The sequence below is a fragment of the Azolla caroliniana genome, unplaced genomic scaffold, assembly GCF_043228905.1.
Source record: "Azolla caroliniana isolate FFs.n. ecotype wild unplaced genomic scaffold, voAzoCaro1.0.p SCAF_7, whole genome shotgun sequence".
In the NCBI taxonomy this organism is placed as follows: domain Eukaryota; kingdom Viridiplantae; phylum Streptophyta; class Polypodiopsida; order Salviniales; family Salviniaceae; genus Azolla; species Azolla caroliniana.
Genome location: NW_028230442.1, coordinates 7437443 through 7509531, shown reverse-complemented (window position 1 = coordinate 7509531; position 72089 = coordinate 7437443). Strand labels below are relative to the sequence as shown.

Genomic DNA, 72089 nt, shown 5'->3' with positions numbered 1-72089 from the left:
TTTCCATATCCATATATTAAGCTAATCGTAAATAATTATTTTACTAGTTTTCATATCGTGTGTGAAAAACCACACGACAACGGTACGGACCGTAATTGCGCTTGCCGCGGCGAAAGGGTGGCACCTCCATCAAATGGACGTCAAGAACGCCTTTCTACAAGGCGAATTGGGAGAGGAGGTGTACATGATACAACCACCCGGCTTCAACTCGAGCACCCATCCGGAAGTTGTATGCCGACTCAAGAAACCACTCTACGGCCTCAAGCAAGCACCTTGTGCTTGACATTCAAAGATAATGCAATAACTTCATCAAATCGGCTTCCGTATGTCAAAATCGGACAACTCCCTCTACATAGGAAGTGATTCCGCAAGTCCGATCGTCATCATTTTATATGTGGATGACCTAGTAATTGGCGGTGAGCATCTCGTCGACATCAATAAGGTCAAATCCCTCCTCTCCGACAAGTTCGAGATGACGGACATGAAGGAGCTCCACTACTTCCTCCACATCGAGGTAATTCGGACTCCAGCCGGAATCATGATCTCTCAACAACACTACATCCTCAACTTGTTATACAAGTTCGGTATGGTTGAGTGCAAATCCGCCGCAACCCCACTCGATCACAATATTAAACTGGATGCAAACTCCGGCACCAATGCGCGTGAGCTGACTCAGTATCGGCAACTCATCGGGAGTCTCATCTACCTCACGATCACTCGACCCGATCTCAGTTATCCGATCGGTCTCCTTAGCCAATTCATGCAAACACCGCGTGATACTCACTTGGATTGCGCTAAGCGAGTTCTACGATACGTGAGTGGCACAATGGATTGTGGCATCCTCTACAAGACCGCGATTCCAATACGACTCGAGGGGTACACAGACGCCGATTGGGCCGGCTACAAAGCTGATAGAAGATCAACCTCCGGATTTGTTTTCTCCCTCGGCAGCAAAGCAATATCCTGGAGTAACAAGAAGCAGCCTAGCGTCGCTCTTTCGAGTACGGAGGCGAAATACAGGGGCGCAACCGTAGCTGCGTGTGAAGCCATATGGCTCAAGAGGATTTTGAAGGATCTGGGCGTACCCATCAAGGATCTGACCTCCCTTTACTACGACAACATGAGCAGTATCTATCTGGCTCAGAACCCGGTGTTCCACGCGCGGACAAAGCACATCGAAGTACATTATCACTTCATCTGAGAGCGCGTTCTAGCTAGCGATGTCGACCTACAGCACATTAGCACCAATCTTCAAACGACCGACATCTTCACTAAAGCCTTAGGAGCCGACAAGCTATGGCAATTCATGACCGATCTCGGATTGACGATCCCTGACCTGCCAAGCTTGAGGGGGAGTACTGAAGATACTACGCAATAACGTGTAGATTCCGCAACCACACAAAGCCGCGAAGAAAGACGCAAGCCGAAGCACAGACTTCGTAACTACGCACAACACAAGCTGGAAAATACGAATCGATGCGAGTCGACGCGGACTCCGGAACTGTTTGAAACCGACCCGACTTGAGCTTGAGGGGGCGTGTTGAGAATCAAGCTCAACTTGGTCTAGTGTCTGAACTCACCTTGAGAGTGAATAGACACTCCAACGGTCAAGAGTCACCATTAAGTCACCACTTTGTATTCTAGCATTTAGTATGAGTCATAGAATCATATTCTATGACACATAACTTATGAGCTTTCACATTCCCCATGCTCCATGAGTCTTGTAGTTAATGAAGAGAGAGGGTGACTATATAAAGCACCCTCCTCCCACCTTGTATGTTGTTGTGTTTTTCCCCTTTGTTAATATACTTAACCTTGCGTATACTCTGTCTCTCTCTCTCTCTCTCTCTCTCTCTCTCTCTCTCTCTCTCTCTCTCTATCTCATACACACACACACACAATTCACACCTATTCCGCTTCACAAGAATCCATCTCTTGATTCTTTACATGGGTCAATCAACTCCTTAAAGTAATGAACACGTATGTCAATTATTTTAGTAGGATCCACTATCCATTCATCACCTTGCTTCACATGTACCACATTAGATCGAGTATAAGTAGGATGTAACACTTGGAAAAACAAATGGAATTGACATTGATTATCTATGAGCCCATCCCTCAATTGTCGCATAACTATAACTTTGGCATTGCAACTAAGAAATAATACATGCAATTGACTTTGGATATCCAAAAGCTCCTCATCTAAAGGTGCACGTATCAATAATGCATTACACCTAGAGAGAACTTGTGAGAATTTTAGAAGACCTCTTCTTCGTTTTTCATTAGTTACTCCATACATATGATGAATGATCTTAATATTTTGTAATGTAATATCCCATGCTTTAACTCCTTTAAGATTCACTTCTTGTGAAAAATTTACCAAAATTTGCTCCATGAGAGAATCAAAGTGAGGTTGAAGCAAAAGAGAAGAGTTAAAGCGTAATGGAGGCTTTCCAAGTAAGGATTTATACATGTGAATTGCATGACCACAAATTTCCAAACAAATAGGAAAGTGATTTGAAGGTCCTACATCTTGTAAAACTGTCATACGAAGTGATGTCGGTAAAAAAGAATCATTGTGCATCACATACATTCTATCTAACCGACTCCATGTTGAGTGGATTAGAAGGTCAAACCTGGATCATTCCCATGCAACCATGTCCAAACATCCAACTTCAAAACCTCCATAGCTAATGAATCCCAAGCAAGTTGCTCAGGATCATCCATGATTGAATGTTCAGACGTAGATTGAGATGCATCAACACACATGTTAAAATCACCCATACGTTGAGTGGCTTGGTTAGGGGCATAAATCCCAACCACCCACACAACCTCGCCAAAAAAAGTGATTTCTAGAACCAAAAACCGACCATAAGGATCATTATGCACCACATGAGGAAAATACTTATCCCGCACGATTAATACCACACCTGAATAATGATTATTAAGATGTCTTGCATAGAATGATAAATATCCACGCAAATGAACTGTGGATCCTGCTAACTCATGACACTTATGCTCAACTGCACATAATATATCCCATTCTTTACTTAATAAAGTTTGCCATAATATATACTTCTTATGAGGAGAACATTCCCCTCTCACATTCCATGTTACCACTTTCATTTAGTCAACAATGTTATGGGTGCACTTGCTCCTTTAGAGCAACCAATGTCATGAAAGTAGTCAAATCATGTTCCAATGTAGCATATGGATTTTCATGCACCACATCCTTAGAGTTGTCTTTTCCATTATCCTTAAATTGTCTTTTCCAAGGAACTTTTTGAGGACCCTCCCTAGTTCCTGAATTACTTTTCCAAGTAGTCTCACGAGTAGTGGGCAAACTATTACGTTGCATATTCATTGATTTGCCCTTCGACTTGCCCTTAACCTGATGCCAATCCTTTTCAACAACAACATCATTACTAGTTCTATCCAACGGTTTTTTCCCCTTATCTATAACCACCAAATTTTGTTTTTCCATATCCATAGATTGAGTTCCCTTATTCTTAAGGCCCAAACCTTGAAGTGAAACCTCTTTATAACCTGCTCTAGATGATGTTCCTTCATCCATAACAACCACCATATCTAACACACCAACATCTCTCCCAACTCCTTCCTTACTATTCCCTTCATTAGGAATCTCTATAGTTGAAGGACAATGACAATGGCATTCTGCCATAAAGTGACCCCATTCACCACATCCAAAATAGTGACCTACAAATGTCTCCCATTTCAATTTAAAACAAAGTCTTTTCATTCTAGGTGTGTTCATACGCACCCATCCTGGCCTCTTACGACTTGTATCCCATAACACACAAAATCTGTACTTATTTGTAGCATTTGCATGTGGAGATACCAACATTTTACCCATTTAACTCATCAACTCTAGTGAAAGTGGCCATAAAAAAGCATGCTTACAATCCACTATTACCCAAACAGGGCATTCTTGTTTCAACAAAGCATGATAGTCCACAACAGGGGACTATTGCATTACATGCACCAATCGTTTATCAAAAAACACTGGAACTTTAGCCAACAGTGCACTTCGATGTTCCGGTGAACGAAACACTACATCATGAAACCCTCGTGGTCCTGCATATATATTTTCAACACAATTTGGTGACACAATTGTGTTCAACCATTGTTTAATCCAATTAATGTATGGGAGTTTCCCAGTAAAAAACAATATAACTACACAATCATAGAATACATCAAAAGATTGCAACACTACCTTAGCATCAACATCCACATCATGCACATCCTTATCATTGCATTCTTTCGCTGCATTTTCATTTTCTTCCGCAATATCAGACAATAAGGTATTGGCAATTCCCCATAAAGTATCCCAATTACAATTATCCTTATCAACCTCATCTACATGTATTACTTCGGCATATGTCGCTTTTTTCTCATTAATTTCCTCAATGCCCTTTAACCTCTTAGAGCTTCCAATGTCTTCCCTTTCACGATTACATTCAACCATCACATTAATCTTTTTTGGATCAATTGTTTCCATATCGATGTCCCCCACAATTTGAGAGGAATTCATGTTTATACCCATTATTCTTGATGTGATAGAAAGAAAGAAAGATATCGATGTCCTCCACAATTTGAGAGGAATTCATGTTTATATCCATTATTCTTGATGTGATAGAAAGAAAGAAAGATATCGATGTCCCCCACAATTTGAGAAGAATTCATGTTTATATCCATTATTCTTGATGTGATAGAAAGAAAGAAAGAAAGATATATTAACGTCTTCTAAGGCCAAATTTGGCCCATGAGACAAATGGTTTACAAAAAATGGGATATTTACTCATTCATCGAAAGTAAAAAATCAAAATAAGATAAAAAATAGTTCTAAAAAAAAAACATGTTCTACAATGAAAAGATGTTATACTAGGCCTAATTTCATTTCCATCCAAGTCTCTCGAAGGGTTGCGATATGGATGTGGCTCGTGGTCCCAATGTAAAAGGTACCCCAACCATAGCTTCTAGTCGACGTAGCTCACGTTCCCTTATCTTCTTAATCTTTTCTACTCCATGTCGACTTGTTTTGAAGCCCAACATCCGAGGGTGTTTGGTTGTTCTTTGTATTTCTGCTTTCTCAAGGGAGAGGCTGAGCGGTGTAAGTGTATCCACATTCATCGTCTCCCTTTGTTCTTGAAATATTACACTAGTTACATGTTGATGAATAGTAAATGGGTTATGATTAACACTTTGTAATTTATTCTCCCTATGTTGTTTTAGCTCTAAGATATACCTACCTAGTCTTTTTACACTCAGGGTATCTAATAGTTTGGAGAGGGTGGGAGAGGGTCCTAATATGTCTTGGTATTCCGCCTGTATCTCGGCATAAGTTGGGCACTTGCATGTGAAGTGATACTCATCCTCTATCTCTATGTGGCATAACCTACATAGCCTTTCCTCTCTAGGGACTCTATTAGCTCGACCATTCTCAATCTCAAGTTGGTGAGATGATATCCTAAGTTGTCCAATGGCCACCCTTAGTGCATTTGATAAGAATGTATCTAGATATCTTGGTCGTGTAATAAAACCTAACTTAGAGAAGTGCAAGAAGTGTTCCTTATAATACAACATTTTAGATGGGAGTGGCTCTCGTGGGGTGATCCATTTATATCGAGTGTAAATTTGCCATATTTCTTGGCATATCACTTTATTACGGTCTTCATGAGATATTAGAGTTTGATCAGTCCCATGGTTGTACTTAAGGGGAGGTAGGTTATTAATGTCTATGTCATTTGCAAGTAACCAACTCACCACAATGCTATACCAAGAGCTAGTATCTCCAGACGCATGTAGGGATCGGGATGCCTTAAAGGCTCGACGGGATATCCTATCTTGTGGTTGGCTATGTATCCGATGAATAAAAACTACCATTTGAAAGAGTGCTTCTACTAACATCGAGGGTAGACTAAACTCTGCTCTAATAATGTCATGCGGTATTGTCGATTTGTTTCGGAGTTGACGTGATAACATCGTCACCAAAGGTCTCTCTTATTGCGTCCACATGAAGGATGGTAGACCTAGGGCCCATACTACTGATGAATACATGAGGGAAGGGGTCACTAATGAGTCGAAGAGCCATCCCTTAGTTCGTGGCTCTTGAAAGTATGCCTGGTGGCATTGTCTCTCTAAGAGTGAGAGGGATGCATACCCTCTCGTTAGCCTATCTTTGGCTGCCTGGGTCATCGAGAATTTACCTAAGTGAGCACTAAAAGTGACTCCCAAGTATACATATGATCCCACTACCTCAACTAGTTTATGAGGGAGGGTTAGGTGACATTTACTCCTAACTCGGGACGATGTATGAAAGATAAGGACTTTAGTTTTCATTATATTCACTACCAGTCCTCGTTGTGTACAAAAGTCATCTAGGGCATTAAGATGCTTTTGTAGGTCGTGTTCCGACTCTGAGAGCAAGACAATGTCATATGCGTACAGTAAGAGACTAATTTGTGTATCCCCAATAACTACTCCCTTTCGAGCAATAAAATCAGTGATCTCATCAATGTAAATCCCAAAAGAGTCAGTGACAAGGGGCAACCCTGTTTTACACCAACGGTGCTACTGAAACAATCGGATAGGCCACCTGGGCATCATGCGCACCCAAAGACTTGCTCATATAAGGCATAAATGGCCCAGATCATGTCATTTGGTATCTCCAAGCTCTTAAGTCTATCAAACAACCTCTCCCTAGGAACCGTGTCAAAGGCTTTGCGGAAGTTCACAAAGCAACAATATAGTTTCTTCTTACGAGCCTTCGTCTGGTCAATTAAGCACCTAAGTGTGAAGATATGGTCAATAGTGGAGAAGGCTCGTCTAAAGCCAGCCTGCTCAGGTGTGCGAAGACTTAACGTTTCCATATAATCATTGAGCTCCGCTTCCATTACTGCACCATATAGTTTAGCGAGTGTATGACCTATCAAAATGGTCCTATATGTATTTGGGTCCATTGGGTCCCCTTCTTTATGTATAGGGGCCACTGTGTTCATGGCCCATTGTGGTGGAAAACCCTCAGCGAGGGCACGATTGAAGATTAGAGTGAGAAGGGGGGCTAGGCACTCTCAAGCATATATGATGTGCTCGGTTCGCAATCCTATGTGGTCCATGGATTTCCTATGTTGTAACTTTTTTATGACCTTCGTGACCCTAGAGGTCATGAAAAGTGTCCCCATGGTAGGTCAAGGTGTGGAAGGCATTGGAATGGGTGGTTGGTTGGGGACATGGTAGAGTCTCTCGATATATGTGTGCCAAATATTGGGATCCTCGATGGGTGTTTGTTGTCTCGGTTCCTGTAGTCTCTTCCATGCAAGGGCGTAGTCCCTACTCATGAACATATGGTAAAGTTCCCAATATTGAGATGCTTCCCAAGCTCGTCTTTTACGACGTGTCATCTTGCACATCTCTTTGCGAGCCTGTATTGAGGAAATAGTACCACTAAGTCGCGACACCTTAAGTTGTCTATACAACTCTCTACAATCCTCATTATACCACTTGTTTTGTGGCATAGACCCTATTCTACTATGATTGGAACCTTTCATGCATGGGAAGCTACTAGTTGTTGTTGAGTGAAGGATGTGTGTGAGTTCTGTAGTGAGGTTCTCTAAAGGCAAGGAAAAATCAAAAGAGGAGAGATGGGTTTGTACATGTCGAGAGTAGATGTCAGCGAGCTCATGCGTGAATTGTATTATGGTGTGATGGGTTGGCTGACGAGAGTTGGTGGCGTGGGAGATGTCACATTTTAGCTCAAAGTATAGGAAGCTATGGTCTGCACCAATGGGGCATGGGGCCACTCGAAAAGAGTTAACCATGTGGGTAGCTTCAGGGTGTCCTATTAGGTAATCAACTGTGCTTTCCCCTCCTCCATGTAGGAAACATGTGAGCTCTTCTGAGCCCGGCCACTTGGCTAAGCCATTATATATGATCATCTAGTGTCAGCTTCCAAGTTCAAGCTGATGATGGCCAAAGCTTGTGGCGTCTGCACCTTGATCTTTTGATGTACGTGTTATGCCTAAGGCTAAAGGGTCGACATTCACCATTAATAAGTTTCTATCCATCTGAAATATTGTGCATTGTCGGGATTGGGTTCTCGCATTAAAATCCCCTACAAGGAAGACTTCCCCTTGAGAAGAATATCGAATTATGTCATCCGATAAAGGTTCATATGGAGAAGGCCCATGTGGTGTTCCTTCATCAACTATACTCACCTCTCCAACCGTATTTTACCGGGATCCTTTCGGGGGGAAGTAACAAACGGCGATAAATATCACCTGATCCTTGCTAGTGAGGATTTTCACCCACATAAAATGGGCTTCTGGGTCTTTCTTTAGTATTTCTATCCTATTATGTATCTCTCTCCAAAATAATATCGCAACCCCTCCAGACCCTCTAGTAGTGTGTCGACGTGATGTTTGTCTAAAGACAGATTCCCAACAAAAACCGTCAACTCGTGGCAGTCCTCAATTTGGACTCTGATGTGTTTCTACTAAAAAAAGTATGTCAGATACCTTCAAAATGTCCTCTAGACGGCCAGGGTGTGTCCAAAGTGCAGTGTTACAATTCCATAAGGTCATTCGAAGTTTATTGTCTGTCACATGGGCCACACGCCGTCAATTGGTGGCGCGATCATTAATTATCACACGCCCGTCTCAATAAAAAGCACGATGCCCCTCTTTACGAGCTTGTATGACTCGTGGCATACAAGTTTTACGATGCTCCATTTGCATCTTGGTCAAGTCTTCATCGAGGTAGATAGGGTCTCCGCCCAATCCTCGAAGAATTTGTCTCTTTTTAAAAAAGGTGATCCTAGATTCTGAGTCCTTAAACTGAAGAACTAAAGCTCTTTTCCTAGTGGTGTCACATCCTACTCTCCAAGTTTTAGTGATTGGTAGGGCTTCGTACCCCAACATCTTCCCTAATGTTTGTGCATCTTCGTCGGGAGATGCCCCTTCCTTGAGCCCAGTAACTCTTATGTTTAAGCGTCGAGCTTGACGCATTTTTTCCTCCTTAAGGGTGGTGTTTACAATATTTTCATCCTTTAGTTCCTTTTTAATATTATGTTTTACTACATTAACCCACCCAGTTTTTGCTAATTCCATATCGCTTTTAACCTCTTCCTTAACCTTTTTTATCTCGTCCTTAATATCCTCTAAGGAAGATATTTCACCATCTTCCCTAGATGTCTCAAGGTCCTTAACTTGTTTTTAAAGGTTCACGTTGTCTTCCTTAAGTTTCGCTATTTCAGCAATAAGTAGTTCTTTTTCTTCCTTATCTTTTTGTTTTTGAGCTTCAATCTCTTTTGCCCATTTTTCCATTTTAACTAACCGGTTAAGGACATCTAAAAATTCTTCCTTACTTATAATTTCGTCGTGTGTTTCCTTATGGTTTTGTCAAGAAGTCATGTTGTAATTCAAAAGATAAAAGAAAGAAAAAGTCAAAAAGGACAGAAAAACTTAGCCGAGCATCGATGTGTTGCGTGCTAGGTACAAGTGTAGAAGCACATTTGTACTCTCTCGTCTACGCAACTGATGACGTCGTAAGAGGTGTAGGTGACAGCGACGGTTGACAACGGCAACTGTGCCATCAACCAAACAACGATGAAGGACAACAACGGCAAATGACGACGATGACGACGTCAGACTGTGACGGCGGCGGCTGCAGCGATAGTCGACAACGACAGACGGCAGTTGCAGGGATAGTCGACGACGACAGACGGCGGTTGCAGCGATAGTCGACGGCAGTTGCAGCGATAGTGATCCAAGATGAAAACAATTTTCCGTGAACAAGAAAGACAACCAAAACTCACACGATTGAAGAGGTCGAAGATGATGAATACAATCGAAGACCCGCAATGTGTGTTGAGTATGTGGATGCCAACAACACAAGATTCCTTATTTTAATCGCTGCTTCTCGCACAGACCACCAAATTTAACTTGCTATATCTCGTTATGAAACTCTAACCGAGGGCTTTCCAACGCCAATCTCTCTCTCTCTCTCTCAGAGGTGAAAATACACAATTATATTGATAAACGTGTGTAAAAAACACTACTTACAATGGGTGTGACAATAGAGTATGGTCACCCACTAACCACACTACATGGGTAGTGGAACATGTTGAATTGCCAATAGGCAAGACGAACACTCCACCAAGGAAAGAATCTCCACTTGCTCCAATAAAGAAAATTGCCACATTAGTACTCCTTTCAACTTTCGTAGATATGCTTTCACCCCATGTCTACCATCGAATACAAAAGTGTTGCGCATATTCCAATTATGACGCAATCCCCAATATCTTAGAAATAGAAAAACAATCTCCATCTCTGATTTTGGGTCAATCTCTCTCTCTCTCTCTCTCTCTCTCTCTCTCTCTCTCTCTCTCTCTCTCACTTGCTTCATGTTTAATGAATGATTAGTGTTAAACACTTCCAAGTTAATTACTAATCACTCTACCCAATGTATGTTTTGTGATTATTTAGTAATCGGCATGTGGTTAAAACTTTGTCATGAGCATTTATTTACTTATTGTGACATATTTAATGCTTAAGCTTCTGAAACGTTTTTACCATATTCTTACTAACATAGTCTTTGTGGAGAGGAAAGTGAGAGTTATGGAGTTAGAGTTTGTGATGCTAACGACTCAAGAACACTTGACAACTAGTCTCGCAGAGCTCACCACCAATGGGGTCGGTCTAAACCCCTCAACCAACTAAATTGACGTGGAGGCTAAACTCTAGCAACACGTAAACGTGCCTTCCGTGTAACACACCTAGAGCTAACACAACCCATCTATTGAACAATAAGGCAAAGTGTTGTTCAAACTTGATAGACAAACTCCACCATGAGGTAAAAATACCAATTTAGTAAAGGCCCACTTTGAGAACAAATGTAGATCACACATCATTCAAACAAGTAGGCAAATTTGAAACTTGTATTAAATGTATCATTTGCAATAAACTTATTACCATATCATCATCTCTCTGTAGCATAAATTGTGATGTGGCATCTACATTAAAGGTTACCATGTAAAATGACATATTAAACATGAACACACTCTTTGTGTCGAAATCATCAAAGACCATGCAACCAGAAACGATGAGCAATTAATGTTGGTTACATACGTAATGGTTTAAAACACAAGAGTGGCAAATAGTTTATAGCTTGGAAATGAATAATTTATGTTATGCAAATAATTTCATCTTTCCAATAAATCATCAAATGAATCAAGTTTGGGGTTAACGACATGTGTTGATTGTAGCATGTTCAATTGAACTTTGTTTCCATTGTAAAAGAGATTAATGCTAAGCATGGTTGTTTACATACCCGTATTTAACATTTAAATACGTATAGTACCTCATCATTTGTATAGTACGTACTATACCTCAATGTTGTTCAGTCAAATATCATGTATATTTGTCCAATACATTATTTAATGTATTTATAAAAAAACAGGTATAATACGTATTTATAAAGTACTCCAACCGCTAGGTTGGAAGTTCAAGTCTCCCCACACCAACATACATGTGGTACCTAAAAAGGGTGGTTTGTGCTCGTAAGTGACGACGACGAAGATAGTGGCAACGATGCAGATGGTGACAGTGAAGGGCGGTTTGTGCCCGTAAGTGACGACGGCGAAGATAGTGACGGTTTCGACGATGAAGAAGGTAAAATGTAGCTTGTCTACAAGTTGCATGATGGAACGTGGTGCGAGTCTCATCATATCCTAGAGGTCATCCTGTGCATGTATTTCACTCGTACCATTCGGTACACCCCTTGATGGACTATGTACTGCTAATAAAACATGACTTCATGTGAGTTGTAGCCTTCGGGTGAGCCAAAGATAAAAAATACTAAAGTAGTATAAACAAATAAGAAAAAAAAATACGTATTTATAAAGAAAATGTAAGTAAAACCCTAATAAAAAGCAAAAGAAAAAAAAGATTTTAGTGAAAAAGAAGCCAAAGGAAAGAAGAAAGAAGAATAGAAGAGACGACGATGAAGAAGAAGAAGAAGAAGAAGAGAGAAAAGAAGACATGAACCTATCCTGAGTGTGATAATCGCAGAAGATAGAAGAAGAAGAAGAAGAAGAAGAAGAAGAAGAAGAAGAAAACGAAGAAAAGAGAAACCTATCATGAGTGTGATAATCGTAGACGATACCTCAATCTATGAAGGCATAATTGTAAATAATTACAATTTGAAGTAGAACATCGTGATACACACTTACACTGATTTATAGAATAAGGGAATCTCGACATCCATATTACTACAAGTATTTTAGGATGGGAAATATTCAAATGTCTGATATGCATTTTAGGATGTAGAACTATATTGTACATCACAAAATTGTGTAAACATAGATGTTTTTTACAATATTATAGATATTTTTTAGAAAGGTAAATAATTTTCAAATTCTAGAAGTATTTAACGTACTATACGTATTTTATAAGTATTTAACATATTAAGAAAACGTATTTAACGTATTTTTAAATTGGGAAGTACTATACGGGTATTAATACGTTAAATACGTATGGTATCCGTACCGTACCTAACGTACCTAACAACCTTGATGCTAAGGTTATAATGAGGTTAACATTATAAGTATTGCCAATAGTAAGGCATTGTAGAGCATGAATCTAAACATGCCCTACATTATAAATCATTTGTCAATGAACATTTGACTCATTGTGCATGTGGCATGTTTGATGTTTGTGAACATTCTACATTCTAAGTTGTGCTAAGAAGAAGTTTATAGGAATATCTCCACTAATGAGGAATGTCTTGTAACATTAGTCAATTTGGATTTGATCTTTGATAGTTTAGTCTCCTGAACCTCAAACTTGATACACCTCGTCATGAGTGATGAGTTGGGTCCCACGTTTCAATGCAATAGAAATGATGATATCATGCTTTGTTTTTTTACTGTTGTATAATTTCATTGAATAAAACACATCAATATCCCCTTTACAAGTATATTCGAGGCACATATTCAATTGAGGTTTGAAAAGTCCTCTAAGAATGCTCACAATCCCTCTCTAAGAATATCTACAAGTATCTCATTACTTTATTCTTCACCATCCTTGACAATAGAGAGTGGCCTCTAATACAATTTCCCCATGAAATGATTTATTACTTTTATGTTGTTGATAATGACATTGATCCATTCACAACTAGATTTTGAAATTCACCCCCTCGTCCTCGTTATCTTGATGAGAGGCAATGATAGTGAATCATTAATGACCCATTACATGTCCATTTTTCCACTTGCCCCTTTTGAGGAAGGCTTCATCTATTTGATGAATTGGCCTCTTCACAATCATATTGATGGGTTACAGTAGGTGAATAACTATTTTGTGAACATGCCATTGTTGTAGAATACTTAGCATACAATACGCATGGAATACGTATCCTAAGTATTCTAGTTTTTTACGTATTTTACAAATAAAATACATCAAATACTTTGAATACGTTAAAAAAATGTTAAATACTCCTTAAATTTTAGAGCTTTTTTTTCAAAAAAATAATTAAATTTTTTCGATAACATTTTGAAATGTTAAATACGTAAAATAAGTGGAATATGTCGAATTCTCAAAATACAAAGAATACGTGAAAATTTGAAAAATGGTAGTTCTAAAATGCAGAATACGTTTAGTATACTTCAGAGTATTGTAAAACGTATTATAAACGTAGAATACGCGTTTTTTAATAACTATGGTGCCAAGAAATAATGACATAGCACTGCATGCTAATGTGGTCTTTCACATGGACCTTGATACAAACCCATTCAATTATGAACATTATGTCTTGGTGTTGTACCTTCAATCGACAATGAATAGCCAATTTGAGGTGGACATCTATTTATATTTGCCAGGTAACCACCTTTGTCTTTAACGACCATGGGTTGCAATAATTCATCACTTACTTGTTAGTTGATGTCTTGAGAGTTTGTAAGTACTACATGAAGCAACATACATCATGTATGTTGTCAACTTAATCATAATACACACAAGACACCATGAATACTAATTAGAATCTGTATATTATGCTTAACTTCAAGCTTTGAATAACATTGACTTGGACATGCTTATATAGGTTGCCAAAATAGATTCCTACAAACATTGCAATGTTACATTGTTCATATCTTACATCATTATGGGATCCTACATATGCTCATTCCTATTTATGGATTGTTTCCGTTAGACAATGTCGCATCAAGTTTGATGTATGACATGATAAAATGGATTTTTCCAGCCTAGTGATGCATGACTCACATGGTCATTCCTGTTTATGGATTGTTCCCATTAGATAATGTTGAATCAAGTTTGATGTATGATGTGATAAAATGGTCTTCAATAGCCTAGCGACGCCTTAACTCACATGGGCATCCCTATTTATGGATTGTTTTCGTTAGACAATTTCACATCAGGTTTGATGTATGTCATGATAAAATGGTCTTCACCAGCCTAGTGACACTTGACTCACATGGTCATTCCTATTTATGGATCGTTTTCGTTAAGACAACGTCGCATCATATTTGATGTATGACGTGATAAATCGGGTCTTCACCAGCCTAGCGATGCTTGACTCACATGGTCACCTGTAGAATCTGCACAACCATATAATTCCCTCTATTGAAACGAGCATTTAGTCGTGTGAGGTAACTTCTCGAATGTCGATTCTTCTGGCAAGCCTCATTTCGTCGTCTTCATCTTCTTCTTCTTAGTATGAAATGTGGTGCAAATTCGACGATACACGAAATGCATGGCATGTTTTTACATGACATTTGTTGGGTCTGAGAGAGGATTAATTCGTCCAAAAAAATGGTGTCCACGAAAAATTTGAAGAACTAATAATAAATATCTTTGGGGGTCAAGAAACTCAATCCAATCCAATTAATTATGCCGAGAGAGGGAGGGCCGTCGGATCAGCATCCGGATTTGGACGGCTACGATTGAAGTGGGCGATTTCCATGAGATTGATTATCTCTGTCTCTCTCTGTTTTCCTTCGATTAGAGAGAGACAGTCGACTGTCGCAGACCGAGCTCTCGATTTTGTTTTTTTAGAATTCGAGCTATGGCGATGGACTTGTCTTCTGTTTCTTCTTCTTCGTTTACTCACAATGGCCCATCGAAATTCTCTGATGTTAGAGCTCGCTTAATGGGTTCTTCTTCTGCTCGACTTTCCATACCTTTATGCTCGGGTCTCAGAAGGATTCATCCTTCTTCTTCTTCTTCTTCTTCAGCTATGGTTCCTTCGATCCGACCAAGAGCTAATCGAGCAATCTCCTGCGAACAGAAGCAAGAAACCATAGCTCCATCTGGTAAAATATCTACCTATTTATCTATATGTGTTATTCATTTCATACATGTGTATATCAGGGTAAAACATTTATCTTCTTTTTTTTTTATCAAATCAGAAACTCTACAGTAATTTTAGGGTTTTTAATTCAGTAAACTAATGTTTTTAGATTTCACACATGGGTGTGCAGGGCAAAAACCCTAATCCTTTTTCAGAAAAAGGATCTTAATAAGTTAATGACACGCCAATTCTAAGGTTTTTGATGCAAATCGAGAGTAGTGTTAGGTCTTTTGGTGCTATTCTTGTACGTGTATTTGAAACGCATAGTATCGTTTGCAAATCTTGCGATCCTTCTTATGTCTGAGGGAAAGGGAGGATGTAAAACAAGTCCTCCTAGACTAAGGAGTATCAGTTGGGAGGATGCAACGCAGCTGAGTGAAGGAGCTAATGAAGAAACCGAATGCACAAATTAGATTCAATCTAGGTTATTTTGATGCAAATCTAGAATAGTCTCAGGGCTTTGGTACATTTTATGAGTGTTTGAGTGATACCTTAATAATACTTTATGCATTTTCAGATACTAATAGCAGAAACCGTAGACTATTTCTAGGGTATCTGGGTGTAAATCTACAAGATTGATAGGGTTTTTGGTGAAAATCCATGCATGTTTGGGTGGAAACTTGTATCCTTTTTGCAAATCCTAGGATCTTAATAACACAAAACTAGAGTCATTCCATGGTTTTTGAGGCAAATTTAGGATTCCCTTTTGTGGTTTTTGCTCAATTTTTAGGTCTCATCCATGTATGTTTCGGTGAAAACCCTAAATTGTTTTGAAAATCCTATACTAATTATCGGGTTAGTGATGCAAACTGAAACTTTCTTGAGGAATGCCTATTCTAGTTTTGTCAAAATCTTTGGATCTGAACAAAGAAACCCTAGAGTAATTATGGGCTATTTTGGTTGCAATTCTTGAACACTTCTTTATAACCATCGAATTTCATGAAAATGTTAAGCCTCTAAATTTGTCAATTCGAGTTCCATTGATGAGGCATTATATGAATTCTGCACTTAATTATGTCATCATTCACTTATTCCTTCACTTAGTTGAGAGATCTCATAATGACTAACATATTAAGAGAACTTAACATACTCATGAAATCCCATGAATTTTCTTGCGCAATCATAGAATATAATTCTAGGTTTCTTGTCTGACATTTTTATGAGTTCTCAGGTTTTCTTCTGAAATCCAGCGTTTTTGGATGCCATCCATGAACAATTTTTTGTGCTGATCAAGTGTTTTTGTCTGTGCATATAAGATTTTTTGATGAAATCCATCTACTATTTTATGCATTTTGAGCAATCCTCAAGTAATTTTATGGGTTTTTGTACAAATCTAGGGTTTTTGCTGTGGTATCCTTTCTAAGGCTTATTTGTTAATCTGGGAATGATTTAAGTGGAGCAGTCCTAAAATACTCCCTAGTCACAAGGTCTTTTGTCGATAGAACTCGGAAAGAAGAGTAACGTATTAACACTCCCAAATAACAAAGTCTGAGACAACATTTAAAGATGTAATACCTTGTTTGGTCTTAGAGGCCATTTTGGTCTCTTAAACAAACATAAATATGTCTATCTTTCTATAAATAAATAAAAAATCAAAGACTGGAGACAACATTTTCAGATGTAATTACTTGTTTAGTCTTATAGCCCATTTTTGGCCTCTGAGAAGATGTAAATATATCTTTCTTTCTCTTTTTCTCCTTAAACTAAAAAAATCAAAGATGAGACGACATTTAATCTCTTCTCGTATTTGGTCTTATATAGCCCATTGCAGCGTCTTAAAAGACGGTTTAATTATATCCTTGTTTCTTTCGGTCTCTTGTGTTTTTCAGCTGCGGGTGCAGTAACAGATAAGACATGGAAGGAGCTCGTGTTGGAGTCGGACGTTCCCGTGCTCGTGGATTTTTGGGCTCCCTGGTGTGGACCATGCCGGATGATCGCCCCGCTGGTCGATGAGCTGGCGGTGCAATACGCGGGCCGGTTCCGATGCCTGAAGCTGAATACGGACGAAAGCCACAAGATCGCGTCGGAGTACGGGATCCGAAGCATCCCGACCGTGTTGATCTTCAAAAATGGGGAGAAAAAAGATACAATCATTGGAGCCGTGCCCAAGGCGACATTAGTGACAGTGATCGAGAAATATCTTGATCGATGAGTGTATTTGAATGCATTTTGAACACCGGCTTATGGTAACCATTGGTTCGGAGAAATGCTCTGTTGGCCTTTTGTGTAAAGCTTTTAAGTTGTGTAAAGTTTTCATAGGTTGGTTATCTTTCGCTTACCCTAGGGGGGAAAAGGGGGGGGATCCTCGAGACTGTATCTATGGCTATCACTTATTATTGTGCATATAATAATAAATACCCCGAGTTGTATATTAATCCATATCATTTTAATCTGTTCCATTATATGCATTTTCTCTCTCTCATGTTCACTCACTATTGCTGTCTTGTGATGTCGCGTTGAACTTGCTTATTTCTTGATTTATCTTTGCTTTCCAAAGAATGGTTCTCTCCCTTCTTCACATTGTTTCCCTTCTGATTATACAATCCCATCCCATTACTCAATACTGCAAGGAGTGGAGAAACAATTGACGTCTATAATTAGAAGAGACGATTGACTTTGCCCATTAGAAATGTCGATGGCTTTTAAAATGTGATTGAAATTCGAGTTCAATTTAATCGATGTCACTTTGAATTGTTCATATTGAAGCATATGCTTTTTCAAATTGTTCACATTGAGTTATATGCTATTTCTGAAGAATACAACAAATATCTTTGAAGTTCCAAAAGTATTTAATGTGGTCACTAGCTAACAATCGGCAACGGTTCGGTTTGAACCGAACCGAACCGCGAAACCGCGGTTTAACGGCTTAACGGTTTCAACGGTTCGGTTCGGTTCAGGTTTAGGTTTAGGTTTTTTTAACGGTTCGGTTCGGTTTCGGTTTGGTTTCAGCAGTCAAAAACCGCGGTTTAAACGGTTTTTATTTTTTTATTTTTTTTATTTTTAAAAAAAATTTTAAAAATTTTGAAAAAAATTCTAAAAAATTTTAAAAATTGTTTTTAAACAATCTTTTCATTTTTACTCTTATTCTCACATTTTAGGAACATCTTAAAAATTTTAAAAATTCTAAATAGTGAAATATTATAAATTTAAAAATAAAATAAAATAAATTTGACCTATGTTGAAAACCGAAACCGAACCACGAAACCGTGGTTTTTACGGTTTAATGGTTTAACGGTTTGAAAAATGTTTAACGGTTCGGTTTAAAGGTTTCGCGGTTCGGTTCAGGTTTCAACATTTTTTAATGGTTCGGTTCCAAACCGGTTCGGTTTGGACCCTCTCAAACCGAACCGAACCGTTGCCGATTGTTATCACTAGCTTCTTGAATGATTTAACTTATATAGTTCTAACCTCTTCCAAATTTTGTCGAAGATTGTATCCTCCTTAGGCCTATACTTCTTAGGTTTGGTTAGGGAGCGGCAACGGCTCGGCTCAAGCCTAAACCATTTGGCCAAACCGGGTTTAAAACGGCGTAGCGGCTCGTCTTAGCTTAGGCTTGAGCCTACCTAAAACAGTTTGAGCTCGGCCCGGCTTGGCTTGAGCCTTGCCAAACTGGCTCAAACCAATTAAGTTGTTTATGGGATTGAATTAGGTTAGATAATAGAGACTATAGAGTGACAACGCACAAGTCTACTGTCTCCACACAAAGTGACAACTCATGAGTCTCCACATAGTACAAGCCTTCAGGTAATTACATATACTATATTAATTTGCTTTCTTAGGTTCCTATATCCAGTAATTATAAGGCTTTGTTGCTTGCCTATCTTTAAATGCCAAAAAAGTAGTCCGCAAACAATGCTCTCGATTGAAGTATCTATCACACACTACTTCGAAATGTGAATATCCAAGATATTCGCAAAACAAAATTTCATTGCAAGCATTGAAGACACGGTGACAGGATTCAAAGAATCAAAGAAACATTTTTGTTAAATAATATTGAAGCATATTTCCTTTCAGAGAATTGGACTGGAAAGGTTTTGATATTCAGATTCATTTGTTTCTCTGTTAGTATATCTTTATTTCTTTCTTTTTTGTTGCACTGAAATTGTATTCATGTTTGTTTAGGCAATCTGGATAGTGGGAAATTTCACTTAGGAGAGTCGGATTGCTTACGAAGTTTATTCATATGCTTAGATTTACTTCTCATGAAGGCTCCTATGAGGAAGAGAGTATTCTTCAATAACCGATTATCACAATATAATCCAGTTATGCTACATCACAATTAAGAGAAAATATGGAACCATAAGGTTTTAATGAAATAGTTTAGTATAAACAAAGCCTCTGTGTGAATTGTATAATGAAATTGTTCAATGGTAAATTGTAATGTAATTGTGTTCAATGGTTCCCAAACTGGTCCAAGCCTAACCTGTTTAGCCTAAACCGGTTTGGGGATCGGTTTGGTTTGGTTCAGGTTTGAGAACTCCAAAACGGTTTAGGCTTAACCGGTTTGGCTTGGATAAGGCCAAACCGGCCAAGTTTAAATTGAACCATTGCCGATCCCTAGATTTGGTATAAACGTAGATATGATCATAAGCCACTTAGCTACCAACATCATGCAGAAAGCTATGATGAGGTGAGTCCTAAATACAATAATGTTGGTGCTTACACCATGCTCACTTCATTCGAAGTTGTCCTTAGACACTAGAAATTTGATAGCATGGTGTCCTCCTTGCAAAGCATTATTAAGCTAGCAAACAATCTTTTCCTATAATTTCAAGTCACAATCAACATCAAGGAGCTCAAGGGATTAACATTTTCAAGAAGTTCAATTGGCAAGCTCCATTTAGATGTAATCGATATAACATTTCTCAAGTTGACATTGCGTTGAGCAATCAACACTTTTTACATTTCATTATTTGCTACTCAATTGATAAGATTTCTCTAGTATTATATGATTTAGAGCCATTCGTTCCACAAGTTATCTTATGTCTACCACATTTCGAGTAGGGTGGAAAGGACAATTCCAAGAGTTATGCAAAAGTTTTTGCGCAATATATGTGTATGTTTCATTGTTTCAACAACTCATTTGTAGCCTAACTTAGCTAGATTATAACTTTCTAGTCGATTTTTTTGTAGGATGAGTCAACATGGTAAAGGAATACACTTGAATGAAGTTGAGAAACCATGCTAGAGATTCACTAATAATGTACCATTCAGTCCCAAGCATGGTAAGTGATAATCAAATATCTTAGTTGATTGAAATGTTTGGGTTTCACCATTTTTGGGAATTTTAGAGGGTTTGGGAGAGGTTGTGAGTTCTTCTTCTTCTTCTTCTTCTTCTTCTTACTTGGTTTGTTTTGGTGAGTGTACATATCTTCTTCTTCTTACATGGTTTGTGTTAGGGTTGGCGAGTGTGCACGTCTTCTCCTTCTTTGGAATATTTTATTATGGTTTTCTTGCTCAGGTGAATGAGGAAGAGACAAATGAAGGAGTCACTCAAAGGGGAGAAAGACGTGGACTAGGGAGTTTGAAGCAAAGACGACAAAAGGTGAGGTGGTCATCGATTAATCCATGTTCATAAGAAATGTCTCTTATTTTTTCCTAACCTATAGGCTATAACTAATGTCATGACTATCACGAATTCACATACATGAAGCTACCATTTTTCATCAATTTATAAAATTAAAGTTAGAAGTGCAACATATCAATGATCAAGGAATCTACCCTAGTAATATAGAAGTCAAATGGATTGATAAGTTTCTAATGTTAATGAACATAAGAATAAATAATCGATAATAACCTTGGAAGATCTTGTGCTAAATAATTTCAATGTAATAGAAAGACCTACAATCCCCATAGTAAGTATTTCTTGGTACATGGTATCAACTCTTATGTTGGTTAGACGCCTTAAAATATGCATGGTTTTACACAGTAAATTAATTTGAATAAAATCAAAACCTCTCCTAAGTAGGGCTGACAAATTCATGCATAATACCAAGGAAAGTCAATATTCTTTATATTCACTATGTTAATCAATGAAGCAACAAAGAATGACATGGCATGATTATGTACTAAAGATTGAAGCCTATGATGTGTTTGAAAATAAGAATGGCATACATGTCATCGTGATTCAACACCCCCTATGATTTTACAATTGAGCTTGAACATCCAAAAATGGATGGCATGGACAACTAAAACACAACCCTCTACACATCATCAATGGAGATAATGAATAGTGGTTTAAAGTTTGGTTTTGTCTCTTAGTGAAGTGTTCCACTTCACTAATAGTAGCTCTACTTGTTCTTTTCATACATTTCCATTTTTGACATTATGTCCCTAGGTTGGAACTTGGAGTCGAGGATTAAAGTTAGTGGTGTTACAAGCTCCTATGTAATGGTCAATTACTCTAGTTATTTTCAATGTTCATGTCCTAATAAAGCCATCCACCAATTCCGCCTATGTGTGCGTCTTCAATTTCATTTATGATGGATATGTTTCATGTCTCATCACTAAATCCTAATCAATGTTAGGAATTAACATGCAACAAAAATTTTAAGCAATCGTTCGTGAGGTCATGCCTTATATCTTGATGAATCTCCTGTAGTAATTTGCATATCCCATTAAAGTTGGGAGTTATTTCTCAATGGTGGGATGAGGCATGTCAAGGATTAGCTTGACTTTAGTTTCATCGGTCAAGATTCCATTAGTCTCCGTTTGTGGTGACATGGGGCTTTGCTAACACACATACATCTACATTATTATATGTATAACCCTATAGGCCAATTCTACACCTAAATTTAATGGGTTAAGAGTAGGATATGTAGTTGAGAAACTAGTTATCCTAGGATTTGGGACAAACCATATGGACATATGATACATGGGTTGAGTTATGTAAATGGGGCTAGCTACTCCATTCATTACGACAACTTGAGATGCTGTTGAGACTCAAATTGGTGAGGTCAAACCCTCTTCCTGGGATATGTTAATCAACAACCAAGGTATAACATGAGGTAAAAATTCAGTGGTATGGTACACTATGTTATTTTTTATGTTTGTCACATGACCTACGCCTAAGAGTGGTTTGGTGGGGCCAAGCACCCTTCATCCATTCATCTCCTCTTAATCTTCGTATTCTTTGATCATCATTAGTTTGATCCGAAACATACATAGATATATGCGTGTTTGCGAAACGTTATGTTGTTAAGACGATAACTGGGCGTTGTGTGATTCTATGCTACACGAGAAATCAATGCTAATTGCTCGCAGAAAGTGCCAGAGTGTGAGATTTCAATTCACATCCGATCGTGTGGCCATTGGCTTGGTTGGCCCCTCCTTTTTTTAACTGATCGACCCACTGACTTGGCAAGTAACTCTTCAAATATCTATCTTATTCTTCTTTCTTTTTCCAAGGCTTGGAAAACCACTTTGGTTTTTAGATGGAGAGAGAGAGAGAGAGTGTGTGTGTGTGTATGTGTGTTTGGCTGAGTCGTACATGAAAAGGCCAAATTTGAGACCTCCAATACATAAACTTATCCTCCAACCTTTTGGATACCCACTCAATAAGTTTCACATGAGAAACTTCCACCCCAATTGGATATCCAAGATGACGACAAATCATACCACAATGTACTATCCTTCCTGACCACCCCAACGCTAGCACATCTTGTTTTGTACATGAAATGAGGACAAATTTATGTATATTAATTCTCAACCCTGAAGCATTTGAAAACAATTCCCACACATATCTTGTCTAACTAATATTTTCCCGAGTAGGTGCCAAAAACATAATATGGTCATCTGCGAGAACTTGAACAATACATGGCTTCCTTAATGGCAACCTTAGTCCAAGCAATTCTTCCTCCGTAGCCATATTGTGTAACTTAACAAGAATAGGATGTGTCACAATAGTGAATAGTAAAGGACTTACCAGGCATCCTTGTTTAATTGACCTCTGAATAGAAATCGATTGTCACATATTATCTTCCTTTGCTCCCATGGTCAAAGAAAGCTCTTGAAATGTTGTCACGCTTGATGCGAATGTTGTTATGGAAAAGAAAAGGGAAAGTGCCTTGTCATGGTTGGCATGGGATCATGTTTGTACTTTGAAGCGTCTTGGTGGGGCATCAATATTGAATCTATATGAGCATATGGTGGCTCGTCGATTTACTTTCATTCGATTCCTGTTTGAAGGTGTACAACCTTGGACAGAAATGGTGGCATACTTTATAGAGAATAACGGAATAAAGCTTGGAAACATGAAGGTTGAAGCGAATTGGTGGAATGTAATTAATTCTGATAGGGATGTCAAATGTGCAGGGTCTATGATAGTTAATCATTTGTTGACATCTTGGCAAAGTATGTTGGATTTTGTGGAATGGCATCCCCCACAAGAAAGGGGATGTGCCAATTCATTACAAATGGAGGTTTTGGCAACATCAAGGTTGTTGAGGTGGGAAGGTAAACAAATTCTTAACCTTCAATTTAATTGGATGACGAGATTGGGTTTGGTAACAGTTAAGGATGCTATGTTGGTTTCACAAAGAAGATTAATGGCTTTTCGAACAATAAGATCAACATTTCGTATTCTAAAATGTTATAACTTTATTTGGGATAAGTTGCAACAAATACTATCTTCGCATGAGCCAATTCCTGATTTAGATGGGCGATCTCAAGAGCTTGATTGGAGGTTTGTTGGAAATAAGAGATTAACTATGATCTCAACGAATGTTGCTTATCACAAGTTGATTGACAAACATAAGTGGTTGGAAGAAAGGGTTATAAAGATATGGGGTTTTCATAAGCCCATTCCTTGGTGGTTTCATGTGATCAAGGCATGTTGGTGTTCTCGATTGATGCTACGAGCCAAGGTATTTATTTGGAGAGTTATGGTTGGAGCTTTACCATTAGGGGATGCATTAAAAAAAAGAAGCATTACTAAAGGATTGTGTTTCTTTTGTTCGGTGGAATTGGAACATAGTAGGCATCGATTTATTTCATGCCCGATGGCAAGGATGGTTTGGAGGTGTATCAGTTTAGTGTGGATGTCTCTAACAGGAGTAAGTCTATCTTCCTTCAGTTGGGTTTTTGCACATATGGAGAACAATGAACCAATGGCTCATTTTCAAATGATTTCCGAGTTCTTGAGGTATTGGGGGCTATGGACCATGGTTCAATTGGAATATGTGGGAATGCCGTCATTTTTGAGTCGCAAGTTGGGGTGAGAAAATATGTTCTAAAGTTAAAAGGACTTCTTTTGTGGGAATTGACAGTGCTAGAGAGAAGTCACGAAATCTCAACCAGGAAGAGAGAGAGAGAGAGAGAGAGAACTCTGCAAGGTCACACATATCATCATACTCGGCCATTTGAATTGGTGTGTAGGGTGGCATTGAGTTTGGTGTCGTAGTATTCTTTAGATCCCTAGATAGATATAGATAGATAGATAGAAGGGTTCTATACTTTTTGTAGTAAGTACTAAGTAAGTTAGTCATGGTGGTGTTTTTTTCTTTCCTAATGAAAGCCATTATTTAAAGAAAAGAAGAAGAAGAAGAAGAAGAAGAAGAAGAAAAGAGTGTTTGGCTGAAAAGCCCTGTTTTAGAGGACCTCCAAAACCTCTTAGTTGAGCTTCTCAATCAGATTTTTTTCCCTCTGCTCTCCCTTACCCTTTCTGTTTGCCTCTCCACTTGCTTCCTCGTCGGAAACCCTAATCCTATTTTTTATTCATTATAATATTTTCCTTTTTTGGCAGAGAACCTATAGCTCTGTTTCATTAGGTAACTCTCTTTGCTTTTCTCTCCTCTCACTTTATGCATTAGGCTCTATGCATTCTCTGGTTAGTGTCTATAAATTAGGATTTATGTATTCGAAGAAAGCTGTTTGGGGTTTAGGGTTTAGCTTTTGGTTTTATGATTTCTCAAATTTTTTATGGATGGGACTATGTAGTACAAAGGAGGCAGATGAGTTAAGATCAAGCTCAGGGTTTTTGTTCTCAGTATTAAAGTACTTTACATCTTTGTCAAGTGAATTTACATCAATTTTGAAGTCAAGCGCGTTATTAGATCAAATTCTGAAAGCACTCTTTTAGTGATTGAAATGGTACTTTGTTCCTTTAACAATTTTGTACCTAATATCATAAGGAATTGATACATAATGTTGATAATGGTTTCTGGTAATCTACTGTTATCTATAGGAATCTTGTTGATATTAACAGTGCGGACAAACTATAACTTCTTCTTGAATAAAATTATTTATGTTAGCAAGACGTAAGCATGAAATGCAACTTTACCTGTAAATTTGGGGGTTTTAAAGAAGAAGTTTTGTTAGCAGGTAGAAAGAAAGGACGAAACATCTTTGACAATGAAAACTAAAAACAAAGAAAGAGAAATGTCTTCTGCGGCACAAATTTCAGCTGATCCTCGTATGATCTTCATCCGAAACTTACCTTACAACCTTACTGATCCAGAGGTATTAAATGAGTGAAGGTTTTATGCAGGAATGAACGACATGTTATTGTAACAGTATACTTAATCTCCCCATACATACATTTATAGACATGTATTTGTATTAGTAGTAAATTAAATATATGCCAACTTATAGTGCAATTAACAGGTTTGTACCTGTGACCTCGTTTTATGGTTTATCCCCAAATTTGTAACATCAACTACCAGCAATTGCTACTCTAATTTCCACATGAATGAATTGTAATGAGCTGGGATGATCACCGATTCACTCTTCCCCATTTCATATTTTTTCTTCTTCCTTGATAATGTCCAAGTTTGATTGATTTTCTAGAAACGTTGACTGATATGTCTATATACGTTTTCTGTATGTAGAAGTATAGAAATTCTAATGTCATATCTCTGTCGATCTGGTATTGTGTGGGGTAAAGAAAGATATGTAAATGTTTTTTAAGAGGCCAAAATGGTCTGTAAGAACAAACAAGAGATTGCATCTTAATCTTCGAGAAAAGCAAACTGAAGTAAACATAACTAAGTAAAAAAGTAAATAGAAATAGAATTAAGACGTGACTAAAGACAGTTGACATCTATACATGTAAGATTCTCAAGTGGTGGGACATATTGCACTTTTTGTCTTCAAAAGATCTCTGTAAAGAAGTAGAAGATAGAATGACAGTTTTCTGAAATGTGTAAAGGCAGAAATCTAGAAACTGAAAACAATAATGGGGTTTAACACAGGAGAAATTAAAGAAAGCAGAAGCAGTTCTGCAAAACAAAAGCCGACAACTTAAAAAAAGTGTACAAGGTAGAAGTCTACACATATAGACATAGAAACTGAAAACAATAAGGGGGTTTAACATATAGGAGAGATTAAAGAAAGCAGAAGCAGTTCTGCAAAACAAAAGCCCAAACAAATGTACAAGGTAGGAGTCTACACATATATATGCGCTATTCAAGATACATTGAATATGCTCTTAGAAGAAGAGCTTTAAATGCTTATGGGACATCTAAGTCATTGGAATCTAGTCCAAGGATTCCATTCAGTGTATGAAATATTCTTTTAGAAGTTGTACAATTCTGAAAACAAGGCTGTACAAATTACTTGATAAGGGCTGGGAGGGTCAATATATGATCCAAAGTTGTAAACCCCTTCTGAAAGCCTGCCTTAGAAATGCTAAATTCATGAGAGCATCAGAAAACTATTTATACCAAAAGGAGGAAAGATGATTCTGTTAGAAATTTAAATACTATATCCAGAAGTTTTAGTGGACCTTCTCATGAGTATGATTAAATCTTGATTCCTACCTAATCCCCGAGCTCATCTTCTGGTTGCTCTTGAGGGTACCAAATAAAACTTCTGGCTATGATTCTAGCCTAATAGGATGAAAAGGAAATTCCATTCAAAGCCTCTTGCAATTTTTGTTTCTTAAAACTACACTCACCCCTTAGGCATACATAAGTAATCATTACCAAAACCTGGTATAACTGGCATCCAGCTCTGACTATTTATTTCCTTTAATTTTGCAGCTTCAGGAGGTTTTCAGTGAAATTGGTCCAGTGCGGCGCAGTTTTATAGTAAAGGAGAAAGGCAAGGCTTCTTATTGGTCCTTATGTATGAAATGGTGTCATCACTGTATATTGAGATACAGAATTACATGATGGTTAGGATCAATTATCTAAAGAATTCCTACATTTATGTAAAAGTTTCTAATAATTTATAAAATGATTTTACAAGAGAAGAATGATAAACCATTATGCAATATACAGGTAAAGAGCAGCATCGAGGATTTGGGTTTGTACAATTGTAAGTTCTCCCTCCCTCCCTCCCTCCCCCTCTCTCTCTCTCTCTCTTCCTTCCTTTACTTTCTATTTCACTTTATGAGTCATGGTCTAATAGATTCATATGGGTGTAACTTTTCGATGGAAACATTGATCTTTTGAAGAAATGAAACATTTCATTTCACATCATTTTGTTTCATTTCATTTCGCTTTCTCACTCTCCATAAAGATTTTTAAAAGGTAATATTTTGTTTCTGATTGTTGGAATTTGTTTTTGTTGGGCAGTGCTGCTGCAGAGCATGCAACATGTGCAGTAAAGGTCAAAGATGGCACTGATCTGCAAGGTCGAAAAATCATGGTTACTCTTGCAAACCGGCGCCCTTCTTTTGAGCTTAGGCGCACTAAAAAACAGCCTGGTATGAATGGACTACGATTTTCACATCTTTATGAAGAATTTTCTGCTTTTTATGTTACATGGAGAATGCACATAAAGAAGATCAGTACCGTTTACCTGATATTATCATTCCAATGTCACATGGACACATGCTGACAGTGGAATTGTGTCTTTGAGCAAATGGTTTAGATATGCTAGATTTCTGACTGGTTACCCTGAAATTAAAGAATTTCTCTTGCTTGTCAGAACATGAGAATTCAAAGGGTGATCAACTGGCAAATGATGCTAAAACCTGCGAAGAAGAATCTCCTCAAAACTTCAATAGTGAGATTAGAAAAGATAAAAAGCATGGTGAGCATATAGACCTCAAAGACGAAACTCCTCATGAAGAGCCAGCCATGTCAAATAAGAAAAAGAAAAAAATTGCTGCCATCAAATCAATTAATGCTGCTGTATCTGATGTGCAGACGAAGGATAAACATAAACGCGGTTAGTAAGCCTAAACCCTTTCTTCTTTGTTATTACAGACAGTACATTAGGAGAATGCTTCATGCTAAATTGGGTTTCTAAAACCATCCTATTGAAATGAACTATGTTTAAATTATCAAATTATTTTCTGTAGATGAGTCAGGAATGACAGATGGACCATTAGAAAAGAAAAATGGGGCTATCCCTGAAGAAAAAAGCTCAGCAAAACAAAGGTTCCTTTATGATCTTTAGTGACCTTTTACCAACCATGTTTTATATTTAGCTTGAAATGCGTTCTTTTTTAGGGTTGCAAGGACAATTATTTTTGGTGGACTGATCACTCCAGAAATGCGTGAAGAAGTAATTGAACGTGCAAAAAAGATTGGATCAGTTGAATCGGTGCAATCTTCTCTATCCCATCAGGAGCTGAAAGGCAGAGGTTGGACTCTTTTCTGCTAGCTATCTTATCACCATACGTGACCAAAATCATTTATTTTGAGAGTAAAACATGAGATATATATAAAACAACTAAGAAACAGAAAAATAGTGATTCTTGAGTGGAAAAAGCATGAATAAATTACATGTCCATGTGCTCCTCTCTGAATGTGGATACCATTCCTGCGTGACTGGCGATAAGTATCTGCCATATATCCTCTCTGTTGACAACATGCGTTGATTAATGCATCCATTTGGCATTATAATATGATGCTGAATAACTTGCTTAAATTTTCAGGTCTAGAGAGAGATGGTTGTAAGATGGGCGCTGCTTCAGTGGTTTATACATCTGTAAAAGCAGCTTGTCAGGCAGTTGCTGCACTCCATGGGAAAAGCATAGGAGGTGGGGTTGTTTGGGCTCGTCAACAAGGAGGGGAGGTATGTGGTTTAAACTCAAGAATACTCTTACAGATGATTTTTATTCCTTTTTTCTTTCCTAATGTCTTGATATATTTCTTCCCCAGGGTTCAAAAACTAAGAAATGGAGGGTCATCATTCGTAACCTTCCTTTTAGCATCACTGAAGACAAGATCCGAGCGCTGTTTACATCTATTGGTTTCGTTTGGGAGGTTACAATTCCAAGAAAACCAGATGGCCAGTATGCATCCTTTATCAGTGCTTTTACTTCTTGATTTGCATGCAAAAGTCCATATGTTCAAGATATAAAGTCCATATGAGCTGGAGCAATTTTTTGGAGTGTGTTGTTGGCATTGACCGTGTGTCTAAGATCAGCTGGAAATGTTTAACCAATTAGCTCCAAAAATCCTCCACCCAAGCACATCCAATGTTAGGGCTGTCTCATGATCAGCTAAAGTACACGATTTCACTCATTGATTGATAAACGAAAAAGATATTGAGGCAGATAAGTGAAGCCACAATTCTTAAAATAGAAATCGTTCATGCCTATAAGGTATGTGCACAGATGTCAAGGTGTATCAAGATGGAATCTTGGACTTATTCCTCCAAGATACAAACAAAATTTAGTCCACCCTTGCAAAATCCAGATAGAGATTTGAAAGACAAGCTTTCTCATGTAAGGCCACTAGTTGCTCCAACCATTAACCATCGCAATAAGATTACTTGTCAAACGAAAGCCAAAAAGATAAATTACAACGAGCAAGTTCTTTATATCTTTGTATGTCAATGATAATTTTTCAATAATAAATTACTGCTTCAGATTTTAAAAGCCTGTCAGTCTAAGTTTTGATATCTCTCTTTAATATTTTCCAACACTAGTGTTGTTGTCTATGTATGCTATGCTTGTGTAGGTTGTAGATATGGAGGAAAGAAGATTATTGAAACATAATTTGTAATCTATATTTATATACCTAGGCATAAATCATTGAATACCTTAATTTGATGTATTTTTGTTGGCAGGGCGAAGGGATTTGCATTTGCAAGCTTTATGAGTAAAGATAATGCCGAAAAGGTTATTTGATGTTTATTATCAAAACTCATCTATACAAATAAGTCATAGGGAAAGTGAGATGCATAATAAAGTTGTTTTTGGCTTACAGGCAATTACCATGATAAATGGGAAAACTTTGGAAAAAAGGATGATAGCAATAGATTGGGCTGTCGAAAGAAATGTTTATGAGATGAATGCAAATGTAGATAAAAAATCAGGTTCTTTCTGAATAGTATTAGTAAAATACAATTTCAAAATTGTCTAGTGCTCTATCTTCCGTTTATTCATCATATCTATTTTTGAGCTGCAGAAGATAATGCAGAGAAATTTCCATCTGACATTGAAGATGAGGACACAGCAAGTGAAAGTGAAATTGAGGAAAGGGGTGGCGAGGATGTAGAATCTAGCATAGTAGAGGAGCTTGACATGGCAAAAAAGGTATTAAACAACCTTGTCTCCGCTAGAGAACGAGGAGAAAATGAGCTGAATGCAATGGAAGAAGATGAAGAAACAGCAAGTGAAAGTGAGGAAGACGATGAAGAAACAGCAAGTGAAAGTGAGGAAGACGATGAAGAAACAGCAAGTGAAAGTGAGGAAGAGGATAATTCTGAAGGAAATGCTGGTAATGTAAAACCTACTGTAGCAGAGGAGTTTGACTTGGCCACAAAGGTACCAAAGAAGTTTATCTCTATTGGAGAATCAGGAAAACCTGAGTCAAAGTCAACAAAATACAATGCTAGTGCATTAAAAGGAGCCCAGAGTCAGATGATTGAAGAATCAGAATCTCAGATTCAAGAGAAACATATGGATGGGCGGAAAGACGTGGAAAAAGGGGATATTAATAAAACCATATTTATAAAGAACTTACCATTTGATGTTAATTCTGGTGACATTAAGAAACACTTCCTAACTTTTGGGAAAGTGAAATCTGTATATTTGGTTCTTCATCCAAAAACCAAGTGAGCTTATTGTGATCTCACTCATGAATAGTAAATGTGCATTTCTTTATGACCCTCTGAACTTACAAGTGTCCTCTGTGATTTGCTATATATATAGGAGGCCGAAAGGGAGTGCATTTTTGGAATTCTTGTCAGAACATGATGCTGAAGCAGCTCTTGCTGCTGCTAAAGGCGAGGGCAAATTCGTAAATGGTATTGTGTTCGGGGGAAGAAAGTTGGAAGTGCTGAAGGCCATGGAAAAGAACACTGCCAAAGCTATAGCAAAGGAAAGACTTGAAACTCCAAATGTAGATAGGCGGAATCTTTATCTTGCAGAGGTACTGTACCCTATGGCTATCATAGAAAAATCTCAATGCAATTTTATGTGAATTCACTACCTCTTATCATCATTGTTATGCTATTTCCGTGGTGTTTTGCTTTATCATAAGTGTTATGCTAATTCGACTTTCTTGATTGAGCAGGAGGGTAAAATAGAAGGGACTCCAGCTGCTCATGGTGTCTCTGATGAAGACATGCAAAAACGTAGACAGTAAGAGTAACACTTGTGTATCTTTCAAGGAGATTGTGGTTGCTATGTTGTATTCGTAAGTTATTCACAAAATGTTTTTTGACAGATTGGAGCAGGTAAAGGCGACAAAACTGAGAAGTCCCAACTTTCATGTTTCAAGGACAAGACTTGCTGTGTACAATGTGCCAAAGTCGATGACTGAACCTGAGCTTAGGCAACTTTTGATTGATGCTGTTAAATCAAGAGCAACTAAGCAGAATCCATTCGTAAAACAGGTTTGTTATATAAGGAATCTTCATGGCTTAAATATGAAGAGTAGAGGAATTTTATGTAGTATTTGTAAGTGTTGGGATGATGTAGGTCAGCATCTTGAAGGATAAAGCCAAAGGTAACAAGTCAAGGGGCGTTGCTTTCGTGGAATTCTCTGAACATGAACATGCGCTTGTGGCGCTGAGAGTTCTCAACAACAATCCTGGTTTGATTTACGTAATTTCTTAATGAGTTTTTCTGTGAAATGAGGCAGAAAAATTTATAATTGTTTTCTCATTTCAGACACATTTGGCCCTGAGAGGCGTCCGATAGTTCAGTTTACAATAGAGGACTTGCAAAAACTTAAAAAGTATCAGCTACAAAAAATGGAGAATGCCAACAGAAAGGCTAAGCGTGAAGGTGAGGTCATTGACAGTCAGAGTTCGTTAAGGAAAGCTAAGCCGCGTAATGTGAACAAAACGTCTGATTCAGAAAAACGATTTGAGAAACAAAGTAAACAAGATGATTTAAACTCAGAGAAACAAAGTAAACAAGATCATTCAAAGTTGTTCGAGTCCAAAAAAAGGAAACGAAATTCAAAATTGAAGAACGATCAAGGCTGGGACTCAGTCGAGAAGGATGTTCAGATGAGCAGAAAGTCTGATTCAGGCAAAAGATTTGAGAAAAAAATGAAACAAGATGACTCCAAGTCATTTACCACTAAGAAAAGAAAAGGGAATCCAAAGTTTAAGAATGATAGAGACTCAGTTGAGGATGGTCAGATGAGTAAATTACCTGTGTCAAAGAGACAAAAAATTAAGGATGTCCAGATGGAGAAAGTGTCCGTGTCAAGAAAACAAAAAGCATCTGTTAGTAACTTGGAGAAGAAAAGTACTATCTCTGCCAATTGGCGTCCTATACAACAAGAAGGAAAACAAAGAAATGGAGTGAATCAGGTTAGATTTTTGTAATTTTAAGTCTACAACTTCAACTTTGAATGTATCTTGTACATATCGTTGAACATGTTTTTTATTCTTCCAGAAAACAAATGAATCATACTCCAGCAATCAGTCTAAGGCTAACAAAAACAAGAAGAATTCAAAAGTCGAGATCCAAGACAAACTGGATCACCTTGTAGCCAAATATCGCAATCAGTACTTCTCTGATGGTTCTAGTTCAAAGAAGTCGGTAAATGGAAATACTTCAAGCGACCTAAAGCGGTGGTTTGACTGAGTGGCTACTTCTAAAGAGTTTTGGTAAAGAATGCATGGATATCATGAATAACCTTTCTTGAAGAGTATTGGTGTTTCATACTGCTCAGTGACCGCTTTTGAAGAGTTTTTGTAAAGAATGCATGGAATTTTGGCTTTTCTTACTGGAGTGAATTTTCTCGGAGAATTTTGGTAAAGTGTGAATGCATACTTTTTCATACCAATGAATGACATTGCATGAAGAGTTTGTGTTTCATACCAACGCTTGACATTTTGTGGAGATTTTTTAATGAAGAGTGGATGCATTCTGAATTTGTCATAAAGGGTGCAGGTGTTCACTCTTGTATGCAATTAGCCTTGGATGTCTATGATGGTTCATCATTATCAAGTGATATATGTAATAAACACATTTTTTCACAAGCTTTAACGTGATATATTATTCCCTTTTTTCTGCAAATGTAAAGACAAGGAGGATTATGCTGTAAAGGGAAATCTGTTAATTTGAGGACATTGCTATTTTGCTTTTATTTGGGATATCTGTAGTGCTAGTGTCATTATGGTGAATTTACGTCAAACAATAGTAGTAGGATGATCCATGAATACTAAAGAGAGTAGAATGCGAGCAAATAGATGATGTGTCGGCTAATTTTCATCATTATCAATTCATATGTGTGATAAACACATTTTTACAAGGTTTAACAGGAAATTTTGTTCCCTTTCTTAATGCAAATTTACAGAGAAGGGGAATGACTGTAAAGAGACATGTCAATGATGATGCTTAGTGAAAAGTGATTGTCATCAATATAATGGTTGTGCCACATAAGAATTGCATCATAGGAAGTTATGTAGACTTATTCTGGATCATATCAATTTTACCATGACAACAGCGTTTGGAAGCTTGATAAGCAAAGACAAAACATGATGATAAACACTAATCCCTCTAATTTGCAAACTAGGTTTGGCATGAATATGTTGGTGGAGTTTGAGTATATTTCCTGGAGAAGACCTCTTCAAATATTCAAGGATAGCAACACTCCTACAACCTCATTGAATCACTATGTACTGCAATTAGCATTTAAATCCATATAAAATGTGATTCTAACAAGATGCATTGACAAACAATTAACTTTGAGCATCAACAAACACTTTAACTTTGAAATACATCAGCAAATGTTAAAATGTGTTGATATCTATAACATATTTTGAACAGTATTCACATTTATACAGCATATCAAGTTTTTGAGAATACATTATATATTTACAGCATACAACAGTAATTATATAAAGCATATAAAGAGATATAACAGCAAGGCTTGAATTTGCCTACATTCCAACACAAAAAACTGTGTAAACAAAATTTGTAATTACAATGTTGTACATAATATAATACAATTGCATTACCATCCAAGGCAAAAACTGTTATCGCATGACATATCCACTTATGGTTGTATCCTATACATAAGTTGGGATTACTATTTTTCCAAAAAATATCTCATGGTTGATTTGATCAGGTAAGATATTTGCTTTGAATCACTAATCATGGTTTTCTTAACATATAATCAATATTGACTTGCTGCACAACTAAATGCAAATGTGTTGTTTTTCATCATAACTGACAATACTCCCATACCATCAGTTTTCATTTTTTTGACTTCTGTGATGCCCATTCAAAATGGTCACATCGAGCTTCTGGATTTGAAGAAGGGCCCTGAAACAAAATCATTCCGTCAAACAATCAATTTGTATATACATATACATACATACATACATACATACATATATATATATATATATATATATAGAGAGAGAGAGAGAGAGAGAGAGAGAGAGAGAGAGGAATGGGGCATTACATCTATAGATGGAAAACAACAAATACTATTAGAATTTTGGATGAGGGGTAGGTATTCTAATAAATATCAAAAAACAGTTGCAGGATATTTTAGTGTTTTGTTTCTCATATGAATTACAAAATGTAATGTAATGTCTGTAAGATAAACTTGCCTGAGCTCGTGCACACACATAAAATCCACGTCCTAAGTTCGGCCCTTTTTTTATGACTACTCGGAATACACATGGCTCACCATGACCTCGGCATACTGGAATTCGTCGAGCCATTGTTGCTTGGATTCTTTTCCATTCAGATTGTACACGTTCTTTCTTAACATCATTAGAACGTTTTCCCTCTGACTTATCCAAGCTCCTCTTTACAAAGTTATTGTTGTAATTAACTTCATTAGTGCACACAAACTTCTCTATCTCCCTCATACTTCTCACATCCACTTCATGAGCACTGATCTTGCAACCATCATTGACATTGCTCCAAGTAGTAGTATTCTCCATGTCACTATGTTCAACCATGATCGTGTCTTGTATTGAGCTTTGCGGATTGATAGTTTGGGTTTCCCTTGTTATAGCCTCGTTGATAACTACAAGACCTGGTTTAGGGGCGACATTGCTGGTAGATGAAGAGTTGGTTAAAAATGTCTGTAACCTCATTTGGCTATATCTTTTAATCTTCTTTATTTTGAGGTCAAACTTTTGCAACTTAGGTACTGAAGATGTAGGTTTGATACCAGTATCTCGTTTAAAACTATTGTTGTTTTTGGTACTTCTCTCTCCTTCCACATCATTTACACCCATCTCAACATCGGTTGAGTTGCCATTCGTAATATATGCTGATGATCCATGTACATCATATCCAACATTAATATTTGTTCTTTGCGCAAGTAGTGTATCTACGAGAAGAACTCACTTTCAGATTGTCTTTCATTTAGACTATCACTATTGTTCAACATTTAATCCTAATGTAATTTAAACATCGATCATCTCTCTTAAAGCCTACCAATGCTCTGTTGGCGACCACGTAGTTGTGGCAAAAACCGAACAGCAAGAGATGGAATGCAATGAGGCTCAATTGTTGGTTGACTCGTGAGTGTCACATAAACAGGGACATGATCAGACCCTTCTAATTTCAGCGTTCTCCCACCTGCCCAACTGGAAAAGAAGAAAGATATAAGTATAATTTTGCCAATTTAGAAGTCCAAATTCCTAAAATATCCTCTCCCCCAAATATGGAAAAGCAGTAGTCTGTATTTCTGCTTTTGTCAAGAATTCACCACCTTCCAATGCATCAATTCCATTCCATCATGCTATGCCCAATTTTCACAACTTTCTTGGAGATTCTTACCTTGGTAATTACTAATAATATATACCTTTACAGTTAGGAAATGTACATAGCATTGTAAAAATGACAACCAGCAGTACATAATCAAATACCGAGGTAAAGAGTCTCCTTTGTAGCGCTTGAATTTAACCATTATATCGCAATCTTCTATCTCACAACTTGCAAATACATGGGAATTCTCCAATACAGCAAGATCTGACATATTCTCCAGCGAATGTGAACACAACCCACCTGCAAGGATGAGATCAATTCGTGTTCCCCAATTAAATTCTTCCCCACCTGTATGCTGTGGCCAGCATGTATATGCATCCTGCCTGAAATATTACACACATAATGTTATAAATCACACACCATAAACATCTTTGTACAGTGTTATCCCGTTTACCCTTACCTCTCACCATGAATAGCTCTGAAAACATCAGTTAAAGGACCACCTTGTGTGCTCAACAAAGACTGTAACCATTTTCGACTCCTGTGACATTCTTGCATTAGCAATATAAATCTGTCAGGTCATGCTAAACATTGGAAACTCTCAGTTTGAGGTTCCATAAATTATGCTATTAAAATAAATCCAACATCAATAATAAGATGTATTGTGTCACAGAACTGAACCTTCTCTCAAAGAGAATCATCTAGTCAAGATGAATAATGAAAGTATGCTACCACTTAAACAACATATGAAAGGTTTTTACAGACATCAGAGCATGAATCATGCTTCTGGAAAGAGTCAAGTCTCTTCCAAATTCACTACAGGTGAAAGCCTAAACTTGAATAGAAAACAATTCATTAAAATATAGCAACATACAGTTAGGAGAGGATCCACCAGAGATATTTGAAGATCACAAACAGGTTTACGGTTAAATGGATTTCAAGAAAGGCACAAATTTCCCCCTAGTTACGTATATATATGAGTCCATTGAACCCCCAATCTGGTTGGCTACATGTGTCTAGCCATATGGTCATGGTGCAGATAAAAACATGTACTGCACATTTTGACTCTTTTAAGTTAAATGTGATATCTATATGCAGATTGTTCACATCATTCCAATGTCCTTATCATGCAGATTGTATGGTATATCTACATGCATTTGAGGCATACATAAACCTTAGCATGATCATTACCAGCTGTGATACAAATCTAATAAACAATGATATCCAATGAATTAAATGTTAGAGAACCGTAAATAACTGGCTAGCATCCTGTAAGTAGACAATCGTAATTGTTATAATAGTAAAACTCCTATAATACGTCAATCAAGTGTGCATGTGTGGACGGAGTAGTAAGTACTATCTTTACCATGTTACGTGAGATGAATAGAGCTCTCATTAGAAGATTCATGCTAGGAATCCGCAACGGTTCAGTTTCAGCTTAACTGGCCTGCCCTTACCTAAACCGGTTTAACTGGGTTGCCCAAATCGGTTCAGTTCGACTTGAGTCATCCCAAACCAGGCTCAAGACTAAACCAAACCAAACCGCCAAACCGTTTAAAACAGTTTAATGGTTCGGTGCAGACTTGAGCCGAACCTTTGCTGATTCCTAATTCATGCCACAACTTAGTTTAATTCAGTATCAGTAAAGAGTTTACGGATTAGAATTGAATTCTGGTCCTGGATTGCAAGAGTCGATTGCAAAAGGACATATATTCAGGTCTCCAACAATAAGAAGCCTCTTTCCTGCTTTCAAGAGACTTTCCCATCGAATCTACAGCACAAAGTTAGACTGGCAATGAGTGTACAGTAACAGTCAGCATAAGTGCAATTACAAGCTTTTACAGCATTGCATCAGAAAAAACAATAGCAACATTGATGTCATATTTAGTTTAGGTGAATTCTAGATACATATAAATGAGTCCCTCACTTAGATACAAGTATAATCTTCATGGTTAAAGGTGGAAGAAAACTCATCACATTTACAGCAGAAAAGATCTTTCAATTCAAAAAAACCTGCAATCCTTTATAGAAGTTTAGCTTGAATTCCATACGTGCTATGTCTCCTTGTTCAACACGTGGTCCATATATGTTAAAAAGCACTGCATGGGATTAAAGAAAGAATGCTATGCATAAGAGCTCTTTATTGCATTTCTATAGCTCTCGATGTTGAGAATTACCAGGGTAAAAAATATATTTGGGTTATCTTTCACTAACCAAAAGAACCATGGTCAGTTATGATGCAACGACCTTCATTATCCAAACAAAGAAGCTCATCGTGTGGCATAGAATTCAAAACATCATCATAGAATCCAACCCTTGAGGCACCCTCAATGACTTGAATACCCTTTGAAGAATGTAGAAGCCCAGTGAAACCTTCATCTGCTGCAATGGGTATAGTTGCAGGTGCACGACAAAATGTTGCCACACCTAAGTAGAAGTTGCAATTGATGCAAGGCACGGAATAAGAAATCGTAAACACATCCTCTAGAATATATATATATATATGCTATGTAGTACTAGCTTTAATTAATAAACAACAAACATGTAATTAGCCTTCCAATGTAGTGGCTGACATATGTGGAGGGTTCAGTGCAAATCTTTATTACCAAAATGAAAGGACATCTTCAGGGAAGTTTTCTTTATATTATAAAAATCCATAACTAAAGCATAATCCATACATAGTCATACGAGATGAGTACTTACGGGACATATTAATCACTAAACAAATTCATCTTTTAGTTCCTCATTATTGTGAGATCTAATTTTTTATGATAATTTAAAAAGAAGTGAGCATACCTGAATAACCTATTTTGCATACCTGAATAACCTATTTTGCCCTTGTTTGATGTCCTTGTGCATGAGAAAAAGGCTTCGTATCCTTCAGATATTGCAATGTCAGCAGTAAGATCTTGTTTGGATAACTTTATTTCCTAGAAAGCCATACCATAATACCAACAAGATAGATAGAAAATAAGAATTCCAAAATATTGGATTGAAGAATGGTTCGAACAATGAAACTTGATTGGATATGCTTCTTGGAAGAACTACCACAATGGATTGAAAGAATCCACAGACCCATTCTTGGATGAACTACCACCATTGCATTCAAAATTTGAAAGCCACTCTTATATGCAGATTGTTTGAATCATAATAATCTTTTGGATATGCATTCCTTAAAATAATGCATTTGTAACATATGGTCTCAAATAAAACCTACCCATCTTGTCAATATATGAACTTCCATAAAATGCATATGTAAGCCCTATTGTTTCAAATTAATATAATACCCATGTTTTGTATACATGCATTTCCTTAAAAATGCATATAAAACCATATTGCTTGAAATTAATCATTCTCCTCCTGTGCACATAGAATGCTATAAAGTCATATTATTTCAAATGAATCATATCCATGTTTTGCTCGTAAATACATTGAACAAAAAATAAGCATATATTTAAACCAGATATATATACATCTTAAAAATATATATATATGCATATTTCGGAGAGAATCATACCCACCTTTTGTAATTGAAAGAGAGAAACATGAAAACAAACCATATTTTGTAGGGTTAAATGAAAGGGATCTTTACCTGAAGGCATATAATATCTGCATCAAGGGCGCTTAAAAACCCATGAAGGGATTTGTATGGAGGAATCCGAGCTCTCAATCCATTCACATTATAAGTGACAATCCTGGTCATAGTTTCTGTTAAAACCAGGGCTCAGCAATCAAAAGACAGGCTCTACTGTTTTTTGAACAGGGCATAGTACATATTGATTGATATATCATATACATATTACATACATAGGCTACAACAATCAATCAAGTGGTGTTGCTTTCACACACACCAAAGTCCCTTGTAAGTTGTGGGTACGAGGTTGTGTCCCTTCGGAGATCTCTTTTTCTTCTTATTGTTTTGTCTCGTCCAAAGCAACGGACCTCTCCCAATGAGACAATGCCACTGTGTCACACAAGAATGTGTCGCCCTGTGTAGAACTGAACCAACCTTGTTGTCTCGTTTTTGTGTCTTAGTAACACTTTTATTACTATTGGGAAACCTCAAAGTGAGGTAAAAATCCACAAAGAATAAAGAGAAGTATACAAGTGTCAATTAGACACTAAAGAGCTTAGAAGCACACAAAAGTAAAGAGTGTAAATTTGCAGTGTGATGTCTCTAAGTTGCAGACAATCAAACAGAGATTGCCTTAGGGACTGCTTAAAGAAGCTAAGTTCATGTAGTTTGTTTCGATTGAAGACCTTACTATTGTGGGTTGTCCAGATGATCTAGAGTGCCCAAAATCTTGTCCATTGGAGAAAATACGTATTGTTGGATAGGGCGCATAGAATTTGTCCAAATAGCTCGGCTAGGAAATCTATGAGAAAGAGAAGCACTTTTGTTGTATTGTTTACTTGCATTGCATATAGTTGTTTTGGGTTAGCACCATATGCAACCCTTCGGTCATGAGCCACATTTTAGTTTGAAGCCGGATATTTGATCTCATAATCCAAGCAAGTAACATGGGTTATATTGATTTGTCACATCGTCGGTTGTTTCAATTGTATACCTAACGAGTTTAAAACACCTCATGGACATTTATTTGAATCACACTCTTGTTGTGGGCTCTTGAAAGGATGAATATTATAGGGTATCATTATCATGGTAAGACGCTCTGAACACTCGCATTCAAAGCATCCAAGTTCACAAGCACGAGTCATGATAGTGGATACCAATAATCCCCCACCTATTTTCAACTAAATGAGTTTCATATGACTTAATATGATAGCTTATCAACAAGGTTAGAGACATAATAAGGTCTAATTCTAACATGTCATTTGCTCAATAAAAAATACATCGTAAACCCTTTCTACATTTGAATAGCACATCAATATGCAATGCAAAACTATCTTGCAGCACATAGATCGAGCTTGTGTTGGCACATATCATCGCATAGCAATTCTCCTAGGAGGATGAGAATATATGTCATTTTACTCAAAATTTGAAACAATATACAGACACATATCACTTAGTTAATCACCACCCATGTCTTTCTTGATACAATATATCATGATACAACACTTACCTCTACCACAAAGTAGAACCAAAAACAAGAGGCAAGTTGACCCAATGGAAGGTGATGAATAGAAGTTGTTCATCTAAAATCAACTTATTAGAAACCATTGAAATACAAGGACACACCATCACATAACGAGCTTGAATTATTGGAATTAGAAGTGAATACAACAAAGTTTGAGCAATGGTAACCCAAATGAATATTATTCGTATATCCACATATGAAGAGAGATGGAAACATGTTTCATGAACAATAGGCCGAAGTGTGGTGTTATGCATGGTCCAAAGTGGTGGCCAATTCAAGAAGGGTGGTGGGGTTTGTTTCAAAAAGTAGTGTAATATACTCCCGATATATTCCTGATATATAGCAAAGCATAGAAGGCCTACAATATTGTGGTGTCCCTAAAGAGTCCTAACCGGAACATGGTCCGAAGTGAGTCACGATGGACCCAAGAAGCCCCAAAACGAGTTGGGAAACAAGAGGTCACGATCAATGTTTGCACAAGCATAAGGAGTTCGAATCCAAGAAGGGAACCGGTCCCAACCACGGTTCCAGTCCTAGTTCCTAAGAAGGGGTTCCACCCTTGGGTTGGGACCACAAGTCCCAATTTGAGTTGGGACTTGGTAAATACCCAATCTCGGACCCTGCTACAAGAATAACAACGGCCAAGTGCCAAAGACCAGCCACAGGGGAGACCAAAAGAAACCTCTTGGCATAATGGCCACTTCCTTGGCCTATATAAGAAGAACCCTCTCCTCATTTTTGAGTATTCCCGAATTTAGAAACTCTCTCATCCCCCTCTCCTTAATGATAGTAGTTCTAAGGAGCTTGTAACTAATCTTCTTCTTAATCATGCTTAAGTTATATTAATGAAATCTCTCTTTTGGTTATTCTCTCTTCTCCCCACCGTGTTTTCGGTTCGTTTCGAGACCCCCATGTTTTAGGTTCGTCACAATACCAATTATGAGTATGAGAAGAAATACTTGCAAATGGTTTGACTTTATTATCACGGTGACATATTGAATGCCACATGCAATTGTCATTTGTCATATAAGTGATAAGTATTTATGATACAACCATTCCCACATATACAAGAGTCTCATGTGACAATGGTTACAATATCCACCACATCTTAAAATGCTAGATAGAAGTTTGAGGGTTGGGTCACATGGAGAAAGCGCCAAAGTCTTTGAATTTAATCATGTTACGGAAGGCGAAGGAAGGATATGAGTTTTCGTATGGAAATAGGTGAAAACAAATATCAACAAAAAGCATACTACCGGGTAAAAACATCTTAATGCTACTTCTTATGTTGGTGTTCTTCTTGAGAACCACCTCAATGTTCATATGTAGGCACATGTAGAAATGTGCCACCCTCTACCATTTGGTGGGATAGGCAATATTGTGCCTTCGATCACTCTCAGGCTACTTATGAGTAGATTAACTACAAATAGTAATCCTACTATGTGGCTTGTACACAAGATTAAATAAACACTAACTCATGTGAGACTTTATCACGACCCTCACGTTTGATATAAAAGGATCAAGGAAATAAATCACCAATACAACTCAAGTTCCATCAATCCATATTTAGAGTAATGAAAAGTTATCAAGTTGCGTACATTGGAGATGAAATCAAGTTGAGTACATACATACAAACATATATAAGAGAGAGAGAGAGAGAGAGAGAGAGAGAGAGAGAGAGAGAGAGAGAGAGAGAGAGAGAGAGAGTGTGTGTGTGTGTGTATTGAAGCCCATATGTATGTAGCTCAGTTGGTAACGTTGCCTAATGGAGACTAGGTGGTCATGGGTTCAACCCCTACATTCCACAGTGGCCTCTAGTGAATTAAGAGCATATGAAGTATATATAATAGAGAGGTGAGGAGATCGGGTTTCAAACCCACGACGCAATGCTTGTAATGTTAACAATTTACCACTAGGGTAAGGTACTTACGAGAAAAAAAAAAAAGTGTGTATTGAAGGTTGGGGTTAAAGATTATTCTAATTTATTAGTGAAGAGCCTTTATATAGATATATTGCACAATTGCATGATTGCCACATGTCATTCAACTTTAACAACTTACTCTTTCTCTAAGTTGCACCATATTGGAATGTACTATAATTTTACACATTTTAATTACATGCATTTCCTAAGGAATTACAGCCACATATATACCATTATCTAACATTCCCCTCTAAAATGTATGATAATGAATGTCCATGTTGTTATTACTCACCAAATGGTTATAAATTGAATATTGACACGAGGCTTTCAATTTTTTCACAAGCTAATGCCTTGGCGAAAAATATTTGCAATGTTCCTTTGAGTTGTATCATAAACATGACTTATCTCTCCTACTTGTATTCTTTCACTAATGAAACTCTTCTCTGTGGAGTAAAAACATGGGGACTAAGTCTTACCAAGGCAAATAACTAGAAAGACTTAGAGAGACCTTTAGTCTAAATGAATGCATGTATGATAAGGTTTAAAGCATTGGTGTCCCATGATATAATTAGGGCATAGGTGAGAGCAACCCCTATAATCATTGAGGTGTTATTCTAATCAATGACTTGTATCTAACAACTTTTGGAGGTCCCTAATCAAGGTTGACACCTTATGTCATCAAAATAACTTGTTGAACATGGAAACATTCATTGTTGTTGAAATGCAACAATGGTTTGAGTCACATGGCATAATTGTAAATGCACTACCCTCATTCCAATACAATTTGCATTGTTCCCATCTAAACATGAACAAAGTTGAAAAGAATAGTGTGATCCAAAGTGGTAATATTAACTTGGAAACCAAGATGACATGGATCAGCCCCAAAAGATCACTTGGTAAGAAGATGACCCACTATAAGACACTTTTTACACACATCAAAGGATGGACTCATCATCATGCCATCTTATATAAACAAACATCTATTCTATGCGTTGTGTAGTGTGATAGGGCAGATGCAAACTTCATCACATAAATTAGAGATTGAGTTAAGAAAATATGGCACATGAATACCTCTAAAAAAAGAATTTGCCAATTTTGTCATTAGGGAGTGGATTACAAAGAACATTATGATTGTCACCATAGTGTTTTTTATGAAATGGAGATACCATTTGTTATACGTTTTAAGGTTTAGGGTAGAGGATGAGGATGAATGGTACTGGTGTAATAGTGAAAATGATGGAGAGTATAATGGTGAGAGAGATAATGAAGAACAAGACAAGCATTGAGGGGTGGGGGGTGGAGCCTAGAATGTCTCCACCCCCCTCCCAAGGGGGTTCAATGTAAGGGGGGGGGGGGGGGAAGAAAGAAAGAAAGATGTATTAACGTCTTCTAAGGCCAAATTTGGCCCATGAGACAATTGGTTTACAACAATAGAGTATTTATCCAGTCATCATAACTAAAATAAAATTAAGTAAAAAAATAGAACTTAAACTAAAAGAGTTCTAGTAGTGTACAATATGTAGTATACTCGAAAGTGACTATACACTAAGCCTAATTTTATTTCCACCCAAGCCTCTCGAAAAGAAGTGGGGGGTCAAAGGGTCTTGATGTGGGTTCCAATGTAGAGAGTGCCCTCGCCATGGCTTCTAGGCGGTGTGGCTCACGTTCCCTTATTTTCAATATTGCTTCCACATCACGTCGAGTTGCTTTGAAACCCGGCACCCGAGGACGTCTAGTTCTTCTCTGGTTTTCTGCCTCATCAATGGAAAGGCCGAGTGGTGCAAGTGTGTCGGCATTTGTTGTCTCCTCAGGTTCCTGAAAAACTGCATTTGTTACATGTTCGTGATCATTAGCAACATTATTGTCAACATTTTGTAATTTATTCTCTCTGTGTTGTTTTAGCTCTAGAATGTATTTGCCTAATTTCTTTATATCTAGAGTATCTAATAGTTTGGGGAGGGTGGGAGACGGACCAAGTATGTCTTGGTATTTTGCCCTTATCTCGGCATAGGTTGGACACTTGCATGTAAAGTGGTACTCATCCTCTATCTCTATGTGACATAACCTACATATCCTTTCCTCCCTAGGGACTCCACTAGTACGGCCATTTTCAATCTCAAGTTGGTGAGATGATATTCGAAGTTGTCCAATGGCAACCCTTAGTGCATGTGGTAAGAATACATCTAGATATTTTGGCCGCGTGATAAAACCTAACTCAGAGAAGTGCATGAAGTGTTTCTTATAGTACGACATTTTAGATGGGAGTGGCTCTAGTGGGGTGATCCATTTACACCGAGTGTAAATTTGCCATATTTCTTGGCGTATTACTTTATTGTGGTTCTCATGAGAGATTAAGGTGTTATCACTCGTGTGGTTGTACCTAAGGGGAGGTAGGTTATTAATGTCTAGACCATTCGCAAGAAGCCAACTCACCATCATGCCATACCATGAGCTAGTAGAGCCGGACTCATAAAATGATCGAGAGGCCTTAAAGGCTTGATGAGATATTCTATCATGTGGTTGGCTATGTATCCTATCAATGAAGACTACAAGTTGAAAAAGTGCCTCTACTAGCATTGGGGGTAACGTGAACTCGGCCCTAATAATGTCATGTGGTACAGTCGATTTGCTTCGGAGTTGGCGTGATAGCATCATCACCAATGGTCTCTCTAATTGCGTCCACATGAAGGATGGTAATCCTAGAGCCCAAACCGCTGATGCATACATGAGGGAGGGGGTCACTAATGAGTCAAAGATCCACCCTTTAGTCCGTGGCTCTTGAAAGTGTGCTTGGTGGCATTGTCTCTCTAGGAGTGAGAGGGATGCATGTCCTCTCGTGAGTCTATCCTTCGCTGCCTGTGTCATCGAAAATTTACCTGAGCGGGCACTAAAAGTGACTCCGAGATAGACGTACGATCCAACCACCTCGACTGGGCTATGGGAGATAGTTAGGTGACACTTAGCTCTAACTTGGGCCGATGTGTGGAAGATAAGGACTTTCGTTTTCCCTAGATTCACTACCAATCCTCGTTGTACACAAAAGTCATCTAAGGCATTAAGGTGCCTCTGTAGGTCGTGTTCGGATTCAGAGAGCAAAACTATGTCATCCGCATAGAGCAAGATACGAACCTATGTATCCCCAAGGACCACTCCGGTGCCTCCCTCACGAGCAATAAAATCTGTGATCTCATCAATGTAGATCCCAAAAAGCGTCGGTGATAGGGGGCAACCTTGTTTTACACCAATAGTGCTAGTGAAAGGATTGGATAGGCCACCTGGGCATCGGACACACCCGAACACTTGTTCATATAGTGCGTAGATGGCCCATACCATATCATCTGGTATCCTCAAGCTTTTAAGTCTATCAAACAACCGCTCTCTAGGGACTGTGTCAAAGGCTTTGCGGAAGTCCACAAAACAACAATATAATTTCTTCTTGCGAGCCTTAGTTTGGTCAATTAGGCATCTAAGTGTGAAGATATGATCAATAGTGGAGAAGGCTCGTCTAAAGCCAGCTTGTTCAGGTGCACGAAGGTTTAGGGTCTCCATGTAGTCGCTAAGCTCTGCTTCCATTACTGCACCATATAACTTAGCAAGGGTATGGCCTATCATAATGGTCCTATATGTATTTGGGTCCATGGGGTCCCCCCCTTTATGTATGGGGGCCATTGTATTCATAGTCCATTGTGGTGGAAAACCCTCCGCAAGGGCACGATTGAAGATTAGAGTTAGCAAGGGAGCTAGGCACTCTCTCGCATATATAATGTGTTCTGCTCGCAATCCTGTGTGGTCCATGGACTTCCTATGTTGTAATTTCTTTATGATCTTCATGACCCTAGAGGTCGTGAAAAGTGTCCCCGTGGTAGGCCGGGGTGTGGAAGGCATTGGAAAGGGTGGTTGGTTTGGGATTTGGTAAAGTCTCTCTGTATATGTGTGCCAAGTTTCGGGATCTTCGATGGGTGTTTGTGGTCTTGGCTCCCGTAGTCTCTTCCATGCCGTGGCGCAATCGCTACTCATGAGCATATGGTAGAGTACCCAGTATTGGGATGCCTCCCACGCTCGTCTCTTACGACGTGTCATCTTACACATTTCTTTGCGAGCTTGTATGGAGGTAATACTACCATTGAGTTGTGATACTGTAAGTTGTCTATGTAGGTCCCTACAATCCTCGTCATACCATTTATTTTGTGGCATTGATCCTGATCTACCTTGATTTGAGTGTTTTGTATATGGGAAACTGCTAGCTGCTGCGGAGTGAAGGATGTGTGTGAGTTTTGTACTAAGGCTTTCTAACGGTAGGGAGGGATCAATGGAGGGGAGATGGGCATGAACATGTTGAGAGTATATGTCAGAGAGCTCATGTGTGAAATGTATTGTGGTGTGATGGCATGGTTGACTAGACTTGGTGACCTTAGAGATATCACATTTTAGCTCGAAGTATAAGAAACTATGGTCTACGCCAATAGGGCATGGGGCCACTCGGAAGGAGTTAATCATGTGGGTAGCTTCAGGGCGCCCTATTAGATAGTCAACTGTGCTTTCCCCTCCTCCATGTGGGAAACATGTGAGCTCTTCCGAGCCCGGCCACTTAGCTAAACCATTATATATGACCATCTGGTGCCGATTGCCAAGTTCGAGCAGATGATGGCCAAAGCTCGTGGCGTCCGCACCTTGATCCTTTGATCTACGTGTGGTGCCTATGTCTAAAGGATCAACATTTACCATTTCTAGGTTTCTATTCATCTAAAATACTGTGCATTGTCGGGATTGGGTTCTCACATTGAAGTCTCCTACAAGAAATACTTCTCCTTGGGAAGAATATCGGATTATGTCATCCGATAGGGGTTCGTATGGAGAAGGCCCATGTGGCATTCCTTCATCGACTAATCTCGTCAAGCCACTAATATTATAACGGGATCCTTTTGGGGAAAAGTAACAAATGGCGAAAAATACTGCATGGTCTTTGCTTGTGGAGACTTTCACCCACATAAAATGAGCTTCTGGGTCTATCTTCATTATTTCTATCCTATTATGTAGCTCTCTACGAAATAGTATCGCGACACCTCCAGATCCCCTAGTAGTGTGTCGACGTGAATGTTCATTCTATTCATTCTAGGCTCCACCCCCCTCCCAAGGGGGTTCAACGTGAGAGAGAGAGAGAGAGAGAGAGAGAGAGAGAGAGAGAGAGAGAGAGAGAGAGAGAGAGAGAGAGAGAGAGAGAGAGAGAATGTTCATTCTATTCATTCATTCCCCATAAGGGGTTAAATAGGTACAAAGGGGTAGATACACAAGGGTGCAAGCCCCCTTGGCATTCACACCTAGTCACTCACTCACACCTCTTTGTATCAACCACACTCACACTTATCAATCACCCGTACATCTCGTATGGTAACACAATATGGCACGCCCGTGGGAGAGTGCCTTGCACGTCGATCCCACATGCCTTGATCATAATCTTTCTTCGACCAGAATTTCCATCGGTCGTCTCAACGATCGACTCCTTCGATCAGAGCGCTTGACTCGAACATCTCCTTCAGTCAGCGACTTCATCGACACGAACATTCCCGTTCTGTCGGTTCACGAACTTCATCATGGGTCCAAAAGCACGTTGTGTGTATGTGTGTTCTTCCTTTAATTTTGTGTGAGTTGTCGTGGTCGATCACATCCATTTCTTTTAGGTTCATGCGTTTTCGAAATTCCGTAAGTGCCCTTTGAGTTTTTAAAATTCTATTATATACCCTCGAGGTTTTAAATTTTCATTTAGTACCCTCAAGGTTTCAATATTTGTTACATGCCCCCCCCCTTTTTTTTCTTTTTCCCTCTCATTTTGTCTTTTCTTCTAATTTTTCTTCTTCCCTTCTCTCTTTCTCTCTTTCTCTCCTTCATCTCCGTTTTCTGTTTCTACTTCCCTTATGTCTTTCTTTTCTTCGTCTTCTTTTCTTTTGAGGCTTCTATCTTCCACTCCTTCCTCTTCCTGTATGTTTGTGTCAGTTTCTGCTTCTACTCGTTGTCGTTGGTCCCTCGTCCAGTGGGTTATTCGGCCTTCGCCGTTGTTTTAGGATTTCCGGCCATTCCGACAACCATGCATGTTCTGCCGCCGCTATCTGGTTGCGACCCTAACATTGTAACGATAATCTTCATGTATCCCGAGTCTTTAAGAGTGTAAGAGTTACAAAATAATGAGAGCTTCCATTAGAGCTTTGAACAGTGTCTACGTTTCCATCTATTTCTTCTGTCATATTCTTTCAGTGTTGTTGTGCACGTAGCCCACAGGTCCTCACATACTTCCGCGTACATATTGAACACCATATCCAACAACTGGTATCAAAGAGACTTGTTGTTCAACGACAACAAAATAGCAGAGAAAGCAAAAAGAAAAGACAAGGTCAATAAAAATCTCATTTTCAAAGAGAACATGGCTTCAACATCCAGTATAGGAATTGAAATCTGAAAGTTCGATGACAAAAACTTTGCCTTGTGGAAGGAGATGATGCGGGATGTGTTGATCATCAGAAGACAGGTCAAAGCCATTCGACACAGTGAAAAACCTACTTCGATGATAGCCGAAGAGTGGAGATCCATAAACGGATTCACATGCTCTGTCATAGACATATGCCACAAAGGAAGGTAGGGATTGAACCCAAGACCTCATGGTCTCTATTGGGCAAACCCTACCATTTGAGCTACATATGCATCCTTATATTTAATTCAACTTCATATAGTGTAGATTGAACATTAGAAGTTCCTAGCTTACATGCATTCTCATTCTCTAGCTTGCATGCATCCTCATGCGTACTCTATTGCATGCATCCTCATGCATTGTATTTCTAGCTGGCTTACATAGCCCTACCCTCTTGTATAAATACTCATGTGCACCTTGATTCTAATCAAGGTGAACAACACAAGTTACAGATTCTATAAGTTGAGTTCTTGTTCTTTTCCTCTCTCTTGTTCTCTAGTCTTATCTTCGTTCTACTCTATTATACTTGTCCGTGACACGCTCCACCATCTGAATGCATCTGGCCAAAAACGTCTACTTCAGCATGGCCAAGGAGACGAAAGCATTCTCGTTATGGGAGAAGCTACAGGATGTGTATGAAAAGAAGTCCTCATCTTTGAAATTGATATTGATCAAACAACAGTTCAACATGAAGATGAGAGAACACATCAATCTAGTATTCTCGTTTTATACCATATTGTCTCCTTGATCTTCATATTTGTCTTCATGCTCTCCAACTAACATTAGCTTCTTATGTTCATAGTCTTGTCACTCACAACTTCTAGAGTTCCTAGCCTCGTCACTTCCGGTTCCACTTATTGGTCGTAGCCTCGTCATCCATGCTCCGTCGTAGTTCATGGTTGGTGTGTTTGTGACAATTTGAATCCCTTGAAAGGGACCAAGTAGGTTATAAGTATTTATACAAGTTCCGAGATTGAATATCTCTAGAATATACTCGAGAAATATGTCTAGAATATTCCTGTCTAGAAAATACAATACAATATCTCTAGAATATACTAACGACTAGAATATTCTGATTTTGAAATGTACTATACGCTAGACTGGTTTTTTACCCCTAACTGGTGGAGATACAAATGCATGCTCATATCAAAATGGTCGAGTATGACATCTTGTTGATATGAGGTTGTAGGTTCAATCCTAACCAACTACGTATTTGATGTCACTGTGTCGTGATAAATAGCAATGGGCTCGGTTACGGCTCAAGCCTAACCAAACCCTTAAATCATGGCTTAACAATTTATAGGTTAAAAAATACACCTAAAAATTCTCTATAGGCTCTAACTTTTAATTTTAAACCATAGTTTTAACTTATTAAAATTTATATGCATTATATGTAGAGTCTCCTTTTCATTTATGATATCAAATATGATAAGTATGATGATCAAATTTATAATAAGTATGATTATCAAATTTAAAATAAGTTTGATGACAAATTTTATGATAAGTATAATGAACAAATTTAAGATGATTTTCTCACACAAATCTATAATAAATATGATGATCAATATCAATTAAGAATGGTTTGGTTTGGTTCTAAATTTTCTGTAAACGGTTTGGTTTCTTCTATTTAAAAATGGATTGGTTTAAACGGTTCGGCTCTAAATGGTTTGGTTTAAATGGCTTCATGAATGTTAAATAGTTTGGTTCGGTTTTTATTAGGAATAAATGATTTGGTTTGGTTTCAAGACCAAGAAACCAAACCAAACCGAAACCGAACAGGGCCCATTGCTAGTGACATATAAATCCCATTATCTCTTGCCATTGTAGGTGCTTCCCTCAGTTTAGAGACCTCTCAATTTTGAATTGGCCTATGTTAGAGATATTTTAAAGACAAAAATTACAATATATTTAGCTTGAGAATTTTATATGTACAAATAACAAGATTCTAAATTAGTCTTTGTTTATGTTACTAACTTTTTTTACTTAATAACATTTATTTTGGTCAACGACGAGACAACACTTAAGATGCAATCTCTTGTTTGGTCTTATTTTGGCATATGACATAAATAATGGAGCAGTTCACTTCTCTATTTGCAATCGCATTAACCAATAAAGCATGTTTACCTAAACCCTACGTCTTGTGACATCCGACAAATGATGACATCTGCAAAGTAATTTTGAAAGGTCTAAAATGATCCAGTATGCAGTTTCTACAAGTGATGTCTATCATTGTTAAAGTGCAGTGCTTTACGTACTATCTAATGATAAGTTATTTTGAGATACCTAAAGCAAATTTTGTAAATTACCTACACAAGTAGTGTAAGGTACTTTTGAAAATAAAACTATGATAGAGATTGAGAGCAATCAACAAAGAAAACACAATGCACACATTTAGATTTGATATAGTACAAACATGATTTGATGCTTATAAGTTATGACATTTAGGTTTATCAACCTTCATGGCTTGATATGCATACATTCTCGTAATCCTTTCAATGTCTTATTAGAGTTGTAGGGTTTTCACGCAAGCATGTGAGGTACATGATTTGATGAGGACCATGGATTATAGTAATAGAATTATCCTCTAATTTTGAAATCCAATAATGATGAGGTTTGGTGGTTGTAAAATAGACAACAATGAACCTAATTAGGGGTTCTAAAGAATGAGACTTGTTCCAAAGTTGAATGGGCTCCAACATATTCTAACGATGGGAATTCACCTCCAGTTGAAAGCCTCCTTAACTAGTGAAACTTTATCACATCAACATTGTTTCAAAGGATGATCTAAAACCAGCCTCAAACACTCAAACCCGACATGCTTGTAAATCAATCAAATAAACCCCTTCATCTCAGATCTCTTGGGGGTTTATATGAAAGCCTACCCCAAACATTCACGCCCTTTAACCAAATAGAAATATCCACCTTAACTCTACAAGATGTATATCGGAAGCCTACCTTTAACATTTCATCTAAACATCTAGGCACAGTTCGTTACAACAAAGAACAATGAAATGCTACTATGTGACCACCCCCCCGATAAACTGAAGCGCTTTACCATCAAAGGAAACTCTGAAATACCTCAACTTTCTTCTTTATTTCTTCAAACACCCTCGAATGTTCGTTATTTGCCCAAATGCTCTCGGTCAGGGACTTCTTGTGAGCATCGGTGTCCCTAACGGTTCCTCTCCTATCGGCTACAACCCATCATCATCTCACCTCGTTGTGTGTAGTCTGTAGATTGTAGATGTTGATGCCCAAGAGGTATCTTCATATGAAGTTGTCTTGGCAGAGGCAGAGGCAGAGGCAGGTGGGTTTTTGGTGGTTAGGGGGGTATCTGGGGAATAAAGGAAAACCCACCATTAGTAGTGTATTGTGTGTGGTGGTATAATGTATTTTGTTGGAGGTTTTTGGTGGGAGGGTATTTGGGGAATAATGGAAAACCCATCATTAGAATTTAGTAGTGTACATATATTCTGTGATCATTTCAAAACTGAGCTTCAAATCTTCCAATGGCGAGAATGCTCTTCTTCACCAGAGCTTCCATGGCTTCTCTTCTCCCTCACACCCTCGCTGTGAAGTCCTTTTCTGCCTGGAACCCATCCACCCGCTTCAGCTTCCCTCCGCGCATTTCTTCTCCTCTCCGCAGAGAATGGCGCGAGTTTTCAACAACCCTCTTTACTGATTTTGCTTCCGATGGTGCAATAACCGAGCCTCACTGCGAAGAAACTTCTTGCATCGATGAGAAGGACATGGATTCTTCTGAAAAAGTAAGGATTTTCGGAAAATTCGCCCATATGGTTAATACTTCAAATCTCTGGCTTAAGCGAAGGTTATCTTATCTTCTACAAATGTAAATCTTTTGAGAAAACGTATTGAATCGAAGATATGGCAGTAAATACATGTTAATAGTTTAGGTATAATCTGGCCTACGAGAAATATGGTTATAAATTGGATTTAAAATAAGTTATGAGAATAAATTGAGTTTAGTAAGATATGGCTATACTTTGGCGTAAAAAAAAAAAACGGTTGTAAATTGGGTTAAAAATAACATATGGTGATGGTTTGGATTAAAATAACAGATATTTATAATTTGGTGTAGAAGGAGATATGATGATGGTTCTGCTAAAGAAGATGTGGTGATAATTTGTCTTAAAAGAAGACATGATGAAAATTTAAAAATAAAAAAAGCTATGGTGATAATTTGGCCTAGAGTAAGATAGGGTTATGATTATAATATGGTTTTAAAGAAGATGCAGAAACGATTTGGTATTAAAAAAAATGGACGTGTGGACAAGCTAGCATATGAATTTACACATATGGTTATAATGGAGCTTTAAAGAAGATCAATATGTAGCTAAGGTAGCATGGTAAGCCTTTCAGATTCTCCATATAATTTCTTTCTGGCTTTAAAGAAGATAGACATTTAGATGATTTGCTGATAGGGCAAATGAAATTGTTACGTTCTTTTTAGCTTACAAGAAAGACATTATATTTTCTGCAAATCTAGACCTTTGAAATTCACCAGAGGTAAAACTGAAGAATGTAGTGGAGCAGATGAATATTTCTGACATCCATTTTTCTTTGGGGGTCTGTGATTGCTCATATATAATGCTAATGATAATAGAGTTCTGGTGAATGTCTGTTAGTAAGTCCTAGGCTTATAAATGTTGAAGAGTGTGCCATATTGTGACTAGGAACATAAAGCCGGATAATGCTGATTAGAATTGAGTTTCAATATAGATTTAACTACAAAGATATGTAGATGATTTATTGGTCGTGTAAGAAAAATCTTCAACTTTTAAGAATGTAGTGAGGACCTATCAACTTTTACTCATAGGTATACAAGAATGTGGCTTAATGTGATAGACATATAATACTAATTGCAATGAGTATTCGTGGAGATTTGTTAATCAATTGGAGCCTCGTGTAGGAAAGGATTTATTAGGAAGTCCTAGGAGAGACACGATGCTTGTCACTATGAGTTTTGGTCCAGATTTATTAATGGCTCAGAGTCTCTTGTTATGAAACGGCTCTATTAGGAAGTTTTCCACGTAACTTTTTATTTCAATATGCATCAGTTTTCATGTTGTGTACTGTTTTTGAGATTTCAAGTTCTAATTTTATACTTTCTTCTGGATTTTTTTGTTTAGGGTGAATTGGAAAGTGGACTCTACCTTGTTGCAACTCCTATTGGCAATTTGGAGGACATAACGTTAAGGTACGTGCATTGCATCTCTTAAAACTCATAAAAGTGATATTTTTCAGTCTTTGTACATAATGGTAAATTTTAATGTGTAAAGTCATGTGTACTAATAGCACTCAAAACTTTTTCAATCTCATTTTCAGGGCATTACGAGTGCTAAAGTCAGCAGACTTGATTTTAACTGAAGATACGAGGCACTCTGCAAAACTCTTACAACATTATGGCATCCGCACACCCAGTGTGGGTTACCAATCTTGCACACAATAGTAGGGTAAATGCTTGACTATTGATCATTTGTACCAAATATGGCATGCATTAAGAATCCTCCAGACCATCATTTAAGTATGTTAAGATAGAATTTTAGAAAGTCGTAAGAATGTTGGGTCTTAACTATTGTTAGAAAGGATCTTCTAGTGTTCAACCTTTCTAATCAAGCATAAATGTTGGGCTTTATTAGTGTTAGATTAAAAGTCTTTTCTAATGAAGCATATTCATGTAATAAGGCTTGTTCTTTTTTAGGATTAAAAATGCATGACTAGTTTTGGAACTTCCTAAGGAAGCGTGTCATCTGTAAATGATGAGTCACCACTAGTGTTAGGCCTTATTAAATTCTGATAAAACACACCTCCATATAAAACTGTAGGGTGTTCAACATTTATTATCAAGCACATCATGTAGTCAAGCTATCACAACTACAACTAACTTTCAAAACACGCACATTATACAAAATTGTCAGGCCTTTATTGGCACTAAACCTTTATAATCAAACACATGATGTAGTCAAGCTATCATCATGACTATTAATGACAACAAACTTTATAATCAAGCACATTATTTGCAAAGACATTGCGTCTTAAAGATATTTCTGATCAAGCACATCATGCAGTCGAGCTACCACAAATACAATGAGGCAAGACGATCTAGCTTTGTTTTAGAAAGACTTCGACATGGTGGAGCTTTGGCACTCATTAGCGATGCTGGCATGCCGGGTATCAGTGATCCTGGTGCTGACCTAGTAATGCATTTTTATTTATTAGAAAACCTACTTTTTGTAAAAATAATATGCATAAAACCATTTAAACCTTCTTTTTTTGTGGTTATCATCTGCTCTACCACAGGTGATGGCATGTGTGGATGCAAATATTCGTGTTTTCCCAATTCCAGGACCATGTGCAGTTATTACAGCTCTTGTGGCAGCTGGACTACCCACAAATGAGTTTTCTTTTGGTTTGTTCTTTACTCCTTGATGTTAGGCAATTTATATCCTCATCCCATTAAAAAAACTCCTAATGAAATGTTAGATATTTCAGTTGGTTTTTTGTCTGCACAAGGAAGTCAGAGGAGAAATCGGTTGGTTGTCGCGGCCAATGAGTCATCTACTCAAGTGCTTTATGTGCCGCCCCATAAACTATGTCGAGTTTTAGAGGATTGTATTGCTGTATTTGGTGGGTCAAGGTAACAGCTAAAATCAGCAATACAGCCCTAACTTTTTGCATTTTTACCAAGCTATCCTTTGTTTACAAAAATCAAAAGAATACCCCTTAGCTTTCTACTATTACAAGAATACCCCCCCCCCCCCCCCCTTTCAGTTAGGATTAATCAGAGTCTTTATCGTCTTAGGTGGGGAGAAAAGGGAATGATTTGGATTTAGTTGATTTCTTGAAATTAGTTTGAATGATGACAGGCGCTGTGTAGTTGCAAGGGAGATGACCAAAATACATGAAGAGGTATATCAACAAACTTTTTTAGGAAGCTGTGATTGGTATCGGAAACTTTTGTATATATGCAGCATTCTTGCAATTTTTCCTAATTAGAGTCTTTGGTTTTTTAGTTTTGGCGTGGCACATTGCAAGAGGCAAACACAGAGTTCTCTAGCCGTAATCCTCGTGGAGAAATAACATTAGTTATACAAGGACAAGAGAAATCGAACTTGGAAAGACCATCAGATGAAGACATTCAGCTTGAACTTCAGAAGGCATTGGACAATAATATAACCATCTCAGAGGTATTTTATTATATTAAAAGACACTAAACTCCTTTTCTTCTTGCTTTTGCTTTCACCTTATAGAATTGTGCAAATATGTTATTTGGTAAGATGATTTTGCTTTCTATTTCCTTATCTTATGTACGGAACATTGGAATATATCAATGCAGGCGGCTAAATTAGTGGCACAAAAGATATCGGTGAAGAAGAGCAAAGTCTATGATTTGGCATTGAAGTTGTCTAGCAAAAATATAATGCAATAGAGACTAGAGTCTTGGAATTCTCTTCAATGTTTGTGCAAAAGCTAGGGTGCTTTGACATTTAGCAATGCACGAACAACAAAAAAACCCATTGGAATAGATGTATAGCTAGGTGTATATGGTGTGCATAAGTGGAGGGATGGATTGAAATTACATAATAGATCATGATATACCCCCATGTTAACACATTTTCACTTATTTTTTTCTTCTAGACTAGAATCTTTCCTTATTTCTAATGTAACACTTCAACATCCTTTTAGTAAAGTTTCTTTAGACAAAGAAAGTAGACGATAAGTACTTGCCCTTTTATTATCTTTTTCAGTGACGTAAAAATGTAGTAAATCTTTGTGGATAAAGTGAACGCTCTAATATGTATCGAATATAAGGGAAAAGGGATGAGATGTATCAATTAAAAAAATTATAATTGTTATTGATTATTATACAAGGTTTGAAAAGGAATTCCAGATGAACAAAGAAATTATTATAATGTGCAGCTAGTGTAGGTGAGCTACAAGCTTTTGAACATGGAAAAGTAGAGTGATAACGTACAAAAAATGAAAGGGAAAGAGAAAGGGGCATTTGGCAATTTCAATCATTGTAGATATAATCAAGATTTCATTTACAATCACAATTTTCTTCCCTTTATTAGTCTACTTGATTATTTAAGGCATGCCTCTATCGTGTTGTGAGGTCACATAGAATCCTTTTTGTCAGTCTAGTCTATCTAATCCTTTCGGAAGGAATTATATTAGGACTTTTAAGTTGTGCATAGCCAAAACAATTTTGGGAGTTATGTATAAGATACACCCAAATGTTTTGTGGATCAACTATATGCAATCTTTGGATATACCCCCTTTCATGTAAATTTGTGTATATTTCCATTCCAATGGAGAATTTTGGAACCAATTGTTTACTGATTTGATTCATTCTCTCCAATGCCATGAAAATTTGGATAAGAATCAATGATGAGCATTTGCCATAAAAGTGATTGTTATCTAAATTGTGGAAGATCATCCCACTATGTGTTGTGGTGGCAATATGTCCCTAACAGATTGGTTGGCAATCTTGTCTTTCATTTAAGACCAAGGTCTTCTTGTATGGAGTAATTATCGTTCATTTACTTGTGCTACCATTCTCACAATTGGCATATTTTGCTTGTTATATGTTTTCACCCACAACGCCTTGTTAGAATATTGTCATTGGTATGTCTATTGAATTGGTAAATTTGGACTTGTCTATAAAACATTTTTTTCCCTTTCAATGGGTTTTTGCACATGTTGGTTGATTATTTTATTCACATTATTTTCAATTCATCTTTGATTTCTTTAGTTATCTTAATGTATGGCATAATAAACGGCAAATCAATGCTTTTGAATTTGCGCTTAGATTGGTCCATTGTTGTTTCAAAGTGCTTTTGATATGCTAACTTCCCATGTTTTTGGGTTTTAGAAAATTCCAACATGAAGAAACCCATAACTTATGGTTCTAAGAGAAGAGCCGATGGTTTCTCTACGATGCTAGCATCTAATAATCATGAGTTATCCCTTTTGTAACCTTGTGTTGTATTTTGACCCAACACCTCTCACGAGAGGATAGATAGATATCTTTCTAATGTCTATTCGGAACCGATTGCTATATATAGGATGAGGTCAAACGCATGGCAAGGAGCAAGAAAAAGGAAGAGGAGGTAAAAACAATCACCAAAACACATCTTTTTTGACGTGGGTCTAATGGACTTCTTTATTTTATCGTGCTATAGTCGTTGATTAATTGATGTTTTACTTTTGTGTCTTTTTATTTTTTGCTTGCTTCTAGTGCAATTCAAAGAAATTAATGTAAGAACGTTTTTTGAGCCTCAATCATGTACTCAACAATCATTTCCATGCCCACAATCTCAATGTGAAGCAATCCAATCAGCCTCAAATAGTAGGACCATCTCAATGAGAAGTAATCCAATCAATTTTGAAGTAGTAGTAGGAGCATTAATGGTGTTTGTAACTTAACAATTTTGAAAAAAGTATTGTGCATTTTTCTACATTTTCAAAGAGATAATTCAAAGAGAGAGAGAGATTTATTGGATTAAACAATGGTTCAACACAATTGTTTCATTGAATTGTGAAAAGAATGGCGTGCGGAAGCAATATAGGAACCCGAACAACAGAAAACGCAGGTTTAATGGAAAGCTTAGGTTTGCATAGTATGCACGGGAGAGACAGAGAGAGAGTAAACACAAGAACTTAATTAAAAAATAATACTCGATTTGTACATCGTGTGTGTTCAATGAACACTTTTATACAAGTCCTTTTCGGACTGACAGTACTTCAATGCTCATTGAGGAGCCCCTACACTAACTCCCAAATATATTCCTTGCGGAATATCTTTCCGATGGCCTCCCGATTTCCGCACCGATCCGGCCTAACCGATCGGTCCCAACCGATCAGGTCCTCGGCTTGCTCAGCAGATCCGGCCGATGTTGAGCTTGTCTCTCAACACTCCCCCTCAAGCTCAACTTGAGGCTCTTTGGGATCTTCCGGATCACTGCTCCGGTTCCTCTTGGCTCCACGTCTTGCTCGCGCTCCTCCGACCTGTTCGACCCTTCACAACTCCCTTGTTGTCACGGTGTTGGCGCTTCTCTTGCTGCCTTCTTTTCCGCTTGGCCCTCGGTTGATTCAGTGTATCCGAATCAAACATCCAAACCGACTCGGCTACCTCTGATCGGTTTTTGCTCTTGTCCGAGTTGGCTGTCTCCAACTCGTCTTCGGTCTTCTCGCCCTTGATGGCGTCATCTCCCCCATGCTTGGTTGACTTCGGCTCTTCCTTTCGACTGCTCCCCTTATGTCCGCTTCCGGAATCTTCCGCGGGTTCGCCCTCGGCTTCATCAGCCGATCCGAAATCGAATTCGTCATCCGACTCGGCGTCGCGGTCTTCTCTCCCATTTCCGTGGTCATTCGAGACATCTCTCCCCCTCAATTTCGGCAAGTCGAGGTGACGCAACCCAAGTGCACCCGAGAATTGCCGCAACTTGTCTAAACCAAGAGGCTTGGTGAAGATGTCGGCGGACTGCCAATCCGTCAGAACATACTGAAGTTCAACTTCACCGGAGAGAACACGCTCACGGACGAAATGGTAGTGCACCTCAATGTGCTTAGTCCGGGCATGGAAAACGGAGTTCTTGGCGAGCTGGATGCTGCTGAGGTTGTCGTAGTAGATAGTCGTTGGATCAGACACCTCCACTTGCAGATCCTTAAGTAGCCACTTCAACCATATGGCTTCGCATGTCGCGACAACCGCTCCTCTATACTCAGCTTCGGCGCTCGACAGTGCAACTGTCGGCTGCTTCTTACTGCTCCACGCTATCACAACACTCCCAAGAGAGAATGTGTATCCGGATGTGGATCGACGATTGGCGGCGTTGCCAGCCCAATCAGCATCGGTGTAGCCGACCAACTGCGAGGCTGTACAGGTCCGATATAGCAATCCCCGATCCTTAGTGCCGCTTACGTACTGCAGTACGCGTTGCGCACACTGAAGGTGCTCCTCGGTAGGTTGCGCCATGAACTGACTGATCACCCCGACTGAATAACTGAGATCGGGTCGGGTGATTGTCAAGTAGATAAGGCTTCCGACAAATTGTCGGAACCTCGTTGGGTCGCATACCTTTCCGGAATTGGGGCGAAGTTTGACGGTTCTATCCAGAGGAGTCGAGAAGGACTTACAGTCTGCCATCCCAAATTTGAAGAGCATATTCAGCGCGTAATGACGTTGGCTAATTAGTATGCCTTCGAGGGTGCGGATCACTTCGATCCCAAGGAAGTAATGAAGGTCCCCCCAGATCCTTCATTTCGAATGATGCTGCAAGCTGGAGCTTCACGTGGTTGATTTCACTTAGGTCGGCACCGGTGATGACCAAGTCATCAACATAAAGTAGAATACTAACTGGCCCGAGTCGACCTTTCCGGATGAACAGTGAGGAGTCCAATTTTGACGTCACAAAGCCCATCCGATGCAGTTGCTACATGATTTTCGCGTTCCAGGCACGCGGGGTTTGCTTTAGTCCGTAAAGCGACTTCTTCAATCGGCACACTGCCGACGTGTGCGTTCCGGAGTGAAATCCGGGGGGTTGTACCATGTACACCTGTTCCTCAAGCTCACCTTGCATGAACACATTCTTTACATCCATCTGATGTAAGTGCCACCCCTTTGCCGCAGCTACCGCGAGCAAAACACGGATGGTCGCCATCTTTGTGACCGACGCAAACGTCTCATCGTAGTCGATGCCGTGTTTCTGCGCGTAGCCTTTTGCCACTAACCGGGCCTTGTATCGGTTGACCGAGCTGTTGGTGTTGTACTTGACATTGTACACCCACCTACATCCGATTGGCTTCACACCCTTCGGTGCGTCAACCAGGTCCCAAGTCTCATTTTTCGTCAATGCGTGCATCTCTTCCTCCATCGCGGCACGCCAGTTCATATCTTTCGCCTCTTCTATGTAGCTCTCCGGCTCATGCACTTTCGCAACACGGGTCATGTACGCATAGTGATGCGCCATGTACTCATTATAACCGAACCACACAACTGGGTTCTTCTAGCGGGTAGATCGGCGTAATCGGTCATCGGCCAACGCGGACTTCGCTCTTGAAGACCCGTCACCGATGCCCTCGGAGTCAGACTCATGTCGGTCAGACTCGTTCCTATCCGTGCAGTAATCCAACACCTTCTTCTTCCCTTTTTCTTGGCGCGTAACCCGTCTCCTCGGCTTCCTGCGCGGGGAATGCACGACCGAGTCTCCACTACTCGCCGACTCTCCATCGAACTGGTCAAACCGACTCAGTCGTTCATTCGGTCCACTTAACCGAAACGAAATCAGACTCTCTTCGCGGGTCCCGATTTTAGGCTCATCCGGAGGCATCTCGGCCTCGCTGACCTCATCATTAGAACTCAGATTGGAGGTGAGCTCAGGAGTCGGAGGCAAGTACCAGGACGCAGAAAACACAATGTCGTGGCTCACGCGCGCTTGTTTGGTGCGCGGGTTATAACACTTATAACCCTTCTACTTGTCCGAGTAACCGACCAAGATACATTTCTCGGCCTTTGCGTCCAGCTTCCTCCGTTTCTCCTTCGGCACATGCACATACGCAATGCTACCGAAAACTCGTAAGTGTCGCAAGTTCGGCTTCGTTCCGAAATATAGCTCATGCGCTGACACTTTGTCTCCGATCCGGTTCTGGATGTATACCGCGGTTCGTGCCACCTCGTCCCAATAGAACTTGGGCAAGCTCTTTTCTTCTAGCATTGCCTGCGCCGCTTCCACAACCGACTGATTTTTCCTCTCGGCCACGTCATTTTGCTCCAGCGTGTATCTACAACTGAATTCGCACTGAATTCCCAGCTGTTGTAGATAACCGTTGAGTTGACCGGAAAAGTATTCTTTTCCGCCATCCGACCGTAGGCACTTGATCTTCCTTCTTGTTTCCGTTTCCACGAACCCTTTGAGGTCCCGGAAATAGTCGAAGACTTCGCTCTTCCTCTCAATGAGGAAGATCCACGTGTGCCGCGTGTAGTCGTCGATGACGGAGACGAAATATCGGCTCCCGCCAAGACTAACGTTTTGTGCCGGCCCCCACACATCGAAGTGTATCAAGTTAAGCTTGTTTCGGGTCCGGTTACGCTCGTTGGGGAAGGGAAGTCAGTGTTGCTTCCCAAGCTGGCATGCTTCACAAATTTGTGCCTTTCGGCCACTAAATTTGGGAATCCGAACACCACCTGTTTCGATTGCAGGTCTTGAAGCCACTGGTAGTTGACGTGGCCTATCCGTTTGTGCCATAAGTCGATGTCCAACTCGACTTTTTGTCCCTTCGCAAACATTGTTGTGCCACCGTCACTAGAATCGAGGATAAACATTCTCCTGTCTCTGCGCCCTTGCGCAATAACTTGGCCTTCTTCCTCGATGAAGCACCCGAGATGCGTAAACTGAACCTGCATCCCCTGGTCGACGATTTGCCCGACCGACACCAAGTTTTTTGTGATTGTCGGGACGTGTAACACGTTCATGAGTTTCCCTTTCTGCCCGACATGGCTCAGGGGAACTTCACCGACATTCGCGATCGGATACAAAGTGTCGTCTCCGGTTGCGACTACTCCTGGTTGCGTCGGTTTCTCAAGGTATGAGAACCACTCCTCGTGGCACGTCATGTGGTTTGATGCGCCGGAGTCAACGTACCACACCTCCTCCGACTTCGGGGTGATCTTCTTCATTGAGTTTGCTTTTCGGTCTCGTCACGAAGACTGACCCTTTTCCGGCTTCTCTAGATCCTTCGGCATAGTGCGATCGTTGCCGATTTCCTTTATTGGACTGTCCGGAACCTGTTCTGGACCCGGTTCTCTCCGAATCAACGCGCTTTTTCCAGCACTCGCTCTCCTTGTGGCCTTTCTTGCCACAGTACCAGCATTCCACGATGGATTTCCCTTGCTGGTTCTCGTCGCCTCAACTCCCCCTGTTTCCGGAGGGTCCAAAATTGCAGTCGGCATCACTTCGATGACTTCTTCCTTGATCCCGTCGGCCACCTCCATTGCGCACCGACTCGTCTCTTCCGCCACAACCACGTGGCCTCTCTCCCTTCGTGTACAACATCTTGCTGTTGGCATGCGTGCTTGTCGACACACCCGCGTGGTTCTCCTCTATAAGGAGCATCGACTGTAAGTCGAAAAACGATGGCGTATTCTCCTGTGTACACACAACAGTTCGGAACGCTCTGAACTTTGACGCCAAACCCTCGAGATAGACTTGGAGCATCTCGCTTTCCTCGATGTTCACATCGATGGAAGCTAAGGAGTCGCATATGTCCTTGATCTTCGAGGTATAGTCAACCACCGACAAATTGCATTGTCGTAGGTTGCTCAACTCTTGTCGGAGTTGAAGCTTCCTGGCTGTGGTGCTCGCGGCGAAGATCTTCTTCAAATTTTCCCACGTACCCTTCAACGTTTTTGCATCCCGAACGTAGCTTAATAGTTGTTCGCCCACACAAGGTGCGAAACAATACAACACTTTGCTCGCCGATTGTTCCCACGTCGGGAAGCCTTTGTGTGTCGAATCGGGTGCTATGTCATTTGCTCCATCGACATAGCTCCAGTAACCATGTCCGAGCAGGTACTGGTGCATCTTGTAGGACCAAGATGCGTAGTTGGTTCTGTCGAGCTTCTCCGTTGGAAGCGAGCTAGCCATTCCTCTGTCCATCGGTTTTCTTGTTCTTCTTCGTTGATTTTTCCTTAAAGCAAAGTCAACTACAGAGGTTCTCAACCCTCGCGCTCTGATACCATGAAAAGAATGGCGTGTGGAAGCAATATAGGAACCCGAACAACAGAAAACGCAGGTTTAATGGAAAGCTTAGGTTTGCATAGTACGCACGGGAGAGACAGAGAGAGAGTAAACACAAGAACTTAATTCAAAAATAATACTCAATCTGTACATCGTGTGTGTTCAATGAACACTTTTATACAAGTCCTTTTCGGACTGACAGAAGTACTGACAGTAATTCAATTGTCATTGAGGAGCCCCTACACTAACTCCCAAATATATTCCTTGCGGAATATCTTTCCGATGGCCTCCCGGTTTGCGCACTGATCTAGCCTTCCTACGCACCGGTCTGCATACCGGTTTCCAACGGATCCGGCCTAACTGATCCGTCCCAACTGATCAGGTCCTCGGCTTGCGCAGCCGATCCGGCCAATGTTGAGCTTGTCTCTCAACAAATTGCCTTGGGAATATATATGCAAGACCATGAGGGTTTTATGATGTAGTATTTCGTTCCCTTGAACATCAAAGTATATTGTTGGATAAAGTTCCTGTGTTCTTTGATAAACGATTAGTGCATGAAATGCAATGGTCCCTCGTAGTGGACTATCATGCTTTGTTGAAACAAGAATGCCCTGTTTGGGTAACAATGGATTGCAAGCATGCGTTTTTATGGCCATTTTACTAGAGTTGATGAGTCAAATGGGCAAAGTGTTGGTATCTACACATGCAAATGCTACAAATAAGTGCATATTTTATGTGTTATGGGATAGAAGTCGTAAGAGGCCCAAATGGGTGCGTATGAACACACATGATATGAAAAGACCTTGTTTTTTAAATTGAAGTGGACGACATTTGCAGGTCATTGTTTTGTATGTGGTGAATGGGCCACTTTATGGCAGAATACCTTGTCCTTTAGCTTTGGGGGTTCCAAATTAGGGGAATGGTAAGATGATAAGGAAGGAGTTGGGAGAAATGTTGGTATGTCAGATATTGTGGTCATTATGGATGAAGGAATGTCATTTAGAGCAAGTGATAAAGAGGCCTCACTTCAACGTTGTCGTGCCTTTCAGCTCCGGATCGTTGCGTGAGTTAGGTGGGAACCACCTGGGTTTTGGACCAGGAGGAAGAAGAATTTGAGGCTAATCTAGTTATGAGATGAATAGATTATAAGAAAGAGATATAGAAACTTGTGAATCCCACAAGTATAATTGTTTTAGTCTATATTAATCGTAGTAATAAATTGAAATAGTTTAGAGTAGATTAGAGTAGATTGAGAAAAGAGATCAAACCTTGTGAATCCCACAAGTATTACATTAATCAATATTTATGTAAGAATATGAATTTAGACTGAAAGAAAGAGATTAAAGAGAACTTGTGAATCCCACAAGTATAGATTATTTCGTGAATCCCACACATATATTAATTGGTGTCTTTTAGAAATATATCCAATTTCCAAATATTTCACACACCTTTTACATTGTGCTCCTCATCCTTATATAGAGATGAGAGAATCTTTTCCAACCCATGCGTTTTCTCTAACTTGTGCGTTTTTTTTATAAAATATAGTGTTCATACACGCTAGATATGCATGCGTAGCTTTTTCTTTTGGCATGCGTTTTTTTTTTAAACTAAAGTTTATCTTATGTGAACTTAACTTTCTATGTGGGACATCTACTTTTTAACACTAATGAAATGCTAGTGTAATGGTAAGACATTACATTATTAACATGAAGGTGTAAGGTTTGAATCTTGCCTTATGCATGTATGATTTATTTTGACATTTTCTTCTATTTCTTCATATTTACTAAAACGTTACTTTATAAGTTTTTCATGTAGTGTACGAAATATACTACGACAACGTTTGGGCCCTAAGAATAAGGGAACTCAACCTATGGATATGGAAAATCCAAACTTCGTGTTTACAGATAAGGGGAAAAAAACCATTCAATAGGCCTCGCATTGATGTTGTTGTTGATAAAGATTGACATCATGTAAAGGGAAAGTCAAAGGGGAAATCAATGAATATGCAACATAATAGTTTGCCCACTACTTGTGATACTACTTCGCAAAGTTCTTCAAGAATAAGAGAGGGTCCTCGAAAATTTCCTTGGCAATGACAATTTAGGGGATAAGGGATTGCCATTTCAACTTCAATTTGATTCATTGGAATGAATTATAAATTCATTGAATTCTCGAGGTTTTGTCAAGTGGGAGGACCTAAACAAAAGGTTTTGATAGATGTGCATGAAAATTCATATGCAACATTGGAACATGCTTTGACTAATTTCGTAGCATTAGTTGCTTTGAAGATCAAGTGCACCCATAACATTGTTGATTGAATGAAAGTGGTAACATAGAATGCCAGAGGAGCATGTTCTCCTCCTAAGAAGTATATATTATGGAAAACTTTGCTGAGTAGAGAATAGAATACATTACGTGTAGTTGAGCATACATATCACGAGTTAGCAGGGTCTAATGTTGATTTGCATGGATTTTCATCATTCTATGGAAGATATCTTAGTAATCATTATTCAAGCAGGGTATTAATTATGCGGATAAATATTATCCTCAAGTTGTGCATAATGATCCTTATGGTCATTTTTTGGCTATAACTATCACTTATTTTGGCTAGGGGTTGTGTGGTTGGTGAGGATTTATGCCCCTTAACCAAGCCACTCAATGTATTGCATTATGGGGCTGCCTCCTTCAGACCCTATGTGTGGGCCACCCATGCTTACTTATGGGTGATTTTAACATGTGTGTTGATGCATCTCAATCTACATGTGAACATTCAATCATGGGTGACCCTAAGCAAGCCACTTTGGGTTTCATTGGCTATGGAGGTTTTGAAGTTGGATGTTTGGATGTGGTTGCATGGGAATGATCCAAATTTTACCTTCTAATATGCTCAACATAGAAATACATGGAGTCGGTTAGATAGAATGTACGTGACACACAATGATTCTTTTTTATCAACATTACTTTGTATGACAGTTCTACAAGATGTGGGAACTTCATATCACTTCCCTATTTGTTTGGAGGTTTGTAGTCATGCAATTGACATGCATAAATCCTTGCTTGGAATGCCTCCATTATGCTTTAACTCTTCTCTTTTGCTTCAACCTCACTTTGATTCTCTCATGGAGCAAATTTTGGTGAATTTTTCACAATAAATGGATCATAGAGGCGTAAAAGCATGGGATATCATTTTATGAAACATTAAAGATCATTCATCATATATACAGTAAACATTCGTTTAAGTGTGTGTCCACTTAAGTAAACCACTCTATTAAGTGCGATTTTTTTAGAGGTCAAAATCCAGTTCAAAGAAATTCCATTATTTCCGGATGAAATTACATTAGACCAAATAGAAATTTGTTCCAAACATTTAGAAAACAACAAAATGATCAAAAAAAATATGATTTTCAGTCTTTCTCTACTTCATACCAAAATCACGTAAGATCATTTGCCCACTTTTAACGATACGCTTAGAAACAATGGCAGAATTTGTTTCTTGGATGATTCAACAAGCACTTGATAAAGCTGATTGTACTTGCTTTGATTTTTCGGAACTCAAGTAAGTAGTTGTTGTGATTGAATTTAGCTTGAGTTCACAATCAACAATATCTTTCAAGAGTTCAGGAATAATCACATCTTCTTCCTTTAAGCATCCATGCATGTCTTGAATCTCAACAAACTCAGAATCTGAATTGTTTTCATCATATGCAAGTGGTTCATTGGCATTGGAAGCTTGTGTTATAACTTCCTCAATCTCTTCAAGGAGATTTTGATTAAGTTTTTCTGATTCATTTGAATCTGCATTTACACATTCCATGATCTCATCTCGAATTTCTTCTACATGTGCATTTTCAAGCAAATTGCAATTACATAGCAAAGCAACAAGATCATCAATCCATTGATCTTCCATTTCACCGTCTTCTGAATCAACATCATTAACACGAAATGATGGAATAATATCTGCCTTTCTATAGCAATTAAAAATTGTCTCTTGCTTGATCTCATTCCAAGCAGTAACAATGAGATTCGCGACATCTAGCAAACGTGGCGACTTTCCAAAAGCTAAACCAATAGAGCCTCTTCTCATACATTTAGCGACATCTTCCAAACGAATCTTAACATAATCTGGACTATCATGATATGCCAAGATTTCTCTTATCAAATGGTATTTATACCTCTTTTTAAAGCTTCGGCATGACCATGCGCATTATCAAGGATTAAAAGCACTTTGTGATTAGTTCGAGAACGAACAAATGGCACAAACACTTGATCAAACCACTTATTAAAGCAAGGGATATCAATCCAAGCATTTCTTTGTGCTACATAAGGCAATCGCCATGAATTTCCAACAATACAAGCTGGTTCCTTAGGCTTTCCAATCATAGTAATTGGAACTTTTTCAGTTCCAGTTGCATTACAACAAACAACTAAGGTAATTCTATCTAACAATTTTCTCTTACCTCGAATTGTTGTCGGATCTTCACTAGGCAAAATCACTGTGTATCTTGGAGTTAATCGAAAAAACAAACCAGTTTCATCCATATTGTAAACATTGTTAGGATCATACTCATTGACTATAGGATAAAGCCTTTCCAAAGAAGCCAACAATTCAGGGTCATTTCTATCAACTGCCCCTCCTTCACCATATAAATTAATAGTATTCAAACATTGACGATGACGAAATTTCCTAAACCAGCCCCATGTTGCTTTGAAGTCATTGTCAAAAATATTCATTTCTGATGCCAATCGTCGAGCCTTCTCCATAATAACAGATGGAGGCAATACAATTGACAATCGACGATATGCATCAATCCACGCATACAAGCGTTCCTCTAATTCAGGATATTTTCCTTTTGATCCTCTGAAAGTTTTTTTTCTTGCATTGTGATCTTTTTGTTGAGCACACAATCGTATCTCATCTTTCTTCTTGATCAAACTTCTAATAGTGGATTCACTTACACCAAATTGTTTACCTATGTTACGAAGAGAAGGAGATGATGGTTGTTCCACTAAATCTAAAATTTGTAGCCTTTGTTCATCATTCAAACGAAATCCAACACCTCGCTTATGGGTTAAATTCATCTCTATAATATGCAATGCTAATTAGCTAAATTCACCTCAATATTTCGTTCCCTACCAATCAAGTTTAGATGTACAAAACCTTTTAAAGGTTTAAACTCTTTGACATTTAATGCATACAACCTTATTGAAGGCACAAATAACTTAAAATTCCTAGACGAATGAATTGGGTCTTCTCCAATTAAGTTGGAGTATTATACATCAAGGAGGCACACATGTTAGGATGTGGACACAATCTTGACCTAATTTCGTTGAAACTTTGCTTTGGAGAAAAACTAATGTTATGAAATGCATCATGAATTGAACTTAGATGTTCCAATGTTACCATTAAATAGGTTGGGCATGGGTCTGAGTGGATTCAAAACCCTACTTATAGATATTTTTCTTACCCTAATTTAGCCAAATATGTGGATTATTTCTCCTAAACCACATGCCATATCAGCCACAACAAAATATGTGGATATCAAACTAAAGAAATTGTGCATAATTTCTAAATAATTAACACATTACCATCTAAATTGGTCACAAATTTAGAACCTCTCTTCTCTTCCTTCTCTCATATTCATTCACAAGAAAGAGACACAAAAAACAGACAGGAAAGAAAATACATACCTAAAGATGAATTTAGGAGCAAGAACGTGGATTGGAGTAGCACTAGGAGCACCAATGGGTTGATTATGGAAGAAGAGAGGGTCTCTGTGATGGTTGGTTGGGCTACGCTTTTTGCTAAAGAGAAGAGAGGGAAAAAATTGGGGGAATTTGTTTTTGACTTAAAAAGCCCTAAGTGTGGGGCTCGGTTAAGTGCACACTTCTTCCTTGCGTTCAAAGTGCACACTTAACCGAATGTCTACTGTATGGGGTAACTAATACCCAACGACGATGAGGCCTTCTTCAATACTCACAATTTCTCTTTAGATACATGCACCATTAGATGAGGAGCTTTTGGATATCCAAAGTCAATTGCATATTATTATTTCTCAATTGCAAATGCCAAAGTTATCGTTATATTAAGATGTGACAACTTAGGGATTGACTCATAGATCATCAATGTCAATCTCATTTATTTTTCCAAGCATTACATCCTGCCTATGCTAGATCTAATTTGGTACATTTGAAACAAAGGGATGAATTTATAATGGATCATGCTACAGTAATTGCAATATGTGTTCATTACTTTAAGGAGTTGACTCGCCCACAATTGTTAACGACAAATGAGGTGAGTGGAGCATGCATAAATTTTATGATGTGGTTGGATGTATTGTGCATGATATCATTAGTCATTAATTGGATGCGGATTTCACAGAAGATGAGGTGGACATGATTTTAAGGCATCTTCCTAGTGGTAAGATCCCTAGTTGGGATGACTTGACAAATGAAGTTTTTAAGGCTATTTGAACATTTTAAAGGGGCCCCTTACTTTGATGTTTCAATGTCGTTGGGATTTTGGTTGTATGCCTCAAGCTTGGAAGGTTGGTCTCATTAAATTAGTTCCAAAGGTGGCATATCCTGAGTCATTTTATCAATGGAGACCTATTTCTTTGATGAGGTGGGGGGGTTGTATAAGATATTTACAAAGGTCTTGGCAAATAGATTACAAAAGTATTTGCCAAAGTTCATACATCTTGCCCAACATGGTTTTATTACAAGTAAGTATATATTGCATAATGTAGGTTATATAAGATATTTACAAAGGTCTTGGCAAATAGATTACAAAAGTATTATCCAAAGCTCATACATCCCACCCAACATGGTTTTATTGCAAGTAGGTATATATTGCATAATGTTAATTAGATTCAACATGGATATTTGTTGTGGAGGAAGAGGGATAAGATGGGAATCACTGGGTTGTGTGGAATCATCTAGCAACCCCTAAGTGCTTAGGGGGAGATGGAATATTAAACTTATTAGACTCACAACCATGGATATCTATTGTTCAATATTTCATTGAGAACAAGGGTTTAACACATGGGAGGACAAGGGAAAAGGCATTATGGTGGCAATTACTAGACAGATGTATTTCACTTAACATTCCTCACGATTCATATGTTGAACACTTAGTTATCTCATGGCAAGAAGCAATCTCATTATGTGTATGAAAACCATCATCTAGTAGAGAACATTGTAATTCTTTGCAAAAAAGAGTTATTTGTGTCTTCTCAGTTATTATGTTTTCTTGGAATGGAGAGAATGCGCTCTCAATTAATCATTTATTTTCATTTGGGGGTCAAAGAGGTGGGAGATATATTTGAGGCTCCATCTCAAAGAATTTTTGAGTTTGTTGAAGCGCAACAATTATTACGCATCCAGTCCAATTATAGGTTTATCCGGCAACAACCACAAAATATGGCATTGATGC

General features: G+C 38.5%; 4 protein-coding genes and 1 long non-coding RNA gene across 7 annotated transcripts; 4 read left to right on the top strand and 1 right to left on the bottom strand.

Moving 5' to 3' along the window:
* Positions 1–15053: 15053 nt before the first annotated feature.
* On the top strand, positions 15054–17753 carry LOC147861767 (uncharacterized). Its single transcript, XM_087322822.1, has 2 exons — positions 15054–15340; positions 17208–17753. The coding sequence occupies exons 1-2, from the start codon at positions 15094–15096 to the stop codon at positions 17528–17530; spliced, it is 570 nt and encodes a 189-aa protein (XP_087178948.1). The 5' UTR covers positions 15054–15093; the 3' UTR covers positions 17531–17753.
* Positions 17754–25018: 7265 nt separating this feature from the next.
* On the top strand, positions 25019–33757 carry LOC147861766 (RNA-binding (RRM/RBD/RNP motifs) family protein). 2 transcript variants are annotated; one of them, XM_087322321.1, is made up of 19 exons: positions 25019–25145; positions 25699–25836; positions 27357–27417; positions 27597–27633; positions 27894–28024; positions 28249–28491; positions 28625–28703; positions 28776–28909; positions 29204–29343; positions 29430–29563; positions 30343–30394; positions 30483–30591; positions 30684–31332; positions 31430–31649; positions 31794–31861; positions 31947–32115; positions 32201–32315; positions 32393–33045; positions 33131–33757. In XM_087322321.1, the coding sequence occupies exons 2-19, from the start codon at positions 25729–25731 to the stop codon at positions 33320–33322; spliced, it is 3294 nt and encodes a 1097-aa protein (XP_087178447.1). In that variant the 5' UTR covers positions 25019–25145; positions 25699–25728; the 3' UTR covers positions 33323–33757. The 2 variants fall into 2 exon arrangements, with proteins under 2 accessions (XP_087178447.1, XP_087178448.1); XM_087322322.1 differs by lacking the exons at positions 25019–25145; positions 25699–25836; positions 27357–27417 and adding an exon at positions 27471–27490.
* Positions 33758–34644: 887 nt separating this feature from the next.
* Positions 34645–40176, bottom strand: LOC147861764 (endonuclease/exonuclease/phosphatase family protein). Of its 2 annotated transcripts, XM_087322557.1 has the most exons (10): positions 40008–40176; positions 39234–39345; positions 38630–38842; positions 38429–38514; positions 38071–38186; positions 36876–36956; positions 36577–36798; positions 36143–36294; positions 35302–36035; positions 34645–35008 (listed from the first exon to the last, which is right to left on the bottom strand). In XM_087322557.1, the coding sequence occupies exons 1-10, from the start codon at positions 40116–40118 to the stop codon at positions 34940–34942; spliced, it is 1896 nt and encodes a 631-aa protein (XP_087178683.1). In that variant the 5' UTR covers positions 40119–40176; the 3' UTR covers positions 34645–34939. The 2 variants fall into 2 exon arrangements, with proteins under 2 accessions (XP_087178683.1, XP_087178681.1); XM_087322555.1 differs by having other exon boundaries at positions 34645–36035.
* LOC147861765 (uncharacterized) lies at positions 38764–40131 on the top strand. Its single transcript, XR_015530028.1, has 2 exons — positions 38764–38886; positions 39985–40131. It is a non-coding gene; the product is annotated as an uncharacterized LOC147861765 (long non-coding RNA).
* Positions 40177–53372: 13196 nt separating the features above from the next.
* Positions 53373–57545, top strand: LOC147861763 (Tetrapyrrole (Corrin/Porphyrin) Methylase). Its single transcript, XM_087322992.1, has 9 exons — positions 53373–53662; positions 55046–55113; positions 55242–55338; positions 55985–56113; positions 56217–56325; positions 56409–56553; positions 56783–56825; positions 56930–57103; positions 57253–57545. Exons 1-9 carry the CDS (start codon positions 53405–53407, stop codon positions 57343–57345), a joined length of 1116 nt encoding a protein of 371 aa, XP_087179118.1. The 5' UTR covers positions 53373–53404; the 3' UTR covers positions 57346–57545.
* Positions 57546–72089: the final 14544 nt, after the last annotated feature.

Bases quoted from the DNA above. Each gene is read 5' to 3' on its own strand.
- LOC147861767 (XM_087322822.1), top strand. From the start codon at position 15,094: ATGGCGATGGACTTGTCTTCTGTTTCTTCTTCTTCGTTTACTCACAAT. The intron at 15,341-17,207 runs GTAAAATATCTA...TGTGTTTTTCAG, and splicing joins AGAAACCATAGCTCCATCTG to CTGCGGGTGCAGTAACAGAT.
- LOC147861763 (XM_087322992.1), top strand. From the start codon at position 53,405: ATGGCGAGAATGCTCTTCTTCACCAGAGCTTCCATGGCTTCTCTTCTC. The intron at 55,339-55,984 runs GTGGGTTACCAA...CACATCATGCAG, and splicing joins ATGGCATCCGCACACCCAGT to TCGAGCTACCACAAATACAA. The intron at 56,826-56,929 runs GTATATCAACAA...TTGGTTTTTTAG, and splicing joins TGACCAAAATACATGAAGAG to TTTTGGCGTGGCACATTGCA.
- LOC147861764 (XM_087322555.1), bottom strand. From the start codon at position 40,118: ATGACCAGGATTGTCACTTATAATGTGAATGGATTGAGAGCTCGGATT. The intron at 36,295-36,576 runs GTATTTGATTAT...CTTCTTTTCCAG, and splicing joins AAAGGAGACTCTTTACCTCG to TTGGGCAGGTGGGAGAACGC. The intron at 36,036-36,142 runs GTAGGCTTTAAG...TTCTTCTCGTAG, and splicing joins TGGTCGCCAACAGAGCATTG to ATACACTACTTGCGCAAAGA.
- LOC147861766 (XM_087322321.1), top strand. From the start codon at position 25,729: ATGAAAACTAAAAACAAAGAAAGAGAAATGTCTTCTGCGGCACAAATT. The intron at 28,025-28,248 runs GTATGAATGGAC...CTTGCTTGTCAG, and splicing joins GCGCACTAAAAAACAGCCTG to AACATGAGAATTCAAAGGGT. The intron at 29,344-29,429 runs GTATGTGGTTTA...TTTCTTCCCCAG, and splicing joins CTCGTCAACAAGGAGGGGAG to GGTTCAAAAACTAAGAAATG.